Source organism: Mytilus trossulus, chromosome 11, assembly GCF_036588685.1.
Source record: "Mytilus trossulus isolate FHL-02 chromosome 11, PNRI_Mtr1.1.1.hap1, whole genome shotgun sequence".
Lineage (NCBI taxonomy): Eukaryota > Metazoa > Mollusca > Bivalvia > Mytilida > Mytilidae > Mytilus > Mytilus trossulus.
This window is the reverse complement of record NC_086383.1, coordinates 18369907-18423289: the sequence shown is the minus strand read 5'-3', so window position 1 is coordinate 18423289 and position 53383 is coordinate 18369907. Positions and strand designations below refer to the sequence as shown.

Genomic DNA, 53383 nt, shown 5'->3' with positions numbered 1-53383 from the left:
ACACACTATTTGGTGATACAAAAAACAAAATTATTGTCATGACTCATGATAAATATCTAATTTGTATGTTTTTTGCTTTTTTCATGTTTGAGCAATTTTTGTCTTGTTCATAACCTTGTCATGCCAGGATTTTCTTGAGAATAAATTCAAATATCACTCCACCATATGTGAATAAATTTTGAAAATTATCATGTCATATTTTTACTCAAAAGTTAATTCATCACAATTTAAGTCTAAAAAATATTAAAACAACCATGTAAAATTAAAAATTTTTACACCCCTTAAAATCATGATTGCATTTTAATCACAGCCATCACATCAAAAGATTGAATTTCTTAAAACACTGGAATGCAGCTGACCTTGTTTCATGACTAGATACAAAAACATTTCCATATATGGCACTTAAGATTATTTTTTCACCAATCAGAATCTCTGTACCATTCAACTTTATTCAAATAAACCAATCAAAACCTATGCATAATTCTCTTTGGTGATTAGACAAGCTGAGTTTGTATGCTTTTAATTTGCAATGAAAAATAATATCAGAACATTTTACATTTTTAGTCCTGAACAAAAAAAAATAAGTACTATAAATTTTAATCTCAGTAAATTTGATGATATGATACTCTCTTGCAATATGACCTGTAAAAAATATATGAATGATCATCTGCCATTATTCAACTATTATTGCTGATAAGAACAGGTTACTTGGCTTAAATAAATTTGGTGTAAATTAAGGCTTGGTAAATATTGGGCTGCTTCTAATGACTAGCTTACTTGACAATAAAATGGTATTGCAAACAACTTATTATGGTATATATCTGAATTTGGAAATTTTTGATGATTTATAATAATTTTGCAATTTATACATGCACAAATATTTTCTCTTTACAAAAATTGAACATTGAGGCTCATTGGTGATACTAACAATTCTTAGTACCTCATTTTCCTTTAAATACACGTTAGTTTCTGACAAGTCAGTTATCAAACATTTTGTCAATTCCAACTTACTCTTCAATATAATTATGAATTCTGTATTCAAATCAAATTCTTTTGGTTTGATATGCATGACAAAATCTGAATGAATCAAGGCACAATTTACAAGATGGAAGACATCTTAGAAACCTTATTATGACTTTTTAAAGCATGATTTTTTTAGTTGTATGAATGACAATTTAATGCATGAAGAATGCTGGATTTACCTAGCGGCTCAAATGCATATTTAGTTCTGAATTGATTTTTCATTGTTTCTGAAACCATCTTTGAGCCTCAATTAACAATTTTTAGAGAAAATTTAGCGGGACTACAAAATGATTGGATAAAGGAAGACACATCTCCCCTGCTGGTGGTTAAATATTTGGTGGATAAAAGAATAACGACAAGAGGTGGGACTAAAGAACAAAATATATCTAAAAAATAAAACGCAATCAAATAGACAATTTTAGCAGGAAAAAAATGTCTGCAGTTTTATATTTTTATGGTTAAGACAACATGGTGGTCACATGATAAACATTAAGAAACTTTGACTTTTGTTCAATTAAAGAAATGTTTTTATCATAGAACTTAGTTTGGTGTATTTTAGGAGGGGAGGGGGGGGGATGAAAATATTGAATGATGTTAAACACCACATATTGGTTATACAAGTTGAAAACATTAAAAACATTCAATAAAAAGATTAAAATGGGGATAACTCTGAACTAATTTTTATAAGCTCAGTAAAAAGCAATTTTTTTTTTATATTTTTTTACTTTTCATAGATTGGAAGATTTCTTAAAAGAAAAAAGTAGAAAGCATAAAATCTAAAAAAAAATATTATGTTCAATGAATAATAATTTCCACAAATATGAAAGGAATGATTAAAATAATCTGATATGAATTCTCCATACAAACCTATAAGTCTTTTAAAAAATAATTGTTAGTTTTACAAAATTTCTGCATTTTGTAATTGCAAATATTTAAACCTAAACAATTTGTTTAAGAACTGAATTTGAGACTGATTTTAGTGTTAACTTTCCTTACTGGAATACAAAAGACTTCCAAAACCATTAATTTTTAAAATTCTATTGAAATAATTTCTCATTAAATACAAGTTTGTGTAAAAGACTTCTACTGAAATTTTTTTACAACAGAGTTACTATATTGAAACAAAAGTACAACAAAAAATTAAATTTTAAACAAAAAAGGTCATAGGTCAATGTCAAGGTCAATAAACTAACAATTATCTTTCTCTTAAGAGTATATACAAATATATAAAATTACCACAATGATCAATCAATAGATAATACATAACTATTGCTGTTTATATCAATTTTGTTAATTACAGCACCTTGATATAATTAACTCAAAATCATAAATCTCAAAATTAAATATTTAAATGGTGACGAAAATCATTTTCTAAACTGGTATATGATATAATTTTGAAACAAACTTAAAGTTAATAATTTCAAAAAGTACCTCAGCCATTATGTTGATGAAAGTTTGATTTACATTTATAAAAAAAAATATCTGAAGATCATTATTTCACGATCGCATCAAAAGAAAATCTGTCTTACAGGCAAATTCAAATCTGAAGATCATTATTTCATGATCGCATCAAAAGAAAAAGAAAATCTGTCTTAAAGGCAAATTCAAATCTGAAGATCATTATTTCACGATCGCATCAAAAGAAAATCTGTCTTACAGGCAAATTCAAATCTGAAGATCATTATTTCATGATCACATCAAAAGAAAAAGAAAATCTGTCTTAAAGGCAAATTCAAATCTGAAGATCATTATTTCATGATCGCATCAAAAGAAAAAGAAAATCTGTCTTACAGGCAAATTCAAATCTGAAGATCATTATTTCATGATCGCATCAGAAGAAAAAGAAAATCTGTCTTACAGGCAAATTCAACCTGTGGTACAACAAAATGTAATCAAAGTAATAATTTCAATACACGATTTTAAAATTTGATTCCATGCAAAAAGTTTAACAAAATAGCAACTTCAAGAAAAAGTTTAAAATCATTTCTACATTGTTATTATAATAACATTAGGTTTCCTCTAGACCATGAAGATTCAACAAAATCATGTTGTCATGTTTTAATCTTACTGAATGATTAAATAAAAGATAAAATATATAAAGGATGATTCGTTCATTATACAGACTAACATTTTCCTTAGCTAACATTTCTTTCTTTCAACCAAGAAATAATGCATTACTGCAATAAAATCAATAAATCATTTTCCCTAGCTAACATTTTTCTTTCTGCAAAAAGTATTTTTTCTGTAAAATTTCAAAGAACTGTCAACCAAGAAATAATGAAATACTGCAATAAAATCAATAAATAATTTAATAATTACATTCAACCTTCTTTCTCTTCCTCTAAATTTATCACTTTTTACCAAAAAAGACCAATATTTTATTGTCTAATCTTCAAAATGTAAAAAAAATGTGATAAAATTGTCTAAAGTAAGGAAATCGAAATGGATGCAAAAATTGACAAAATTAGAGGAATTCTACATACAACTTACAGAGAGGCTCAACCTTATATAGAAATAACATATGCACAAAATAAAATACTATATACATTCCCGGCCTTATAATTGAATAACGCTTACAATATCCAACAATTAAGAGCATTTGTTCATAGGATGACAATTTCCAAAATGGCTTAGCTCCCTTTTTTGACACATAAATATAATGTGTTTATGACAATTTTCAAAATGGCATAGTTTCCATGTTTGACACATAATTATAATGTATTTAAGCACTTGTGTTGAACAATGATTCTACAACTGGGTTTGAGATCGGAATGCCCTGTGAAAACTTTGGATCTTTCTTGTTCTAGGCAAAGTACATGACTTTTGTGGTGTCTGGATGAACTGTGACTGCTCGTGCCATTGCAGATGGTGTTCTGTCTTCACTGTTGTCAGAATGGCGACTTCCTTCACCGCTACAATACAAAATGAAAAAAATATTTCATTACCTAAACTTTAATTTTAACAAGAAACTAAGTTACCTTTAACTTGATTTTGTCACTCAAATATTTTAAGATTTTTTTTTTAATTGAAATTGTGTTACTAGAAAACAACAATCTAATCAATTATTGATGCACAGAAGAAAATCTTCAACTTTATTCCCATTGCATACCAAAACCAAAACCAGCAGTCATTTTCACAAAAAATCTTAAGTGTAAAATTTATCGTAAGTCTAATTTATTCCTTAACAATTAAACTAAAAAATTTGATCGTAAGATTAATTTTACACTTAAAGATGATCGCTGCTCAGTTTCAAAATAAATAACTTTTCATAAAACAAGTATACATTGATAGGGGATTAATTGAGGAATAAAAAAAGCAAAAAAAAATATAGGGGTCAATGTGTTTGTTTTCGAGATATTAGACATTAGAAATTTGGCGGGAAAATGTTCTCTCTTGACTTTTCATAGCTTTATTATTGATTGACCAGTCAAAGTCCTCAATTATTATGAAAAATTAAATAAGATTTTATAAGACTTTTACAAATGGCTTATAACTATACATGTAAAAGATTTATAAAAAGAAAAATTTGGGTCATGGGCAAATTTTGTTAAGGCATTCAAATGGATAAAACCAGAGGATTCTGAAAATTTGTTGGATGGAGTTTACTGCTTCTTTTAAGGCCCTTGATTATTATATCAAGGTGGCCATTTTTCGTTAGTTGAGTTAGTTTGGGTAAATGGAAAAAACAGGGTTCAGGAAAACTGGCAAGCTGGGTTATTTAAGATAAAAGTTATCTCCCCACATTAAGGTTTGAAATCATAAAAGACTAGTATTATACCACTGCGAAGAGACCATAAAATTATTGTAATCCCAGGCGATGAGTTGGTGCTTACACAAGTCAAACAGAGGAATAACTTATATCATCTCTCTACAATAAATTGATAAAAAACAATTCTTTGCCTTACCTATCGTGTTCTTTCTCGACTAGATGATAACGTGCTCTGAAGGCCACAAGATGTGCATAATAAGCAGGTGCTGGAATGGACACACTCCTTGTACATCTAACATAGGTGTGACATAACTGATAGGTCAACATCTGAAGTTCATCTGCATTAAACCTGTTGTCATCCCACAATACATGGTAATGTGAAGGTCGACTGGTACCCTGAGGAATAGAAAGTATAAAATGTTGTACCAGTAATTTAACAATTCAACAACTCAATACAGTTGTGCCTGCTGAGTTTGCTTTAAATTCAGAAATAATTGCGTGTATTTATTATTGCAATTTTGTCATTTTAGACTTAATGCGATTTTAATTTTTACGATTTTTAGAAAAAATCCTGTTTAATTCAAATAAAATATTTCAAAATGCAAGTTCAAATTAATGCATTTACAACTTTGTCCCATTTTTTCCAAAAAAGTGATTTTTAATCCACAATATTGATATTTTCTACATAGGGAAAGCGAGTGATACTCATTATAAGATTTTTTTTCTTCTATCTAAACAGAGGAATTGTATCTGGTGATTGTGACAATGGACGGTGATGTTGAAATATAACATGAGTGTGCAGCATCACAGATTATGAACTTGGAGAGTGTACTAAGTGTGAAAGAATAACAGCTTATTTCCTTGTTATATGCTTGTAGAGTAAAACTTGTTTATTCAAGCTTTGTTACTAAAATTGTCATCTTCAAACAGTATAAATAGACATAGGTAAACCTGTATAGATTATATTTAAATTGAATTGGACATTAACCCAATATAATTGTACTATGTACAAACAAAGCAGGCAAGCTTACCAAGGTCTTGCTCTACATGCATTAGGAAATAAGCTGTAAATACCATGATTCTCTCATTTGTTTCAAATTTTACCTGGATTCCAGCATGACTACATAAGTAGAAGTCAAACTCTGTAGGATGTGTGATGCCTACATCCACAGTGGTACCGGCTGGAATGTTCCCACTCCTTCCAATCTGATCCTTCCTGTCCGCACAGAACAATCTAGTGTGATGTCTCTTCTGTACAACAATAAAGGTAATTCCAGGCTGGTAGCCTATCTCAAGCTTCATACAGGCTTCTCTCACAGCTCGTAACTCGTGGTACAGCACCTGAAGAGGAAATACATTTTGTAGTTCAATGTCAAATATCAAATTTAGAACTCAAGTTGATACTAAAACCAGGAAAAAACTAGATCAAAGGTTTTTTTTTATTGTTTCCAACATTTATGATATAAGTATGTATAACAAAACAAACAATGATACATACACACTCCATTATTTGTAGCTATGTTAAACTCCTTGTTATGCCATAGAAAACCCCTAATCTCAGTGAATTCATAATTAAATATTTCATAAAGAACAATGTAATTGGATAGCAAAGATTCTCTTGATATTTTGAATGAAATAGTCACCGATTTAGCATACAAAGTGTTAGAAATTTTAAATGAAATATGGTCACTGATTTAGCATACAAAGAGTTTGAAATTTTAAATAAAATATGGTCACTGATCTAGCAAACAAAGTGCAGACACTTAAATATGTGAAAAAATACAATAGCTTAATATGTATGGCTTTATATGAATATTATATGAAAGACTCTTACCTGTTGAAATTGTCCTTCACTGACACCATCTCTGTAGAAGATAATTCTCGTTGGTTTGAATCGTGTGGCCTTGTAAAACTGTATGAGCAATTCTCTAACCATGGAAGACAACTCCTGGATAATTTCCTGTCTATGTTGCTGAACACGGACGGTGGCTGAGTATCGACTAGGATGGGCATCCATACTGCCCACAACCTATAAAATTTAGAATATATCCTATATAAGTAACAGTGGGCTGTAAGTTGTTTCAACTGGAACTATATCTAAGAGGTCTAGTGATATAAATATAAATGTAAGTTATATGGACTAGTTTGGGCATTTATACTGCCCACAATCTAGAAAATTTAGAATATATATGTAAATGTAAATTGAAGAGTTATCATATATATGCATGTAAAGGAGTTGTCATCTTGTCATCTGTATTAAATAATGCCTAAATGAGCTCTTGCATTCTTTGTATTTTTTTAATAAAAAAAAGCATTATGATGGCTAGAAAAATTGAACGGTTTACAGTTTAAAAAAATCTTGGATTTAAAAAAAGTTTATGATGCTCAACTCAGAGTGTAAAACCCACTCTGGCTATTCTCTTAGATTTTGAAAGTATTTTGATTCTAATTTGAAGCGCAAACAGGCCTTTATACAACTTCGTTTTGAAATCCTCCCCCAAAACGGGCCTCTCATTTATAATTCCAACTAACGAACTTACAGCTGCAATTGATGGTTTGCTTGCATCACCAGCTGGTGGGTGTGTCACATCAGCACCAAGAAATATCACAGGTTCTCTGAATACAGCTGGCCTGAAAAATACAGAGTAAAGTCAATAATCTGACGTTGATGGTGATGATGATCTGTTAGTGTTAATTGTTATGGAGTAAAAGTAACAAACGTATTGTTATGCGTTTACTTTTCTGCATTGGCTAGAGGTATAGGGGGAGGGTTGAGATCACACAAACATGTTTAACCCGACGCATTTTTGCGCCTGTTCCCAGTCAGGAGCCTCTGGCCTTCGTTAGTCTTGTATAAGTTTAACTTTAAGTTTCTTGTGTACAATTTGGAGTTTAGTATGGCGTTCATTATCACTGAACTTGTATATATTTGTTTAGGGGCCAGCTGAAGGACGTATCCGGGTGCAGGAATTTCTTTTTGCATTGAAGACCTGTTGGTGACATTCTGTTGTTGTCTGCTCTATGGTCGGGTTGTTGTCTCTTTGGCACATTCCACATTTCCATTCTCAATTTTTATATTAGGATGAGAGCTAATTGATTTGTAATGGGTATGAACCCTAATTAATATAAGGCTACCATCAGCAGGACATTTGGCAATTCATCAATCCGCGCGTTTTGTCTACATAAGACTAATCAGTGACGCTCAAGTCAAAATAATTATAAAGCCAAACAAGTACAAAGTTGAGGAGCATTGAGGATCCAAAATTCCAAAAAGTTGTGCCAAATTCGGCTAATACACTTTTCGTGTCAAGTGAGATACCTGCTTTAGTCAGTCCCTCCCATATACTGCCATATGGAATATTGAAGACAACTCATCAAGATATAAGTGCCTGAAAATTTTGTTGATTAAGCTAGTACCATTTTAAGTAAATAAGATATATATGCTTCTTCAAAACCGCATAATTTAAGTCTTTAGCTTTAAACTTTTTTAATTTACTAGAAAGCCATCAAATGTATACATATATTTACAAAGCAATTTAGCTAGAATAATTGATACTTGAAAGGCAGACACTCACCTAATACTAGGCAGCAATATATTGTTAATTCCACCGAGTTTAACATTGATTTTAAGACACAGATTTGACAAGGTCTGTGGTGTGGTTTTATTTACGTTCTTTGCCTGTACACACTGCGTTGCCAAACCAAACAAAATATCACCAACTCTTTTGACTTCAGCTGAAATTATAAAAACCTTTTTGTAAGCACCAGAAAGAAAATTGACATTTAAAATATGATTGTATAAATCAATGGATGTTCGAATGACTCATGAAGTATCGATTTTCTAATCTTTTGATGTGGTCTTAAGGTGGTACCTAACACTACAGGGAGATAACTCTGAAAATTCAGCTAAACGTTTTAAAGAAGTTGTGTTGTAAATGGAATATTAAGGTTCTCAATGATCAAAATTAGTGTTTGTCAAACTGCTATATAACCAGTGTAATTTTTGTGATTAAAAGGTTGGTTCAATTTTTTTGAATTGTTATATTTTGTCAAAGGGTCAAAGTAAATACTTTGTCAAAATATTAAGAAAATTAAACGAGCCAAATTAATTTTAGTTAAAGTGTTAGGTACCACCTTAAAGGTATTGAAGGTCTCACTGTGACTTTGAGGTGAAGAAATGCAAAAAAGTGCTGTTCCTTTGCTTTTTGTGTTTTTTTTACTGTGCATGTACTGATTTTGTGTAATGTAGGAATATCCCATGTCCTTTGTTTTTCTAATAAGATATGTGAAAGTTTATAATCCACTATTTTTAAAAATCAGTTGATATATATCATTAAATTTTACTGCACAATGCAACGTTGTGTTTTCTACTTGTATATTAACTTACCATACACTGGTGTTTTACCGGGTAATACGACAACAATCAGCTGTAATCCTTGGTATGTATTCTTCAGGTAACGGAACATTGGTTCTACTTGGTCTGGTCCTGTAGCATATTTACAGAAACAAGGCTGACCAAGAATTGGCATGCCAGCATCATTTGATATCCTCTGTAGCTGCTGGGTGAAGTTTCTAAAAAAAAAAATACCAATGTCCACAATATTAACACGCAAGAAATTGGGTTTACTTTACTTAGTGACTGTGATACAACTCTAACTTAATAACATCTTTAAAAGTCTTAAGGAAGCTGGCTTGTCATGTTTTAGATTTTTTGTCAGAATGCCTTAAAAAAAATTGCCGGGTGACCCCCATTTTTCTTTTCGTCAATCTTTTACATGTATAATGTTAAGCCATCTGTAAAAGTCTTATAAAATTCTTATTACTTTTCAGCAGTTTTTGAGAACCTCAACTTGTCAATGATAAAGCTATGAAAAGTCGAGAGAATATGTTCCTGGCAAAATTCCAATGGCTAATATCTTGAAACAAGCACGTGACGGTGACCTTTATTAATCCCCTATCTATATACACTAGTGTTTTGAAAAGTTAATTACTTTAAAACTGAGAAAGCTAACTCCCTTAATACACCAAGTACACATACACTTTACCAACAATCCTTTCTGTGGATAGTAGCATACTGTGGATTAATTAATATTCGTTGGACATCAATTTTCATGGGATTTCGTGGGTACATGAGAACCACAAATTCAAATGTTCAACGAAATACAAATTGTATAAAGGAATGAGTGTAGACTTTGCCAAAACTACGAAATTAAATATCCACGAATATGTAAGTTTTCCTCAAACTACGAAAATTGGTACCCACGAAAATAAATGAATCCACAGTATTCCCTATTCAGGGGATTCACAAAATTGAAATCCAAATCACTTCTAGAGTCTCATATGGCCACATATAGGGCTCTTATGACCTCTCTCTAAACTTAAACAACTTTTATGTCATTTCAAGTGTTCTATATATAAATCTCAGATAGCATGCTCAAAGAAAACCTTAAACAAGTTTCAACATGCTCTGATTTATAGATATTAAGAAATTTCTTGGGACTGACAGACTACAGTATACTTCCTTCGGAGCAGTGTTATATTGAACTTTTTAAAATAATACACAACATAGAAACAAGTACAATACTGCTTACCTTAATGCATCCTCACGAACCGTCCTCTGAGGTGCAAAACAGGCTATGGCCCAAACCTTAATCTCCATACCGGAGTAGAACTGCTTGCCCCTCATATCCCAGACTCCCTGGTTGGGGACTGCAGCAGACTTAATCTATAGGTACAAAAGGGAGATAATTAAATACGTACCTCAAGCTATCTTCCCGTACTGTTCTCTGGGGAGCATAACAGGCGATGGCCCACACCTTAACCTCTATTCCTGAGAAAAACTGTTTTCCCCTCATGTCCCAAACACCTTGATTTGGCATTGCCTGGGATTTACTCTAGAAAAAGACGCAGTGAGAATGTCCAATGGTTGACAAAAAAAATATATCATTTTCTTCTGATATTAATCAAGTTTCGATCGTAATATTTCTGAATATTCAAAGTCTTTCAAATTTGTGACTTTTGAAACTTTTCTTTGAAACATTATAAACAACAGACTTTCAGGCTTTGTCATTCCTTTATGATATTGTTTATTTAGTTAACCATGTTAAAGTATTGTGAATCTTGCAAAATTGACTTATCAAAAAAAAATAACATAATCCCTGAAAATTGAATTAACAACAAACTTTTCTCACTTTCAACAGAATTGAAAAGTTTTATTTAAATTGGTACAGTGAATTTAGATAAGACTAGTTTTACAGTATTTCTGTAAGACATAATCAATGTTCAAGTTGAAAGATCATCTGTTTTCCTGAAGATGACTTCATTTGATCAGAATGTAAGCATGCACAATACTGTAACATCAGTGTAAAACAGTTAATGTGACCATATTAAAGAAATTTACTTAATTGAAAATCAATAATGTTGTTTTTATTTCTACTGATCAAGGAAAACAGAAAATTATTCTTTTTATAAAGAATTCAAAGTACTATATCTCTTAAAAATCATTTGCCATAAAATATTCAACCTAAAATTTGCAAGTCACAAATCAGAAAGTCTGTAAAAGTATTTAAAAAGAAGAAAAATTTAATTAAATTGCCACACATAATGGTTTAATTGGTTAGAAGATAGAAAGAAGTTTAGCACTATCACTTTCCTACTGCAACAACAGACCAAGCAAGAAGTCAGAAATTCCATCTATATTGCCTCTAATTTTGTCTTACAAAGTATTGCCTCCAATTTTGTCTTACATAGTATCGGCTATCAAGAATAAGTTTGTAAGCTTCTTAAAGTAACGACAAAAGTAGGTAACTATTAATATTTAAATTTGTGTAAAAAAAAAATGAAAAAAAGAAAAAGAAAAATTGCCATTTCAAAATCTTTAAAGTTTTATTTTTTAATTTTTTGAAAATACTGATAGTTATATAATAAGAACAAATTCTAGCTAAAAAGAATTGAAATGGAGAAAGTTAGTGTACTCCACAGAAGCCTACAAAAAGCCTTTGCTGAATAAGGTAAATAAAAGCAGGTGGTGGCCTTTAGCACTGTGATGTTCCACACACAACTCAACAATATACATAATATTTCATTTAGATTGGGCTTTCTTATTATATCGATTATCAGTCACCAATGGTAATCAATGCCTGAGTTTTTGACTATTCCACAAATAAATGTGAAGAGCTGGAAGACACTCAATGTTTATAATTAGTGTGGACACAAAGTAATGTCTGAAAAAACTTGTCTTACTTAGGATAGTTTCATCACAAGCAAGCCAAACATTTTCTGATAAAATATATTATAATCATGGTAGATTTATAGGAAACAATTTGCATCATTTACACTATGCTTGTGTGCCTTTTAGCTTCTTTCACAACCATTTGTGGAATGGCCATACAGATAAACTATTCTATTTCATTTCATTAGAAACACATTTGTATACAATTCACATAACATTATTTCATTTCTTTGACAATCAAATTCTTAGTTCTCTGTTTAATTATACTTTGACAAGATACACAATACTTACCTTGGATAGATTATAATGTGTGGAACACCAATCTTAGTGGATTTTGTTGGTAAAAGTTAACAACATATTTAAGGTGGTACCCAACACTACAGGGAGATAACTCTGTAAATTCAACTAAAAGTTTTAATGACGTTGTGTTGTAGAGGGAACATTAAGCTTCTCAATGATCAAAATTGGTGTTTGTCAAACTGCTATATAACCAGTGTAATTTTTCTGACAAAATGGTTGGTTCAAAATTTTTGAAATTTTTATATTTTTGTATTTTTGTTAAACAATGTTAAAGGGTCAAAGTAAATACTTAGTCAAAATATTAAGAAAATTAAACGAGCCAAATTAATTTCAGTGAAAGTGTTGGGTACCACCTTAAATACATGAAGCACACATTTTCGAACAAGTTGTGCTCAGACTTTTGCATAACCTTGAAATCTAAAATTTACGAAAATGCAACTTTTCCTCAATCCACTAAAATTGGTATCAGTGGAAACAATAAATCCACAATATTTATGTTTTGATAGAGGAGAGCTGTTCCTTCTTGAAAATTTCACTAACATATGTTATGTATATAATAATTATTCAGTGACTAATTCATATAAGCTATGTATATATATTGTAAATACAGTGAATAAGTTTTAGTAAATTTGTGTGGTACATCCTTATTGACATCAACACACACAAGGGAAACACATCATGCACACGTAAATTGGGCTTCACTCTGACATAACAGAAGAAAATTTGTTTCATAACTAGCTAAAATATTTTTTTGTTTTGGTTATTTCATTATTAAATGCAACATTTGAAATTCTGTATCATATAACTTTTACATCAAAAAAAATTATTAAAGAATACATATTAAATCATATCTTTCTTTCAAAATTAATAGTTTGTGTAAACAATTTGCCAAACAATTTCAAAGTATATGCCAAACATTTTATTTGACATGCTGAAATTGTCTTGTAACCACCAATATATGAAATGAAATTCATTAAAATAAAAATTGCAAAAATGCCAAACCATAGCAATATTTGTTTTTAAAGTTGTAGAAAAACTTATTGCTAGAAGTAAAATCGATACTTTTCTCTCATGCATAGAATAGTTATGAAACAAGCTTTTGCTTGAGATTTTGGAAAGAAGGAGACAATATACATGTAACTTTTATTTATAGTTGTGAGGTCCTATAAGATCAAGGCAGATCACATGATACTTTTCAACCAATCAGAACCTTACTATTGACATGCAGTGCACAGGCCACAACTGGTTTCCTCCAGAAGAGAGACTGATTTCCTCATTAAGTTATCACAAGGTGTTAGTCATGCAGTCACACAGCAGACATGATTACAAATTATTGGAAGCTTCAGCCACATTATTTACTATGAATATCTCATGATTTTACTCAAATCTATGTTACAGCTGATTGTATTGAGTGTGTAGGTTGAGGTAATATCTTAGGTTAGCTTACTTGCTAGCTGAACCATGAAGTCATTATATGGTAAGGTAAACTACCCTTTTTTAAGAGTAGACTAGTTGAACAGATTATTAATCTATCTGTCTGTAGGACTAAACTATATTGAAAGGCAGGGAGTATACATTACCTAATAATGACTCATGGTTCAGCTAGCAAGTAAAAAAAACAAAAATATAAGCTTTGCCTACACACTCAATGCAATCAGCTGTAGGGTAAAAGTATTGGTAAATATAGAGTTTAGGACAGATTCGGGTTTTCACTTTTCTGTACAATGAAAGTTCATGCATATTTTTTTTTAAAACAGGAGAAGGCATCAATCAAGATGAAAAAAAAATCAGAAGAATTATTTTGTTAAAAAGATTATTCCAAGATATACACTAAAGGGTACATGTTATATTTTATACATAATGTACATTGTTTGTGACTAAAACTGTCAGAGATTAGTTTTAATGTTAGATATTCACACTGAATTATGACTAAATAAAATGTAGTTGCCGAGAAGTATCAACATATTTTTCTTTCAAAACATACAAAATACTTTTATCAATAAAGTCAGCAATTTTTGTTTTGTTTGAAAATAGAGTATTCATGCTTCTATTCAGATGTTATTGCAACAAAGTTGTTGGAAAAAGAACATCTTGAACATTAAATCCCTGCAGAAATGGATCCCTTAAGAGGAACACATACATATTTAATTCTAAATTACAGTGGATTCCATTCAGAGTGTGTAACGATAGGTAATATCTTTTGTTACCTTGCTTGTTAGCTGAACTGTGAAGTCATTATGAGGTCAGCTATAATACCCTCCTTTCGAAGAAGCATAGTCCAACAGACAGATCAATTGATTTTCTGTCAGACTAGTCTATTTAAGTAGGGTAGTTTACCTTACCTATCAATGACTTCACGGTTCAGCTAACAAGCAAGCTAACAAAAGATGTTACCTTTGGCTACACACTCAATGGAATTCGCTGTAACTCTTATTCAGTTTTCTAACTAACTGTTTAAATGATAAACTTGATAAAATCATAAGATATTCATGACCCTAGACTTAGAGACATCAAAACAGAAATGGTAAAAAAAAACAATCACTGAAAAAAATCACTTTTAAAGAAAACCAAAGTATTGCAAATTTTATTTCCTCTTTTACTATTTTTTTTATAAGAAAGCCGTGCACATCAGCCATGACTTGTATTGCACTTTACTAGCTGTTTCTTGATTTTCTCTACAGAATTAATTACCATAAAAAATATGAGTGTAAGTGGTATGTATATGTACTTAAACTAAAGTTTGTCACATTGAAATTTAAAACAAATCTGGGTTGTTTAGGAAAAGTTTTAAAGAGTCTCATCAATCTTTAATCAAATATAAACAATTTTCATTTCAATAACACTAAACACTAAATGGAGAGTAATACTATTGAATTAATTACTGAAAATGTAATTTGATCAAAAAATCAATTCTTTGCACAATTTTGCATTTCAAAATTATTTTTTTTTAGATATCATACTTAAAGAAAATAACTAAATTAACATTATAAGGAATAACAGATAATTATAAATTATATTTTGTTGTATATTCAACCAAGAATCAGCTATGGTACCATGGATACAAGAAAGAATTTAGCAGCATTATAAACTTAGGCAGTTTGTGTAAGGGTACGAGTGCAAGTCATTATTCAAACAGTTCAAAACATCACATTTACCAATAATTTGAGATATTAATTTTTTGAAGATTTTTTTTGGGGGCAAATTCCAGCATAATTTTGTTAGCGGATATATCTGAAATATATAAAAAAAATCCTCTTTTTTCCAACTCCGACAAGGTTGATACCTATTGCTTTCAAATTTCTTAAATGAAATTATTTTTCAAATTTTACTGGTTTGAACTGCAAGAATATTTCAAGTCCAGGACATGATTTTTTTGAAAAACCTGTTTTTCTCTTACCCTACCCCCATACTGGATTTTTGGGGGGTTTAATACACGACCGTGCACCTCGACCATCACTGGGTTGATCTGAACACCGAACGTTTGCAGGAAAGGATCCGCGTTGAAATTTGCCTTTCGGACCTAGGTTAATAACAGACGGGCACAAAATACAAGAATTAGCACAACAAAATCTGACAAGATGCCACACAACGTACTGGATGTACCGTCATTGTTAATGTTAATTAATGTGCAAAATTAAAAATAATGAGTACGAGAGTGTGTGTATTCACAATTTACCTCAAAGCACCCATTTCTACTTTTTGTCATCAATTTAATAATGTTTGATGTTTTTAAGAATCTAATAAACATTTTGTTAAAACCTTTGGTCGAAGCAAAGGAATAATACGTAGATCATCTAATAAATTATTTTTTTGAAAAATTGAAAATAGGAAAACAATTTATTCTCTTAACAGCTTTGACAGCAAATCGTAATACACACATTCCCGTATTTTCTAGTGATTGATAAATATTGGCATACCCTGCCTCCATATTCGATTCTTGGCGGGGGCAGCACACGCCCTCGGACCTCGGTCATTTGGTAGGAAACACTGATACCAAACGTTTGTAGGTAAGGGTCTTTGTTGAAGTCAGCTTTTTGTACCTGGTGATAGGTGATAGTGATATGACGATAATGATATGACTAGGCAATAATGGTCAGCTTATCACATGTGCTGATATACAAACTATTTTTCAATCTCTTAAACAATGAATTTGTTTTCAATCTCGTAAGCAATCAACTTTTTTTCAATGTCTTAAGCAGTACTATTTTCTTTTCATAAATTAACACCAGGTATATATACATTTTTGTTGTACAAGTAAAACTTTTTAAAAAACTAGTCTTGAATATTACATTTATTATCGAAAATGACATGAAATTTTACCATATATGTTGTTGATTTTTGATTTTTTTCTCTTTAAATGTAATCAGCACATGTAAAGCTATCCACACAAACCAAATTTTCACTTATAATAATGTTTTTACCACTTTTACATGTTTTACAAAGTGAAAATTTGACATAATATGTAATTATACACTTGATAAAAAGTTGTCTGTTTTGGAGTTTCTTTTTTCCATGGTAAATTATGCTGGTCTCTCTTCAATCCATCATTACAAGTCTTTCCAATTTACAAATTGTAGGTCTCAAATATTGTTTCTACTCTTCACACTAATACTGCATTGTTCTATATGTAGGTCAGAAATGTTCTATATGTAGGTCAGAAATGTGTAGAACGGCTTGTTGCAATCTTATTGTCATTCAGAGTTTTTATTTGAATGAGCATACAGTTCATGCAAATGTAAATAGCCATCGAATTAAAGCCATGATTTTTATTTTATATTCCTTTTTTTTTTCAAAAACAAATTACTGTAGTTGTGTTCCTTTTCTAATATGGTTGGAGTTACTATTTATCAAATTGTATATAAAAGTTTTATTTTTAATGCTAAATTGGATGGATAGATGGATGAATTGGTAAAATATAACATGCATTTCAGAGTCAGAATATGTAAATGACTATGAAAGGAATATGAACCCTGCTTTGATCTGCTTTTATATTCATTCAAACATAACAGTTCACAAAGTAATAAATAATTGGCCGGACTCTTGAATCTTCTCAAAAAATCTTTACTCTTACTCCTAAATGCTGTGAGTTTGGCTGAGAGCAGCAAACGCCAAAATTCTAGCCTTCTCTGGTAGTATATACTTTTTTACAATGTAATTTTTGCAGAAACATGTATTTTTTGTTCACATTTAGCTTTTTCATTCTCATTTTCCTGTAATATACTTTCTTTGTTAGTGTGTTGGTATTTACATATTGCTATCCTTAATCAATTAACATCAGTAATTATCATACATTAGAACTAATTCCGTATTTTTTAACTTGATTTGATCCATGTTTGCATTTTTTCATCATCTAGTGTTTTTTTTTTTATCTTTTCAAGTGTTATCTTATAAATTTTACTAGCCTTCATTCTTTGATATGTTGGAAATGTTCCTAATATATAACATTGTTCATATATTTTACCTATCAGATGATCAAACTTGAAATAATCATCAATAAATCAATCAATCAATCATAATAGACCTATATGTAAACAACAAAAGTTTCATTTAATACAAATTGAGATATATGTTGCCAAAAAAATAATGTTCCAGCTTATTCATGTTATTGTGTTCATCTTTTTTACAAATTTACCCCATTAATACAAAGAAATTTGAAAGACTTACCAGGTTGTTGATCTCTTTTTCTCTGTCTGGAGCTGATCTAGCTGTGGCCTTAAAACAAACAATTTATTGGTTTAAAAATCTTTTACAACCTTTTAGTCTTCTATACTTACCTAAATAAAACAATTACTAGAAAAAGTAACATCTCATTGAACACTGATATGTGAGATTAAGAAATTATTCCTGTAAATCAAACTGAAGAAAAATACAAAAACTAAATATAATCATGCTTCTGTCTTTTCTTTCTTTCTATCTATAGTTATTTAATATATCTATTCTTTTAAATTAATTTTTTAACAATGAAATAAATACAGAAGTGATAACTTATTGTATATGTTGACAAAATTCTTAGAACTTAATACAATTAAATACTCAGTGATAATCCAGGAGAAAAAATATCAGAGGATTGGGGAAAGATAAATCGATTTTTAAAAAATGATAAAAATTTCATAAGCAAAGTAAAATAAATTCAGCTTTTTTCATGCTTTTACAAAATTCTTTTGAATCCCTCTGAAAATATTTCCTGGAAAGCCCTCATTTAATTGTATACATTTTAAAGCTAACAGCTAGTTCTGCAAAGCAACATGAGGCAACACCACACAGCTTACACACAAGACAATTCACAAATTTTATATTGTACTGGCTTGCTACTAATTTTACCTTCATAAAAACACAAAATTTAGCATTTTATAACAAAAACCCAAACATTGCTTTTACCCTTGTACTAAACTCAAGTAAGTTGCATCTATCATCAGCATTGCCACGAGACATGGTTCAATCTTACAAACTGGGTTTATTTATAATTTACACCAAAAATAAAATATTATGCCAGGTTCACACGTAATTCGAATTCGATTCGCATTAACTAATTCAAATTAGTTTAATTCCCATTTGAAACGTTATAACATCCTAAAGTCAATTCGCGTCAAAATCGCTTTACTGTCCAAACTATGTCAACTTTTTATTCGTATTCACAAAAGCGTATTTCTAATTCGAGTTGGATTAGTCGAATTAGCCAATTCGAATTAAAAAAGAAGAGTGTGTGAACGCGATAAGGGCTATTCCAGAAAAAAATGTATGGGGGGGTTGGAAGGCACTTTGTATTAATAATACATGGGTGATGGGTATCAGAGCAACTTTTCACACTATAATTTTTAATTACAATTGTCTGGGTGGCGGGTGCTGACAAAAACTGCCTTCCAACCCTCCCATACATTTTTTTCTGGACTAGCCCTAAGTGAATTTGATTCACATTCGATTTCGAATTCAATTCGAATTAAATGTCCGTGTGAAAGAGGCATGATAAAACTAAACATGCTAAAGGGAAAATATGTCTATGGAACACAGATGATGCCCCTGCTTGTATATGTTATAAAGGGACATAACTTTAGATTTCTATAAGAGATGGTACACCTCAATCTTACAAATTCGGTTTATTAATAATTTACATCAAAAATAAAATATTATAAAACTAAACATGCTAAAGGGAAAATATGTCCATGGAACACAGATGATGCCCCTGCTTGTATATGTTATAAAGGGACATAACTTTAGATTTCTATAAGAGATGGTACACCTCAATCTTACAAACTCGGTTTATTAATAATTTACATCAAAAATAAAATATTATAAAACTAAACATGCTAAAGGGAAAATATGTCCATGGAACACAGATGATGCCCCTGCTTGTATATGTTATAAAGGGACATAACTATAGATTTCTTTAAGAGACGCCACACAAAACCAAACCTGATCTGAGTTGTGTGGTATTGAGCATTGTGTATAAGTTTTAATTTCATTTGAATGAAGCAAACTTCAGAAATGCAGAAACCAATTAATACCTCTGGACAAGGGTAAACCTTTATGCTGTGATGTACAAATCATCTAGGTGTAAAATAAATTCAATTCTAAATTCACCCAGTTCAATTTCAAAAGACATGCACGACTGAGACAGGGTGAATTTCTATCCCTGTTATTTTTCCAATCAAATGTAAATTAGCTGCTATAAAAAAACAACTAAGGTAAAATCCTTTACAAGGAAAAGGCCATTTCAAAAGTTCTATATAAACATATTTACACTTTTGGTATTTAGCTAAATTTGTCTCTAAGTGACCTTAGATCAGCTCCGAATAACCTTTTGACGTTAAGCAACAATCACTTTTTTATTGTGACGTCAAATTTTATGAATTGTTAAGTCAAAATTTACGGGATCCTGTGTGATTCTACGTAATGGCGGACAAATTTGCATACAAGTGTAAATACGTTTATTATTTAGTTTGTTTCTTCCTAAAACGTATTATAAATATTCAAAGAATTGGAAAATTCAACTATAATCTCATAAAATCTTTCATTAAATGTATGCAATTCTATTTTGAACTTGTCTTATAAAAATTAAAGAATAAGCAATCCTTTTTTTTTCGAATTTAAAAAATCCCAGTTGTAAGTTGTTTTTAGTCACAAGCCATTATAAATCTAGCTGGGACCACCATGTAACCATGGCAACTACCACTTGGCAACGCTAACCACACCCCCTAAACAACAGCTTGTGCGCCTGTGTGTATTATGTCTGCCTCATGTAAATGCTGCAGAAATAGATGTCAACTTATTTGAGAAACCTTGATCATAGTCGATGTCTGCATGTCTGTGAGTTTCTTTATACATCTTTGTCCTCCCACTATATTGCACACCTGTAAAAAAACAAAAAACATTTCACTATGGAAAAAAAAAAATTGTAAGCCACGAAAATTGATAAATCCACAGTATATAGGGTGTTCTATTCATCAGATATATATAATACAACCTACCTCTAATGGTAAGTATGTGTGTTTCTGTTCCTGACCTACTTGTAGACATGGTAAATGTGGATACCTGGAATTATAAAAATTACAAAGTCAATAACAATAAAAAAAACTTTTGCATCAGGTCAACTCAATCTTTCTAACAGTGTCTCCCAAACTCTGTCTGACTGACAAAATTGTCAGACAAAAAATCATTCGGTCAGAAATTTTATGATTTTTTGGTTGAATATATAGTAGATATTTCAAATTTCTATTTCAATCAGAGAAACCCTAAAATAGTTTGATACAGTCTGTTCTAAGTAGATAAAAGCATCAATAACAAAATGTATTTGGTGCACTGATACTTGTATAGAAAGTGACAATAATTTTTTCAAATTAAACTTTTTGACTCTTATAGCAAGTTAAACAACACAGCCAAAACAAAAAGTAGTCAACACAAGACAGAAAACAAATTCAATCAAATATGGTATTTCTAAGTCACCAAACTCTCTTCATAGATAAACAAACAATACAATCATACATGTCATTCTTATTCACATATTTACACATGTTGTTCATTGCCATCTTTAATTGTACAATTTTATTCAGGTGTTGTTGGTTGATGTTGTCTATTGTATTGTCCATTATTGTGATTCCTGTTATAAATTATATGTTTTATAAAATGGTATTTTCCGACTTACTGTAACTTCATTTTATATCTCTCCAGGAAATATCTAGCTACTGTACACTCTACTGTTTGTCCTGATTCTAACTGTAACGGGAATCTGAAATATAAAGTAGATATCACATGACCATACATTCTATCAACAGGCTTTGGGATCTTACTTGTTTTTGTTAAACTTTTACATAAATTAGGCCATTAGTTGTCTCATTTGAATTGTTTTACATAGTCATTTCTGGGCCTTTTGTAGCTGACTATGGGGTATGGGCTTTGCTCATTGTTGAAGGCTGTACGGTTCCTTTAGTTGTTAATTTCTGTGTTGTTTAAGTCTTTTTGTTTAGAGTTGTCTTATTGGAAATCATACCACATCTTCTGACTTTTATATTACAACAATTTAACAGATGCTATCACTTTACATGTATCAAATACATTTAACATGGTATAACACAGTAACATAATTAAGATGAAGGAATAGGTAAATGGAATATTATTAATCTACATCAATATAACAGAAATTTTTGTATCAACAACATCTTTTAAGAATATCTATGTACTAGAAACTGGAGTACAGGTTCTTTTAAGAATAAAATAAGAACATTTTTTGCAGATCATACATGATTTTTAAACAAATGGTCACCTATTTTGAGAAAAATTGACTGTACATCAACTTTGAGTCAGAAATGTCACTTGAATAGAATATTGCTGATCAATATTCATTTTTCAAAATTCCATGAACTACATGTACTGGGTAATTAACAAAAGATTTTTTTATCAAGCTTAATAGTTACGGGACCTCAAACATCATCTTTGTTTAAAATAAGTACTGTTTACATTTCGTCACATTAGCTCCCAATTCTAGACTGATCATTACTAATTGTTTATACTTACGACTGAGTCTGTGCTGGTCGACGAGTCACGTTACATACTCTGTACTTCCTCCTCATGGTACCACAGTGAGTTATCTCTACTTTCAGACCTGTTATGTGACAGTGAAACAAATAAGAAAGTTACTATAAGGGCCATTCTAAAAGTGAAGTCTGTGCAGTGGTAAAGAGAAAGTAGCATGGTATGTAAAGAGGAAGTAAAACAAAGCATGATCATTCATTTCAGCCGACAGGCAAAATATTTACAGGACTATTATGTATCTTATCCGACTTTAAAGATTGCTGTTTGCTTCACATCGAATGGCAAATGTTCCATGCAAAGTATTGATGTTTAATCTGAGCTATGTTTTTTTTTTTTTATCAATGTCGAGTGGCAAATCTTTCATGCATGTTGAGATCACGGTGCTAAAGCATTCTTTTCCAGATTCCTTTACCTTAATTATGATGTAGTGTTTGAGGTTCTTGTCAGCATGTCGACTGAAGATGAGCAGTTTTCATGCAACACTTTTGAAAGTGATGAAGACTATAATAGACTTGATTCCAATAACTCAGACACCAAGTACTCTTTATTGGACTTTCTAACATGTCTAATGCAGTTGTTCAGAAGAAAACCAAAGGTTTTAGCCACATCCAAGATTCAGTACAAATATTATCTAGTATCATATTGCTATATTATTCTTTAGCCTCTACGGTGTCTTCCAACATCAAGGAATTCAATTTTAATTTTTATACATAGCTGTATCATGATTACATCAATATTCAGAAATTGTAACCCTAAATATTATAAATACCGTACTGATTTAAGGACTTCCGGAAAACATGTAAAAAAGTTCACTATACCTTGTGACCTAGTCATTTACATCTTATTTCAGCATTGTTTGGCATTCGTTTAAATGAAAGAGCCCCTAATTAAGCATAGTATTGAAGACTGAGGCTTGAATATATGTTGCAAAACCAATAATCCAACTTTCATATAATCTAATTATATTTTTCATTTGAAATATTTAACATTGATTTTAACTGCACACTTCTTTTAAGAAATCAATCCTAATACTCAAAGAGAGGTTTTCTTTGACAATGATTTTATATTCCATTCATTTTACATTTACGTAATCATGACCAAATACTGAACAAGAGCTTTTTTTTAAGCATATTGAAAATTGAATGGACTTATTCATTATTTTAATATTACTCATTTTTTATTGTCAAACCAATGATCTCCAATTTATTTTGTTTCAACTAGTGTTTTTTTTAACTAGAAGTTATCTTAAATTGAAAACTGATAAGCATAGCTTTCATTTTTACTGTTTTTGTGTATATAAGAATATATTACTAATTTTAAAACAGAATGTTATTAGCTTGCTGGGCAAATCTAGAACAGAAAACACATAAAGGCAGAGAGCAAACGTTCTCTTTACAAAATGAAAATGGACTAAATGAATTTTTGTTGTTGTAAAAAGCCATGCAATTCAAATAAAGATACATGTATTGCAGAAAACCAAAGGTTGAGTTTCAAACTATAATTGAGTTCAAATGCCACAATTCTATCAATATTTTTTTTTATAATAGGACAAAATTCTTACAAGATCAAAAATTTAAAGAATATTATAAACAAATCTTAAGACAATGTATGTTTTTTTTCCTGTGACAAACAAGTCCTCAACTAAAATCAAAATGAAATGTTATATTTAAATAAATTTTATCTGTGACGGAACGAGTCTCTTCCTTCTTTTTATCTTTACAGCTTTCTACTAAACAGAACAAACAACATTATAACGTCATATAAAATTCTACTAAACCTCAACACGGTATTTAAATCATAAAAGTTGCTATTATCTTTAACCACTGCACAAAACTAATGAAAAGTTTTGTAATAAAAATTTCTTTCTATTCATCCAATTTATTATGTTTTCCATTATTCTTTTAAATAAATTAACTTTTAACTGAAACTGTAAATATTACAAAAATAACTATAAAAAATTGAAAAAAATATATATAAATTAAGACGTAACCTATAACTTAAGCTAAAACCACAACAAATATAAGCATGCCAATACAATTAAAGGGGATTATATACCTCATGTGGTCTTAAATTCTTTTTTTAAGTAAAACTAATTTCCCACATATACCGGTAATCATTACCCTTAAATTTTCATGCAATTCCAAAAAAAACTTGTTTGGTTATTCTAAATCATCAGTTAGCATGAACACCATAATTATAGTGACACTGATTATTAATAAAGGATCTTATGCAGTCTGTTGAACACTTTTGGTTACTGATTTTTAAATAATTTATATTTTCTCAACACCCAGAAACATTATGCATAAATTTTTCATAATATTTGTTATCTTTAATCAGCATACTCCTTTTTATCTAGGCCCAAAATTAACAAAAATTTAAAATCTGTAATTTATCGTCAGAACTTTGGTAAGTTTAAGTTGTGTCATACATCAAAACTTCAGCTTCAATCACCCATACGAATGGATAATGTTAATAGATAATTCTGGCACACTTCACGAGTGTTATAAGAAGCCATTCATGTAAATAAACAAACAAATTCAGTGCACAGAAATATAGCATACCCATAGCCAGGAGGGGTTCGTTTTTTTTTGGACAAACCCCCCTTGAAAACAAATAAGCACTGTTAAAGTCAATGTTGTGTTCGAATTGTGACTGTTAAAGTCCAGTTTGTGAGTCCTACCAACCCCCCACCCCCTTGGAAATTCCTGGCTATGAGCCTGATATAGTTTTTCATTGGTAAAACATATGAAAAGATAATGACTATTTCTCTTGATTTCATGCTTGAAGGTACTGTATAGTATGCACTCCTGCCTGGTAATTTCAACAATAGTAACCCCAGATTTTGCATGTCTAAATTGAGAAGCTTAAAAAGTACAAAATTTAATTATTTTTTACATGTTCATTTACAAACTGCTTCTTGAAAAAACATAAAAATAACTAGTTTACAATTATCACTTTTTGCTTTTGAACTTCTAAATAACTTAAATATCAAATAAGTATTGCGCAACAGTAACTTAATACAAGTATTCAACAGTCTGCATTCACCAAAACAATCTTCAATGAAAAACTGATTGATTGTTGTTTATTGAATATCTCCAATGAAAGTAGAAATACCGTTTAATACACCTAGGCCCAAAACATGTAAATATTTGTTGTGGTTAGGGTTTTATAAAATTGCACATACCGTACGTACCTTTTATCTCCTTCGTGAACTTCACACGCTGGGAGTCGGTTAAAGGTCGTTTTTGTTCATGGACATCCTTGATATCTAACACTTCACACATAAATTCTATCACGGGCTGAGCTTTGTAAAAAGCTGTGGCTGATACTATAAGAGAATTTACAAAATATTGTCATCGCTAATTTTGCACTTAAACTGGGATTACACTGATGTCTGTAACAAAAGCCATGGACAAAGGATATACATTTTAATGCAGAAATTTTGGTGATTGATGTGCAGCAGTTAATGTTTAATTATTACATTAGATGTATGTTTCATTATAATATGTGATTCTGATTGGCTACTATGCAATCTCATCTTAAGCAACTTCATTACACAATAAAATTTATCATTCATGATGACAGGAGGTCCCACAATAAAGTGAACAGGTAAATTAAATAAAAACTTGAAAAAAAATCGTGTTTTCATGATCCTTGCTAAAAAAAAATGTAATTTAACTTCATGGGGTTGTAAAATCGTTGACCCTGCATACATTTTTAGATTCCACGCTTCATACAAAATGTACTTTAGTCAAGGCTTTTACACCCCAATGAAGTTACAAAAAGAAGCATTCAATTCTCAAGTGAAGAAATCAAATAATTGAATTAAATTAAACATTTAAACAAAATAACTTAACTTTCTAATCACACCTTAATTACATCAGATTAATTCAACTATCAAAAAGAATTATAATAAAAAATCTGATATCTATTTGTAAAAATGTCCTGATAAATGTAAACGTACCATCAATGTTCAGCATCATCTTCCAATGTGATGGTCTCACGCTCTGATGGAAACCAAACCACACCTCTCTACCACCACCCAGGGGATGGTCATAACCTTCTGGTGGTGAAAAAAATGATCTACCTACTGGGGTATAGCTGTAATAAAACGGTTTCATTGTTAATTTGGTAGGCAAGATTTGGATTAAATAATAATCAGCCAAAGGATATTACTGCTTCATCTTTGCAGATAAATTCTGTTCACTTAAACATGCGAGTTTCCTGGTTTCATTCTTCAGAAAACCAATATTGTCGTTTCCCCTTTAATTTAACTAATTGTAAGGAAATCACGTAAAAAAAAATACTTGAAATTGCTTCATCACAAAGAATAAAAAAGCTAATGCAGATTAATAGTACTCATTAAATAGGATGAAGGTTGGCACAGTTTAAAAGTTTAAAACCTCTGCATTTGTTTACACCTATCCTTAGTCAGGAACCTGTTATTCTGTGATTGTTGTTCCTAGTTTATTGTTTTCATATATAGATTAGACCATTGGTTTTCAGGTTTGAATGGTTTTACACTTGTCATTTTTGGGGCCCTTTAAAGCTTGCTGTTGGAAGTGAGCCTAGACTCTGTGTTGAGGCTGTACTTTGACCCATTAATGGTTAACTTTTACAAATGCAACTTGGATGGAGAGTTTTCTCATTGCCACTCATGACACATCTTCTTATATCCATCCTTGTCATTGACAGTGTTGAACTTGAGCAACACTCAGAAATGTAATTCAGTTAAGGTTGAAAGCTGGTGTGGCAGTACTGTTGATTAAACCATTCTGATTTGTGACTTAAGACTTAAAGACTGACATGACTGATTGAGTGTTGGTTGCTTAACATCCAGTGGCAATTTTTTTAGCTCAATCAAGTTGTCTGTAGTCACCTCAGTAGTTTTATAAATAGATTGAGACAAAGGTTTTCTAGTGTAATTTTTTTTAATTAATATTGATAAAAGTGCAACATCTAAATGTTCAAATTAGATATGCATTGTAATACAATTATAGATTGATATTTTTTTTAACAACATACTCAACAACATCAAACAGGGTACATTTGTATATAAGTTATAAGCATGGTCTACCTACCAACATATTGAACTATCTATAAAACATCAACTCTTTTTTTACGATTTTTTTCCAGCAAACTTCTCTAACTTACGTAAGACTAGGTAGGTGACGCATTATAACATCTAGGGCATTGGTAACATCAGTGGGTATTGGTCGTACACGTCCTTCAAGGGCTTCCTCAAGAGCAAACAGGCTAACCTGAGCACACCATTTTATTGCTACCTTGAATACACGATCCTTTCCCTCGCCTGGCAATGTGACTTCTAGTTCCACCTGTGACATAGACAAGACAAACGACACAATGATTGACCTCTACAACATCAACTAATTACTTACTTCATGCTTGGTAAATGGCGCATGACCACATCCAAAGCTTGAATGGCTTCAAATGGAATCTGTCGTGCATGCCCATCCATAGCTTCCTCAAGGGAAAACAGGCTGACTTGGGCAACCCACTTTATTGCCACTTTGAAAACCCTATCTTTGCCCTCACCGGGCAGAGTGACTTCTAATTCAACCTGTAGTGTATTAGACATACAAGTGTCAGTGGGCTGCTGCAGTCCAGAAAATTCAAAGACCCAGACCCCCAAAATTTGCATACTGTGGATTCATTCATTTTTCATGGGCTACTGAGCTGAGTTGATTTTATGGATCTAAATTTGCCTTATTATAGGTTTCGGCACAGACTTTTGCAGAATAAAAATGTCAATGATCAACAAAAATACATTATTACCCCTTGGTAACCCTGATCCAACAAAATTTAAACCCTTAAAAAATACATGATTCCACAGTAATCATTAAAATCAATTTAAAAGCCTTATGATGTTGTAGAAATTAGCATTTTAAGTACAGATCTGAGCCTTTCTTTTTAAGACTTAATTTTTCCATATGGCTACATACATGTAAGTATCAAATTAGTACATTTTTTTTTCAATAAAAGTGTTATTCAAATCTGACTACTGTAAAGTTATAAATTATTGCGTGCATTTATTATTGCAATTTTGTCATTTATCATGTTTAAGACTTAACAATTTTAATGTGTGCAACATTGAGAAAAATCCTGTTAAATTCATATAAAATATTCAAAATGCAAATCTAAATTATTGCAATTATAACCCTGTCCCATTTTTCGTAATAATTTCTGAATTTTACAGTACTTAACCATTTGTACAAATGCAATGAATGAAATATGTGATGAACTGCTGTAAAAATACAATAGGACAGAAATATTCAATAGGAATACTGACAAATATAACATACCTTTCAAAAATGTTTCTCCCTTGACATATACAGTACACAAAAAAAATTCCAAGATACTTTATAAAGCCCTCAACCCTTTCTTACCAACTTTCAAACTATGATATTTCATGATTTGTTTAAGTTTTTATGTCAAGTTGTACATATTTTGACAGATTTATTCATATTGTTTTTCCCTTGTGAAAATAAGTTAGCTTACAGTATCTCATAAGCAAGATGTTAATTTTAGAGCTCACGTTAACTTTTTCACCTTGAGATTTTTCCATAGTGTATGATATATCTATATAGGTTGGTTACTACTCATTTACACAATGTTTGTACTGTATAGTTTAGCCCCATGAAATCATTGTAAACATCTTAAAGGCTACTTTTCTCTGGTACCTTGTACTAGCTAAAAGCTACAAATTACAACTGAGCTAAGATTACTGTGTATTTGTCTGTTATGTTTATTTGATATGTGACACAGTGACATGATGACTATAAATAAAGCTTTTGAATATTGTATTTGACACCTTCATAGACTATCTGTATCAAGTAACCTACCCTATCTCTGCCTATAGGAAGTGGGTCCCTGCTATACAGATTCTTTCTACCATCAAACACTGGTTTCTGTCCATTAAATATCTTCTGACTGTAGGCTGTTACCATAGTCTCTACAATTTCTCTGTAAACAACAAAGATCATTATGAGGAATATGTAACATATCATTTATTTTCAATGACGATCTGCTCACCAAGTCAATACTATTTTCTCATACTGTAGATTTATTAGTATTCGAGCGAAACCAATTTTCATGAATTTCTGTTACAGGTGAACCTAACACTTACATCTTCAATGAATTACACATTTTCTATGGGCTTTGTATTCAAAGATTGTCAAACCATGAAATCATATATCCCCCAAAAATGCAAGTTTTTCTTAACCCTTTCACCGATTGCTACCCAAATTTGTGTATTTATTTCATTCACTAACACCATGTTCACAGTTTTTTTTTATGTTTTAATAATTTTTTCCTCATAAAATATTCAAATTTTCAATTTTTCTGCATTTTTTAAGTGAAATTCTAAAAATTCTGCTCTTTGACCACAAATCGTAATTTTTTAACCCAAAACGGCTAAATTTTGAAAAAAATTTATGAGGCTGTACAAATTCCCCACACTGAACGATTTCCATTTCAAGTGTTTTGTACATAAAACGACATTTTATGTCAAACAAGAATGTGTCCATAGTACACGGATGCCCCACTCGCACTATCATTTTCTGTGTTCAGTGGACCGTGAAATTGGGGTCAAAACTTTAATTTAAAATTAAAATTAGAAAGATCATATCATGGGGAACATGTGTACTAAGTTTCAAGTTGATTGGACTTCAACTTCTTCAAAAACTACCTTGACCAAAAACTTTATCCTGAGGCGAATGGACGCACAGACGGACGAATGAACAGAGGCACAGACCAGAAAACATAATGTCCCTCCACTATCGTAGGTGGGGCATAAAAAGTATACTCATTTGGCTTCAATTCTTCCATACTCTTTCCCAAAAAATGTTCCCTCATTTCAAATTCTCGTAAATTCCGTAAATTTCCTCTGATTTTGACACGGTTTTCAACAAACGGAACCGCCATGTTTACACTTTCATCCGGGTATTCATCAAAGAAAGATAACTCATGTTTGCACTGTTTTGAGCGGGAAATATAAAAGATGTATTCCGATCGTGGTAAAACAGGACTCATCGTCAGCAGTCTGAAGCGTGAATCATCGGCGAAAGGGTTAATCCATGAAAATATATGAATCCAGAGTATTCAACAATCAGCATCAACTAGAAATAAGTGTCAAAGCTCTGTTAATGCCAGAAAAATAATGATGCAAATATTAACAAAGGTGGTTTAATGCTTTCTTAACATCCTCAATTATTTCATTCATATTAAGGACAAGAAACAATCAATGATCATGCAATAGATAGGTTCTGTAAAGTGGAATGTGATGGGATATTTTTGAATGCTTGATTATAGGGATGTAAATACAAAGTATTGTGTATTTTGATTCAGTGAGGCAAAACTATATTACTTCCGGGTTATAAATTGATGTACTGTGATTCAGTGAGGCAAAACTATTATACTTCCTGGTTATAAATTGATGTACTGTGATTCAGTGAGGCAAAACTATTCTACTTCCTGGTTATAGATAGACCTACTGACCTGTTGACCCTGCGTGGACATTTATCTGGTGTAATGGCTATATCATAATGATGGATAACTCCTTTTGGTATGCGGACCTGGAAGTGATTGGCCCGCAGTAAGATTGGTTTGCCGTCAGTTCCATGGTTGGGTCTGGCTGGTGATATAAAATCTGCCCTTGGAACTGCTGGCTGAGGTGGTGGTAATTCGTGTAATTGGTGTGGTGGTACTGAAAGGTCAAACATATTATATACATTTGTGTACCTTATATATATTCATCAAAACAAAATAGTTTAAAAGTTGGCACAACTACAGATGTACAGATGATGCTATCTTTATCAACTGATTTTAAATTGTGCATTAATATTGAAAACAGCAGAGTAAAGCGTCAAAGGAAATGTACTAGCAAGGCCTTAATTAAAATATTGTGTGTTTCCCCAATCCTGACCCTGCCAAGCCAGGTGTGGGTAGGTAGGTAGGGAAATAATTTAATTTTTCCAAAAAGCTTAAACATTATCGGAATACAACAAGCCTGAAAATCCAAAATGAATAAAATAATATTTGACTTAGTTTTGACAATAAAATTTTATAAGTAGCACCAATTTTGCAGGGTTGGTCGGGTTTGGGGAAACAAACAATATTTTATTTTAGGCCTAACATGTTGATTGCTTTGAAATCTGCTTGTTATTGGACAACATGAGACCTCTTACCCATCCTGGTATGAAGTAACACAGACTTCAAATTCCTTATCAAATTATAAAGGTTCAAGACATAGGCTAAGTTTAAGCAATGTAATAGACAGTATGGTCTCAAACATAATTTCATTATATCAATTAACCCATAATGATCAATAACCATGGAACGCCAAAAGAAAACTGAATGGATTGAATGATGCCTCTGAATATTAAAAAGGCAGGCAAATACATGTATATATTAGATGAACATTCATAGGCAAATACTAAATGAATATTCAGAGGCAAATATTAGATGAATATTCAGATGTAAATACTAAATGAATATTCAGAGGTGAATAATTGATGAATATTCATGACTTACCTTCAGGTTGCTGTATTGGGAATGGTGTGAATGGTATTGATGTTTGACCTACAAGAGAGATTAACATAATGTTAATTATTTTCATTATGTTCAGGCAGTTCAGCTATAGAATTACAGACAAAAAACCCATATGATTTACTTTCATTTAATTCTTATTAAAATAAAACATACACTTGAACATGCTTTACATATTACAGAATATTTTAAGTTTATTAAATCATACTTACACCATGTACACATAAGTTTTCAATTAACTGAAAATTTATATTTTAGGAATAACTGTGTTAAGGACGAAAAACATATATGCCATGCATTCTTTAGAAGAATAATGCAATATTAAATATCTTCCTACATGTGTCATCTTCTTGGTTTCTTACCATCATGACCTTGGCTTCATGACCTTGTGAAATCAATTCTAGTGAAAATTACAAAAAATCAGAAGAATGATGAAAGTTTAATTGAAGTTGACTTCCATCTTTTGCTATTAATTTAGGTATGAACAGGATGAATACAGACACACTAACATTCTTGTCCAAATACCTTCTTACATTAGTTGACATCATTGAACATGTACATTCAGGATAACTTTATAATGGTGAATACTATTTGTACATGTACATGTAGGATGGTGATTAATAAGGGCTGTTCCAGAAAATACTATCCCCACCACCAAGCCCACCTTCATGTGGATGATTGTCCTTGAAATAACAAAATGCAAAGGAAGTGTTGTTCTATTTTTTTTTCAGTTGGTGGTCAGGGTTAAAAAAAAAAGTGCCATTTTTAGTATTTTCTGGAACAGCCCATAGGAATTATGGGTAATATAATACATGTAAACACAAATAACATTTAGCTAGCTCTTCATTCCTGTATAATAATTATGTATATGTATCTACACTAAATGAACACAACACCAAAATGTCTATTTAGGCAAATCAAAAACAGCCAAGCGTAAAATATGCAACCAAAATAAATAAAATCCATTTCTAAAGAGGTCCTGGTATAAAATTACACACAAACACACTGTATAATTGTTATTGATTGATAAACAATATTTGTTTTGTGAATATTAATTAGAGAGAACAACTTCTTGCTGTGACTTAAAGTAATGCTAAAGTTCTCATGACTTGAATCTGAATGCGGTTTGTTGTAATTTTGTATGCATAGTTGTGACTATTGTTTTCATGTGAAATAAGTTGAAATTTTGAAACATATTTGTGAGAATTTTATTAAGTATGGACAGGGGAGGATACATGTATTACAAAATTTGATTGAGAAGTTAAATCATACAACTGTTTTTAACTTTATACAAAATCTAAGTATCATTAGTAAACGTAAGTATTAAATATAAATCTAGGAGTACTTCTGTTATTCATGTTATTAGTATATGGTTTATTTTGTAGTTGTGCATTCATATTAACATAATTAAAATTAATAAATAACATATTTTAATTCAAATGTGACAAGATCAGAAACTTGACTATTACAGAATCAAGAAACATGTTTAATGATTCTGATACATGCATGTGTTCAATACATTTGTTTCATCAAAAGGTGATGGATTTGTCATCAGATTTGTAATAAATCTTATTTTTTCCAATTTTTACAAACTGTTTGAACACATATAAATTTACAACTTTACCCTACATGTATATTTCTTCAGAACCTTTTTACAAAATTGTAATAGCATAACATACTTCCATACAATGTGCAGTATCTTTTTATTCTAATTTATTCATTTTTAGTAATTTTTTCTTTTAAGGAGTCATTTTATTACTATATATTTTGTGATTTTCCAGCCCATGAGCACAAAACTTCATTAGGTTCTATGGTGACTTTATAAACTTTTTTAACAACACTTTCTCCTCGACTCAAAACCTTAACCCCTTTAAAATAACAACTTTTAGAAGAAACTGACAATAAGAAATATTTTAGTATACTGTACGTACCATTGAGTTGTTGGTTCATTATACTGGATATACCTTTAATAAAGAAAAAATGACGTCAGTCGATTTGTGTACGGCAAAATCGTGCTGGATTTTTTTTTATTAAAAAGTTTCATTCCATCTTACTACAAAGTGTTTTTTTCAAATGCTTTATTATGATTATATAGAGAATAACAAATCTCTAAAAAAAATCTGAACTGTCCAGGATATTTTTATTATTGGACATGGTGTGGGGGAAGTTTAAACGTCTTTTTTCTTCTACATATATATGCTTCAAGAAAAACTCTGCCCGTTATAGATAATTAAGGTAGAGACTTTCAAAATTATTCGTAGAATTTTACGAGTTTCACAATTTTTGTACACAAGGGCCTTAAAATGTTCATTATCAATATTAAGCCTCAAACTGTTTATACTTTGCAGATCAGCTACCATAAAAAAATAAAATTCTGCTTATATTTCCTGGCATGAAGATTTGGGAATCCACATACCATTTAAGAGTACTGAGTAAGACCTTATACACATATATGTCTGGTGGCTGTCTTTGGTCAGAAATTTTTCCCTACTAAGGTTTATAGGAAGTTTTAAGGCCCATCAATAGACTTGGAGTTTATCTAGATCTAGAGATCTGTTAAAAATGTTCTCTGTTTTTTTCTGGAAAGCAACATTTTTATGAGAAAACCAAAAATAAGTATTTCATCAACATAGTTGATAAATAATCAAAATGAATTCTTATCATGCAACTTTAAATAAAATTGCTCTTTTTAAACATATTTAACATGTCAAATGATTAAATTTATACCAGAAGTTAGATGGAATGATTTCTTTACACTGTTGCATTGTATACAATTCTTATTTTTTATTTTTTTTGCAGTAACTCATTTGCTAGTCTTTTATTTCCAAACAATGATGTTTTTTTTTTATACTTTTGTAATGTTTAAATTGATCCCTTCATAAATATTTTAATGAACTTTCACACTACAGGCTCAAACACAGCATCACCACTAAACCAAAAGTTTGAACTTCAAAAAAGGATATTCAACTGGGAGTTCAAATAAATATAGTTACATGCAATGAATAATGAGATGATGTTTAAAATTAAATTGTTAAGTCAAAGTGATATTATCTTGTGCATAATGGAGTCACACTCTGTGTTTGGAAATTGTACAATGGTATTGAAATGAACATGAGTCAACACAAAAATCTTCCCTTCAACAACTTGTTTGGTTGTTTATTTAGGGGGGGTCAATTCCACTCCTATAACACAAGGCTTGAAAAAAATATTTATGTCATTGTGTTTCGGCTTACACAACTGATCTTTCTTCCCAGTCCTTACACCAAAAAATGTCATAACTCTTTAATTCAGTGATGCGTTTGTAATAGTCAAGTTTTATTAATGTATTTTAAGCATTTACATGAAACAGATTGAAAATAATCTATGTAACCTAGAAGCTTAGAATATATTTATGAAAATGGTTGACACAAGCGTACTGATGATTTAAAGAGTTATTTCCCTTAACCTAGGTCTACCTCCTTAAACAAGTACATGTATGTTAGTCACCTTTTTAAACCAGAAGAAAAATTCAAAAATTGTTTTGCCTATAGACATGTACTGGCCCTAGTTTTTTTATAGCAAGTTATACAGATTATTTTCTAGGCTTTAGCAAACATCAGTTCATAAGAATCAAGGTGCATTTATTATCTCAGACCATGTGTACGTTTTTTAGGGAATATAAAAAAAAGTTTTTACATTGACAAATAATTATTACTTATAATGCAACAGTGTAAATGACCAGCACCTCTTTACTTATATTAGTAATAGCACTGTAAGCTTAACACCAAGCGAGATTCATCATTGTTGTCTTAATATCATACAATCTTATATTGCAGTTTTCTTTTTCCAACTTACTAAGAAAGCATTTTTATTAAAATGGCTTAATAACAAGTCAAGCAAAAGCCAAGGATAAAACAAGAAATGCTTGAACAAATCTATTTTTTTTTGTAACAAATACAGAGATACATGTACATGTAGGTTATAATTATATCTAATGTTAATTTATAAAAATAAAAGTAAAAAAAATATTATTTTTTTTTGGGGGGGGGGGGGGGGGGGAAGTACCTTAATTTGTACAAGTAGGTGAGAAGAGCTATTGTATTCAGTTTGAAAAAGAAAACTGCATTATAACACAAAATGTGACTTGGGTCTATACCCTCAAGGTGTTTTTTGTTTGTATAAGAAGCAGATGCAAGTTGCAGCGCAATGTTCCTTTTCAGGTCATTTTTAAACATGCAGTAATAATCATTATAATACACATAACTTATTAAGACGCCTATTACATGTAATAAACTTCTTGTATTTTGCAATTAAGGATGAAATGCATGCATCATTTTAATACCCACATATATATTGTACAGTTGTTAATTCACTTGTACAAAAACAGATTTCATAATAATTCTTATATACATTGTAAAAAGTGTGTTATTGTCATAATTGTAGTAATACAATTAAAGATTTCAAAGTAATAACAAACAAAAATTGTTTCTCTTGTTCAATTTATATGAATAAACTGTTCATTATAGCATGCAGAATTACACTTGTTAGTCCAATTAAAAATATATATGGTTCCAGAACTTTACATTCTGAAAAAAGATTGTCAAAATCTAGCCAAAAAAAAACCCATGGTATTACGGAGTACAATTCCAGTTTTATACTCATCCCTACAGGAAGTTCACCATTTTCTTTATGTTTGGTTGTAAAGTAAACAGACATATTTTACTTTTAATTAAACTACATGTAAGGGTCAGTCTGGTAACGGGAACCACACATTTCTTTTAGCCTTGATGAATGAATATTTTTAAGAAATTATTTTACTTACAAACTTAAAATTTCTGACTGTTTTCTGGTAAATTCTTGTAATGTTAATAATATGAGAAATTTAAAAGACTGGTTCAGTTAATCTTCATTTTAATCTTTAAATCTGTTCATAAAATATACACTGATTGTATCTTTTTCTTAAATATTTTTCCAAGTGGTATCAGACCCTTCTGTAAGCTCATGGCATAAAAAAGCAAGACATTAATCAAAAGCACACCAGGATCCTTGAAATACATAAAAAACAACATAATAAATAGTTAATAAGAACTGATATAATTTCTGACCAACTGAATATATTTTATATTTTCCTGAAAAACGTCATTCAGCAAATACATGTATGCTAATTGGAACAGGTAGAAGATTTAGAAAAGACAAGACTTCAAAGAAATTTTAGATTTTTTTTCTGAATTGTAGGAATAACAATTGTTGATTTTGCTTGTCATAGAGCATTTGACCCCAAAGTTGTGTACACATAAAACAAGTTCAATGCAAGAGTTGAAAAGTATAAACGTATAAATTTACGCTTATGGTATTTGACTGAATTTTGACTCCAAATGACCTTAGATCGCCTCCGAATAACCTTTTGACGTCAAGCAACAATCACTTTTTTATTGTGATGTCAAATTTTTTGAATTGTTATGGCAAAGTTTAGGGGAACCTGTGTGATTCTACGTAATGTAAAGTGTTCATAGTTTACAAGTGTAAATACGTCTATTCAAATCTTCATAACAGGATCTTCTTTACACATTTCCTTTGTTACACTTACAGATTCAAATGTGGGTTAGAAATTAGAATGGCAGGGGGGGGACACCATGCTGTTATTTTGCATAACTTACACAACATTAGTCTCTTTGGTTTACTCTTAAAATTGTAAATTTGGCATAAAAACAGGATAGAAAAATCAGGGGGAAAAAGCCTTGAACTCTTGTTTGGTAAGTTTTCTTGACAATTATAAGACGCCATGATTACGAGAGTAATTTATGAAACATTTTCTTAACACAAAACAATCCTTAATTTGACCTTTTTAATTTCAACAAATATCAACATGTTCACAACAAAAGAACAAAATAAATCGTGTTTTTAAAAAATGGCGTGGGGCAAAGTTCTTTGATTACTATAAGTTACACAGTTCTTTTCACGGAAAAAATAGTGGTACCTGGAATTGGAAACATTTTGGCATTGGTATAATTCTCGATACTAGTCAAAGCCTAAAAGGCTTTATGAAAAGTTATTTTCTATCTGGCGACTCTTCACTCGCTGTTTCCTAAAGAAAATGGCTGCCGAAGTAAAAAATTTACGCCATCTAGTGAGAATAAATTGATTAGTTTTTGTTGTCTCCCTTTTTTCAGGTGAGAAAAAAAATCGAAGAGTTTGCTTATTTTAGATATATTAAAGAATCAAAGAAAACCATTATTAATATTACCTAATTTTAATTATATTTTATTTCACATGTACATCTTTGGACATTTTCACGGTTCATCGATTGATTGATTAACACTTTCACCTTTCTGGCGCGTGTTATGGCTGACAGCGGCTTTTTATAGCAGAAGAAGTTTTAGAAGTTTTTAGACTAGTATAGATACCATAGTTTTAATTCTGGATCAAGTCTGTGTGCTCACAATCACATTTTAACTTCGATTTTAACTTTTAGTGCTCCTTGGTAGATTTTAAATTATCCCATTGACACTTTTAGCTGTTTTGTACTTGCCGCCCTTTTAAAAAAAGTACCGCCATCTTGAAAATTTTTAATTTTCCTGCCATCCGAAGATACTGTCCCTCTTGTACGTATATTTTTACTGTAAATATCTTATCATAATCCCCGCGTATCCTGTGTACATTATTCTTTTTAATTTTTTTAGCCTTTTTAGCTATTTTAATTTTTTTTTCAAATACACAACTGAACAGGGAAATGATAAACCAACAGCAAAAGGTGTGTCAATCTTATCCGAGCACCCCGTGCATGCACCCCTCCGACTGGGAAGAGATAAGTCTAGGTCAGGTCAGGACTTGTTAGATGAAGCTGATGGTGTAGATAGTTTACGTATTTTATCTTTTAACATTGAAGGATTTTTAAGCAACAATGTATATCTGCAAAATCTTAGTGAACATTTTGACATTATTATGCTTCAAGAGCATTGGCTGCATTCTAGAGATAAATATAGAATTCATGATGATTTTAACCTTTTTAATTCATATACTAAATGCTTTGATGATGATAAATTCGATATTCCTATTCAAAGAAGTCGGGGTCATGCTGGTGTTTCAATTATGTATAGAAAAACATTACAAACAATTATTAAAGAAATTCCGGATGGTGGAAACAGAATTATTGGGGTTTTAATAAAACTAGCAAAACCAATACTTCTGTTATGTGTATACCTTCCAACAAGAGGAAATGGATATTCCCGTGATGACTACCAAGCGATATTGGATGAACTCTCGGAAATTATTCAAAAATATAATGACTCATATACAATTATTCTTGGAGGAGATATGAACGCCTCGTTTCATCGTAACAGCAGTAACACTAGAGATATTGACTTTAAACTATTTGCCAATGAACATAATCTCTCTTTACCTAAACTTTGTAAAGAACAAGATACTTTTTTTCATTTTAATGGGAAAGACTCTTCACAAATTGATTACTTTATTCTTAATACTGATATTGTGACATCCTATAACGTACTGACAAGAGAGATGTGTAACACCTCTACACATGATCCAATTACTATAACTATTCCAATGGAAAAGTCTATTGATGAGTCGACTAACTCAGATAACAACTGTGTGCGGAAAATTGACTGGAATAAAATTGACACTAATGAATATGAAAGAAAATTGAGCCATAAACTAGACTCTGAACTCCAAAATTTAGATTTGGAATCGCTTGATAATTTTATAGATAATTTGTGTGAAATTGTTACTGACACAGCTAGGGAGCTTGTCCCATCTAAACAAAATTCTGGATCACGTACTCGTAGGAAAGGCAGAGTTTGGCCTCCACATATTGTGGATATTATTAGGAAAGAGAAACATTGTTTTTGGAAATGGAAACAAGCTGGGCAACCAAAAAGCAAAGATAACAAATATTTTAATGAATTGAAACAAACGAAAAAAGATCTCAGGTCGGCTCAGCGACAGCTTGAAGCATCTAAACGTCAAGACAACCTTATCAATATAATGGAACTTCGTGAATCTGATCAAAAACAATTTTATAAACTTATCAAACGCCAACGGGACCACAACTATATATCAACATCTGTTCTTAGATATAATGACAAGATTTTTAGTGACTCTATAGCCATTTGTGAAACATGGGCTGACTATTTCCAAGAGCTGTCTACCCCTTTTGATAATGAATTTTTTGATAACAGCTATAAACAATTGGTCGAAGATGATGTAAAAATACTACAGGATCTTTTTAACACTAATAAAGAACCCCTAGAATTTTTATCTGAGGATGATGTGGGAAAGTGTATAATGTCTTTCAAAAATGGAAAAGCAGCTGATGAACAAGGTATTACCATTGAACATTTAAAATATGGTGGTCAACCTGTTATTAAAATTATAGTGAAATTAGTAAACTTTATATTTCAACATATTAACCTCCCATCTAATTTAAAAAGTGGTATATGTTATCCAGTATTCAAAAACGGGGGCAAACCTAGAGAAATGCCTAACTCTTATCGTAAAATTACCGTAACAAGTACTATTGGAAAAGTTGTGGAAAAACTTCATCTATCAAAAAATGTGAACATTATTAAAGATAAGCAAAGTCGGTTGCAAAAAGGCTTCACAGTTGGGGAATGTCCCTCGGTAGCAGCATTAATCTTAACTGAACTCAAGGCTGAAGCTAAGAAATTAAAAAAACAATTAATTATAACGTTTAGTGATGCTCAAAAAGCTTTTGATATTGTGTGGCACTCTGGGCTAATGAGAGAGATGTATAAAGGTGGAATGACCGGTGACAATTGGTTACTATTCAATGAGTGGTATAAGAACTTGGAGTCCTCTGTAATGTGGCAAAGTATTAAATCAAAACCAGTTCACGAATTCCAGGGTGTTCGCCAGGGTGGAGTTTGGTCCCCGACTGCCTATAAGGTCTTCATAAACACACTACTGAAAACATTTGAAATGAATGGTCTTGGTGCTCACTTGGGTTCTATTTACTGTGGAATACCCACTGTTGCCGACGATGTTACTCTGATTTCCAACAACCCGTATGAGATGCAAACAATGTTAAATGTCTTGTCTGATTATGCAAATAAACATCGCTACATAATAAGTAGCCAGAAGTCATGTACTCTACAATATGGAAGTAAAACTGAACATTTATTTACACTGAATGGTCAACCTCTTCAAAATTCTGTTAAAGCGACTCATCTTGGTATAGATCATGATGTCAATTCTAAATATGGTGTGAAAGACTGTGTACCTAATAGAATTCAGACAGCTAGGAAAACAGTGTATGCCCTCATGGGAGCTGGGCTCCATGGTTTGAATGGACTTAACCCTAAAATCTCTATGCACCTGGTGAAAATTTATGTGCTACCCAGACTTTTGTATGGATTAGACTCCATAATACTTTCTGTCTCCGATATGAAATTACTCTCCGTATATTACACCAAGCTTTTAAAGCAGATCCAGCATTTGCCAGAGCGCACTTCCACTAGTGCTGTCTACTTACTTCTCGGTCAAATTCCAGTTGAGGCTGAATTGCATAAGCGTATGCTGAATTTTTTCGGTAATATCATCAGAAACCATGGTTCTGTCGAGCGTGATGTTGCTATAAGACAATTGGCTGTAATGCCAAGGGATTCAAATAGTTGGTTTGTCAAAATTATTGACTTGACAGAACAGTATGGCTTACCATCACCACATGATCTTATTAATGTGCCTCCGGGGAAAATCGAGTGGAAAAATATTGTAAGAAAATCTATCTCTTCGTATTGGATTGATCTTCTAAAATCTGATGTAAAATCAAAGTCATCTCTAAAGTTTTTAAATGTCAATAATATCACTCAAGGAAAAACCCACAATGTCTGCGATAGCTGTGGAACAGAGCCGTTTACTTCAACTATGGCCAGCATAAAAGCAAAAATCATGTGTGGAACTTATACCTTACAGCATGACAGAGCTAAGTTCGACAGATCTGGTGGATCTAATTCAGCATGTAAATTATGTGGCAAAGGAAGTGAGGACATTAAACATTTCCTTCTATATTGTGAAAAATTGAGAGACATACAGGAACATTTCCTAAATATTATACTAGTAAAGCTATATGACTGTGTTGATATGGAAGTGTATAATGAAATATTATCATCAGAAGACTTACAACTCAAAGTTATTATTGACTGTTCATCCTTTGAATTCCTAGACGAATCCAACATCTCTAATATTGAATGTGTATCTAGAGGTTATTGTTATAGACTACATCAAAGAAGAGCTTCGCTACTTCAAATAACCTAGTTATCATCATTATTCAATTGACAATAATCTTGAAACTGTGATTAATTCCATGTGATGAACTGTTTTGAACTGTGCAAGTAGAAGTATGAATAAGCCAGGAGTGGAGTCATGTACATATTTACCGTAAAGTTTATATATTAATTTCCCGTGATTTAAAGTAAATTTAAATTCCCATTAAAATATATATTAACTTCCTATTAAAGTATATATTAACTTCTCATTTATGGTTACTATTTGTTTATACCTGGTTAACATAAAATTCATGATGAAACCCATAATAAATCATGTAGTTAAGGTGTGATTGAGCCCCTGTATATAGTAACTCCCAAGTTACACCGTATGGTGGTGCGCCTGACAGAGGCGGAACTTACAGATTAGGTAACAGGTAACAGAGATTAAGGGCAAACATCTCAAGCGAAAAGACAAGAGGACTAGACTTGACATGGACATCAAAAGTATATAGAATATTATATTATCTGACATTCAAAAATATTTAAAAAGAAAACAATGGTCAAAAAGTACAAATAATTAAACAGTTATTTAAATGAGTGACATACAAACTTAAAGAATACAAAAATGACCCCCCCCAAAAAAAAAATGTAAAACATAAAAATAAATCCAGATCTCTATTACACTAAGTAGCATGATATGCACAGAAAGTGTCTCAGCTACAAATCTGTTTCTACTATCATGTGTCATATAAATCCGGCAAAAAAGTACTTTAAATTCTGAGAATTATGAAAATCGTAGTCTTAGGAAAAATACACTAAGCATTTTGTATTTCTATATCAGTTTCGAACGATTTATATTATTTTTTATCATATGTTTTACTAGTAAATACAGTAGTTTTGCATATTTGATAAATAGCCTGCTGTTTAATGAGGCGGGATAGGAGGGGTCCTGATCCAGAAATCCCGGGCTTATAAATATAAAACCCCGAGGTCCCGAAATCCGAAAAAAATCCCGTATCCCGAAAGGGTTAATCCCGAAATCCCGAGCTTAAAAACACCCAATCCCGGAGTCCCGATAAAGATCCTATCCCCCTCTTTAATCCATATCGCGCGATTTTTGTTGTAGCTCATTTATTGTATTCGGCACCATGCCACTGGCGTACTAAATTATAATCCTGGTACCTTTGATAACTATTTCCACGTGGTAAATTGTTATTTCTTTACATTAACAAATGACATCTTAAAGACGTTTATTGTTTGTTTGATGCAACATGTTACAATTTGAACAAATGGAAATAATTAAAAAAAAGAGAACACTGTATATCTTTCAAATATCGGGTACTCTTCATCTTATTGACATCGCTGGTCGAATCTATCTCATCACAATATTTCTGAAGACGTTTTTTACTGAAGAATAATAGAAAGTTTGGAACCATATATACAGACGGTATTTAACTCGCATATGAGTAAGTCAATTTCAGATTATGGTCCTTCTTTTTAAGTTAATATGAAAGGACAAACATACGAATTTGTGATTGTCTTAAATGTTCTAAGATTCAAGATTTACTCTGAATTTTGAGTTTCTTTGAGTAATTTCAAATAACAATTTTGACACAAAAACTTTGTCTGCTTAAGACACCACAAGCACATATCTCGAGGATGAAGGTTCCAAAAACCGTGTGTTTTTTTATGACACATCTTTTGAAAGCTCTTCTGAATTGCATGGTCGAACAAATTGGATCCGTTCGAATACAGTGTCCTGTTTGCGTTTCAATCATTTTCTCAATTTTTTGCATTTAACAACAAAAAATGATAACAGGACAAAAAGCTTGTAAAGTATACTATAATAATTTTAAATGAACAGCAGAGAAAGGAAACTGGTTGGACTATACTTCAGCTTAATCTATATATTTCGAATTTGGTAAATATCATAAAGTTCGATTATAAGGGATAGATTATGGCTTCTTGATCGTACTCTTGTTCTTTTTAACTTATTAACTTACCGTTCTTCGAGTACAATCGAAGTTATCCTTCAAGACGTCTTGTTCTAATACACAGCTGGTTTCATCAATGTTAATTTCAACATCTCATTTGTAATCTAAAAAATAAAACCGTAGTGAACATAATAATCGCTTTAAACCAGAACCTTTATACATGTTATGATAACTGTCCTATTGGTCAACTATATGCAAATATTGGTGAAGAATGTATATACAAGACTTTTTGGTCATGTGTAGTATTAGCTTTTGACATTCGACGTGTTGGACTGTCCTCTGACTCTAACGTATTCTTCGAAACTACATTTAAGTCGAGCTTGAAGTTGTACAAAATGAACCAACATGCCATGCCTATATTGTTGAAAAAAATTACACTGTACACTGCGAGCCAGCAAAACAATCCACCCATTTACAAATGTAGCCATGACCAACTACTCCGCATACTCCATTGTTCATACAAGGTCTTCTACTGCATTGTGTAACTTATAAAATAATATTCAAAAATGCATATAAGGACAAAGGAAGTGACATAACAGATATTTTCCGAATTTTACTCCAGGTATGATGATTTCATTGGATTCTTTTTGAAATTAATTGTGAGCATTCATTTTTAAGGCATTTGATTTTCTAACATTGTTAACTGTCCAGAAAAAACATATAATTTTACATATATTCGAATAGCATTTTCAGTTTTTCTAAAGTCTGTTTTAATAAGTTGACATTATTTATAAAATCAAATTATCAGCCTGGTATCTTTGATGTTAAAAATCACAAGGTTGATGACAACACGGCTGGGGGTTTATGTCTGCGTGTGTGTTTTGTGTTCGTGTTGAAAGAGCATATAATTGATTTGTTTATTTCTGATAATTTAATCTATTGTTTAGAAAATAAAAAAAAAGAACAAAAGTGTAAGACTCTTTTTTCCGTTTTTCATTCGTTTTTGATGTGTTTTGTTATTTGATTTTGCCAAGTGATTATGGACTTTCCGAATTGTTTTTCCTCTAAGTTCAGTATTTTTGTGATTTTGCGTTTTTCTATCAATACACAATACAATATCATTACAATTTTTAACTAACTTATCATACAATCTTTATTAATGTTAAATATCACTCGAAATGTTAATTTGTTTAATAACTAAAAGTGCTTCTTTACATACATTTGTATTTGTAAGGAAGGTAGCTTCTTTGGTAGGACAGCTTATATCTATTTCTCAAGTTATAGGCAATATTGTATACTTATTGACAAAACATTTGTCTAATGATATAAAGTGTTTGCCGGAACAGTAATATACATTTATCTGTAGACAGTATTTGTATTATTAATAAAAAGATTTAAGGTTTAATTGCACATGAAGCCAATGTTTAATCTTTTAAATCTGAAGTGATTGGCAGACTATAGTGTACAGTGAAAACCCATGTAATATTGTTCACGATACGTGGTTAGAATGTGCGTTTTCTACAAATTCCAGATGGAAGGAGTTCACAGTATTGAAAATGTATTTTTGTCGTTGATAAACTTTTTAGCTTGCAACAATACAAGATTAACTACAGTCAAAATGTTGTTAGTAAATGGAGCACGACATCAGTATTGCAAAAGTTAATTTAAGACATTTTAGCACATATATTGCACAATGTAAAATTTATATTGACATGGTAGTGAGTCTACGTACTGAGAATAAGAGAGCAGATTATCGTAGTCGGATTATTTATTAACATGATTGCCTATAGGCTAATTCTGAATTTGTATTTCAGATAGTTGAATCCCTTGGGGGACCTCATGAGGTTGATTAGTTTGCTTTTGATGACAATTTTGAATTGATAGTTTTTTCACGGTGGGTATGGTTGTCCTGCGAGATAACGTACTGTGCTGGTGATTCGGTCCTGACGGGTGCTGGTGGGTCCTGATTCTGTGCTGGTGGGTTTGTTTACATTGTATCAGAACGGCAATACAACGAGTGTAGTGTTGCTTAATTTTGCTCTGATGCGTCACAAGTACCATGCAAAGTATATTACAACAATATTATATTGCAAAAGTCGTGCACGTTCATTTAACGGAATTGTCCTGACGCGGTGCTGGTGATAAGAAAAACGGTCCTGGTTCTGTGCTCCGATGTCCTGGTTCTGTGCCTTAATATTTTAGTTAAAAGTGGCATATATTCAAGATCTTTGATGCTGTACTGTTATTGACTAATTAACTGTTGCCTGCTTTCTTGAAATTGACATTGTTTTGAATCCGTTTACTGTAAGTATGCAAGAAAAAATACCCCTATTTTTTTTAATTTTTTTTTTTAATTAACTGTAATCTTATTTATTGGCCTGTTAATGGAACCCTTCTTGTCCCCTTTTAAGATAAGAAAATATGTTTACGATTTTCGGGATTATGATCATTTTGCAAGATCACCAAAATACTTTGTAATTTATACAATACTTATATAAAGTAGATGATGTGGTATGTTTGTTGTCAATGCACAAGTTTCCTTAAGAAACCAAAGGAAGTATGTGTTAATAACCATACGTCAACGTAATACCTTCAACAATAACCCATTAAATAAAAATGTAAAAGGTTACCGTTTTGCATAAAAATGCAGAGAAAAAATATAGAACAAAGAACTTTCTGAGCGTTTGAATCATATGTCTTTAGCAGCTTAAATCACATTTTTATGTGAACAATTGAGTGCTGACTATAAGAATGACGATAGTATTGCGGGTTTGTTTTTGTTTTTTTTGGGGGGGGGGGGGATTAGTAAGAGCGAGGTTGCAGTAAAAGTTTTAAGCTTGGAATAGTTTCCCGTAAGATTAAAAAGTTGTATTTTAAAATAAAAATGTATCTTATAGCCATTTAGAATCACTTGCTGTATCTGTAAGATTTTTTCAACATAACTTTTTTGTCTGAACGGTTATCAGGTTTTTTTTCCGAAAGTTCGATAGAACACTAAAACAAATCACTATTTTATGAAAGGGCAGACAAGAATATATCAGAGAATGAAGACGAGATAACCTAGAGACCACTATAAACAAAACTAAGATTTCTTAGCTTTTTCATTTCAAAATTCCAAAATAAATAAATATTTTTGATAAAGAATTACGGGGGAGGAAGTGAACAATGTGTCCTACTTTACTATATTTAAATATTTTTATGAATAAAAATCAAATGTGCCTTAATTATAATTGAAAATGAGTAAATGGAAAAAATACCTAACTAAAATACACTTTTATTTTAATATTGGTAATATCACTAAGCTTTTAAGTTTTGTGTGTCAAACACACCATCTCTGTAGTAATGACTCCGTACTAATTTTTTCACTTCATCCATTTTTTTCTGCATTTTTTTATATTGTGAATTTTTAGTATTATCATATTTAAATGTAGCCTTAATTTATATTTAAAAAAAAACGAATCTAAAGCCAGATATATCAAACATTTTGCGTTTTCAGGACAGTAACAATCAACGTAAACACGCTTGAAAGTAAAATGCGTACTCGGCTGTCTGTAATCGATCATTTTTAGACATCCTCCTAAAACACAAACCGGGGTGGGAGTTCAGAGACGCAAATTAAGTACTCAGATCAATATTTTATCTTTTCGTGTATGGTTTATGACCCCTTCTGCGGCTTATCAATTACGTAGAAAATTCACAGACGTTTGTAAAGAGATTTTTGTTATGTTTAGCATAGGATCAACGCAAGGGTACATTATCTTTAAAAATCTATTTAAAAGTATTTGAAACTAACGTTTGCTTTGTTAATTGTGCATTTCGAAATTCCCCAAGGGTTACTGGGAAATAGAAATATGGTCACTTGGTCTTCTCCTGACCGGCAGTAAAACGCTTGCCGAAGTGGGGCGTCCGTTTGGCTGTGCGGGATGTATCAAGTTCGCAGTCGCGTCCGGTCAGAATAGGGATGTTAAATCCGATGTCTCGTGTAAAGAGAGTGCCGTGGTCGCTCTTTGCACGTTAATAACCCTTGCAGCAACTCTTTGTAGGTGGCCTGCTGCAAGGCAAAATTTCTGTTCCTATCCAATGCATCCTCATTTTCCAATGGCAGTCCAAAATTCCATGACTATTGGCCTCTTTTATGACAAGACCTACCTATTGTATTTATTGTGAACTTGTTCTCGTCCTGAATATGCATGAAATATTTGCCACTGGACGTTAAGCAACCAACAATCAATCAATCAATAGCTTCATACTACCAATTGAGTTTAAAAAAGAAATTCTTATATTAAACACCTACATTTAACTTTAAAAGGTCATAACAGTTTAAAACAATACAAATCTACACACGCACACAAACTGGCTTAATTTCAAATGGTTATCAACCTGAATCGCTATAAGATCATATATAAGCTCACCTGTGTCGAGGGGTCATGTGAGGTTCATGTATTGTCTTGGCGTCCGCAATTACAAAAAGATCTTTTTTTTAAATTACTTGACCAAATGTTACCAAATGATTTTTCAAGAGTGAATCTAGGAAAAACAATATTTACCAACAAACATGACCACTGTCTGTTAAAATGTATTCGAGTTTTTAGTTACAGCCGATTCCATCGAGTATATAGGCAAACATAATATCTTTGGTTAGCTTGCTGGTAAGCTAAACCGTACTCTCCTTTCGGTGTAGCCTGGTCCTACAGACAGAAAGATATGTCATTTGTCAGACTAGTATACTCTTAAAGTAGGGTAGTTTACATAACCTAACAATGACTTTTCTGTTCATCAAGCACTATAACCAAAGATATTCCTTTTGTCTTCACACTCATTGAAATCGGCTTTAATATTGCAAAAGTTCAAGCAATTAGGGCAAAACTTTCCAGGTAAAAAAAAATCTTAATGTCTTTCCACCTTGCACATTTCAGAACCTTCAGATCAGATAAAGAAACTGGGTCCAGCAAAATTTATAAGCAATTTAAGATTTTGACCCTCACAGTTTCCATTCACCTTCCATTCATGATAATTAAATTAGTTTAAACATATTTTATTTTTCGATAAAGAGGAGACAAATGGATTAGACACAAGTTTTCCAACTTAGTAACGTCTTCTCCAATATATACATAAATATACACATGAATGAACATTACATAAATCTGACTTTAACCAATTACTATTTTAGCATGAAGATAAAAATAAATTACATACAATTAAATTGAACTGTAAAACATTTCTTTATACCTTCTTAATCCCTTTATAAGTCTCATGTAAACATAATAATGACAATAACTGTTGTGAGCACAAGATTCACTGCACACTTTTAAAGTTCTGCTTCATCAAACATTAAAATGTGAACTTCAGTTTTGAGACTTTTAATCGACACGATTGAGATTTTAATATATGAGAACATGGTTTATCTATTAGTTGAAAATGCGGCTTTGAACTAGCTTTCAGTACCTGCGAGCATTCGTTGTTCACAATGTGTGTCTTTGTGTAATTATTTAATGTGATAAATTGTTGTGTTGGTAAACCATTGTAACAATGAAGGAGGAAATGAGGAGGGTTGGTTGGGTGGAAGTGGGGAGGGGTATGCAGAACGCTGACAAACATGTATATGCGGCATGGGATTTTGATCATTGTTGAGGCATCAATTTAAGGGGCATTTAATATCTTAATAAAACTATTCTTATTTTAGATACTATATATTGTTCTCTGATATTGGACGAAAGATGTTGCCCTTTTATGTAATTATGTTATACAAGTTACGATCATTTGAAAACACATATTAAACAGCCAAATGGATGTAAAAGATCCTATTGACAACAATAAGCTGCCCAATTTTATTGATTTTGTAACATTTGTTTCAAATATGACCAACTTCTAATCCAAAATCACCAGCACCGTATCAGGACCCACCAGCACAATGACAGGACCCACCAGCACAGTATCAGGACATGAGTAAATTGAGAAAATGCTAATTTTTTATAAATTGCAATGTTTTTTTACAAAATAGTTTTGTCGTGTGGATTGCGGTATAGAAAGCGGACTCTATGAGCATTTTTGTTTTATTTTTTCAGTTCGAGATTTTCTGAAAATGAGTATTTTTGTGTTACGCTTACTGAAACAGTTTAGAGGGTTAACTTTTCAATGGTTTATATATGAACCCGTAAGAAACAAAATTGAAAAATCTCAACTGTTTTCTTCCATTTTTTATTAGTGAAAACGTCAAAAATCATCATTTTCGTCTTTGTTTACATTTTTTCATTGATCACCAGCACCCGTCAGGACCGAATCACCAGCACAGTACGTTCTCTCGCAGGACAACCATACCCACCGTGTTTTTATTCCAGATTTTGGACTGTGAATTCGTCAGGTATTAGCGCTTTCACGGTTGATTGGCGAGGGATTAACGGGTTGTTCATTTCACCTGTTTCTTTGTTCCCACAAGAATTAATGTATATTCGACAGTGAAAATTAAACTGTTGGTACTTTTACTTTATACTAGCGCTCTGCTGGTTTTCTGGCTAAAGCCTTTTCTATATGGTGATGGTTTCATTTCTGAAGTGACAAATTTTATTGATCTTCCTACTAACAGACATGTTTATATGAGTAAAACGGCCATATTTGGCAATGTTGATTTAACATTTGCATATTAGCATTACTGATGGATTTTTCATCCAGTTATAGATCACTTTAATGTGAGCATGTATTATATATCACTTTGATGTGAGCATGTATTATTAGATCACCTTGATCTGAGCATTTATATGATAGATATCTCTTGATCTTTTGGTATGATTTAATAGCTTTACTAGAATTTGAATTTCAGTTAGTTTTTGAGTTGAGGTTTCATATGAATTTTGCAGATAGTTAAATGCATAGTACATAGCTGATAGTTATAATTTTAGATTGCTTTTATTAGTTATGTTTCATTTTTTAATTACAAATATATTTTTGCAGGCACTCACCGGAAGAATCGCAGGATTTAACTGCTTCGCTAGTTAGCTAAGTGAATTTTCTCTCAGAACTAATGTAGGAATCTCAGCAGTTTCTACTACAAAAGAATATTATCAGAGTTTTTGACACTGGAACAATTGGCCTGCATCAAACAGAATTGAAAATGGTTATACTGTACCAGCAAAAGCTTTTTACATTGGTTTATATTTAGCTGTATTGACATGATTCGAGAAATACTGTTAGTCCAGTTGAACAACCGTTTTACTCTTTACAGTGGATACATTCTCTTATTGGATCATCATGTTTACCGACGACTTCGTCTTGAGTAATTAACCTACTAGAAGATGTGAGGCGTAGCTTGCCTCCTACAAATATAAAGGAGCCTCTTTCGGTAGAATTACTGCATAAAATGTGGGTTGCTATGAATTCTTTTGGTGACTTATATAATCAGCGTATTTAATATTTGAACGTGTTTCATGGCTTTTGGGAGTTTAATGAGTGGGTTTATAATCAACGAAGTGATTATTTTAAGTTATTTTAGATCATTATATGTCTATAGTGATCTAACGTATCAAAACAGGCGTATACATGTTGAGAGATGGCGGTGCAGTTTCATTCGTATGTGTCAGTGAAAAATATGGAATTATTTTTGCATTGGGCTGATATTTCTAGCAATTTTGATGAGTTTATTTGTTTATCGAATTTATTTTTATTTATTTGTTATGATTTTGCCCAAGTATTTAGATGTTGATGTTTTACGTAAAAAATACGCCAGTCTCATACTTAAGGATGCGTGAGCTCTTTAATGAAGTTTTAGCCATTCGTTCTTGATATTAAGTGTTATAGGTTTCACAGTTTAGGTCTGAGGGTGCTAGTGCTTCTGCTAATTTAGGTTTATCAGACTCTTCTTGGTAAGAGACACGGTAGATGGTGTTCCGATACGGCAAACGATATTATCGTGAAGGATTGTTTAGATAATGTCTATCGCATTATTTTCAGACTTTTATTGCATGATATAGATCACCTTTTATTTTCCCGTTCTTTGTGTTTTCGGCCCTCGGCTCTGTCGTGTGGTATTGCACTTTACCCTTTGTTGTTATTTATTAGTATGCTTATTATCAGGGGTTGTGATATATGGGTGTTAACGGAAGAAGAAATATAATTTCAGTCGGTTGATTTTATGAATTAGAATGAAATTATTTTCTTCTGAATTGTCTGCCCATATAGGTGGCGTTTAGGTTATGTGGTTTGTGTGATTTGGCTATTTAATCATTCGGCACGACAGGGTCTACTCGATAGGTCATTTTAATTTTTACATTGATGCTTTTTGATATTTTGTATCATGCATAAAAAGTAAAATCACAAAAATACCGAACTCAGGGGAAAATCAATTTGGAAAGTTCACAATCACATGGCAAAATCAAAAAACAAAACGCATCAAAAACGAATGGACAAGAACTGTCATATTCCTGACTTGGTACAGGCATTTTCAAATACAGATAAGAGATTGATTGATTTACAGATGATGTTTATTAAAATACTATTATATATAATGTATATATATCAAGCGGGACGGCTATAGTGCAGGTGATTTTGTCACGATATCTCAGTAGCATGGGTTCGTATCCCGAAAAGCAAATTTTCAGATTTAACATTGTTGAATTGATGTTTAGACGAGTTGTATATTATATATATATTCATATGATGACTTTTCGTTCTGATTCGAAATTTTTATACAAAAAAAATATTTAATGGTTGTTTATAAACCAGCCCTCGGCTCTGTCGTGTGGTATTGCACTTTACTCTTTATTGTTATTTATTTGTATGATTATTATCAGGGGTTGTGATATATGGGTGTTAACGGAAGAAGAAACCCAAAAATGTTAGATCTGTAAATTTGATTTCGCAAATCTTTTGTTCTTCCCTCGCCGGGATTCGAACCCATGCTACTGTAAGATCATGACACCAAATCGCCTGCACTGCAGCCGTTCCGCTAGACCACACACGACCATCTGGGCTCTAAAAATATATATGTGTTACCTTTCCTCGTCAGTTTTAATCTAGCGGCGTACTACAGTACATGATATATAAGGCATGGAGATTTTATTGTTACAGATCAGCTCAATTATCTGTAGTAAAGGATCCTACAAATTAATGTAAGATACAGTCACAGAAAATATTAATATTTATAAGTACGTCTGAGTCAGTGACAACTCTACAACAGATTTATCAATCGATGGCGATACATGGCTGTGTACATTATGTATATACAACTCGTCTAAACATCAACCCAACAATGTTAGATCTGTAAATTTGCTTTCGCAAATTTTTTATATATCATTGATAGCGATCCGATGGATACATCTGTTGTAGAGTTGTCACTGACTCAGATGTACTTATGAATATAATTATTTTCTGTGACTGTATC

General features: G+C 31.5%; 1 protein-coding gene across 10 annotated transcripts; it reads right to left on the bottom strand.

The window, feature by feature from the left end:
- Positions 1–2119: 2119 nt before the first annotated feature.
- On the bottom strand, positions 2120–37973 carry LOC134690810 (protein argonaute-2-like). 10 transcript variants are annotated; one of them, XM_063550893.1, is made up of 22 exons: positions 37813–37967; positions 33788–33820; positions 31842–31889; positions 30807–31014; positions 29153–29273; positions 27444–27625; positions 26254–26390; positions 25483–25617; positions 22272–22359; positions 21403–21486; positions 20729–20792; positions 20540–20611; positions 17928–17975; positions 15661–15783; positions 10493–10626; positions 9120–9304; positions 8308–8467; positions 7273–7363; positions 6567–6761; positions 5837–6073; positions 4929–5128; positions 2120–3935 (listed from the first exon to the last, which is right to left on the bottom strand). In XM_063550893.1, exons 1-22 carry the CDS (start codon positions 37826–37828, stop codon positions 3827–3829), a joined length of 2670 nt encoding a protein of 889 aa, XP_063406963.1. In that variant the 5' UTR covers positions 37829–37967; the 3' UTR covers positions 2120–3826. The 10 variants fall into 10 exon arrangements, with proteins under 10 accessions (XP_063406963.1, XP_063406961.1, XP_063406962.1 ...); XM_063550891.1 differs by lacking the exon at positions 15661–15783 and adding an exon at positions 16181–16303 and having other exon boundaries at positions 2122–3935; XM_063550892.1 differs by lacking the exon at positions 10493–10626 and adding an exon at positions 10324–10457 and having other exon boundaries at positions 2122–3935.
- Positions 37974–53383: the final 15410 nt, after the last annotated feature.

Coding starts and splice junctions, on each gene's coding strand:
- LOC134690810 (XM_063550886.1), bottom strand. Junction 25,618..26,253: donor GATGATGCTGAACATTGATG/GTACGTTTACAT, acceptor ATTCTCTTATAG/TATCAGCCACAGCTTTTTAC. Junction 7,364..8,307: donor ATATTGCTGCCTAGTATTAG/GTGAGTGTCTGC, acceptor TGTATTTTTCAG/GCCAGCTGTATTCAGAGAAC.